General features: G+C 37.0%; 1 protein-coding gene across 4 annotated transcripts; it reads right to left on the bottom strand.

The window, feature by feature from the left end:
- Nucleotides 1-15,547: 15,547 nt before the first annotated feature.
- On the bottom strand, nt 15,548-62,053 carry WDR11 (WD repeat domain 11). 4 transcript variants are annotated; one of them, XM_072870812.1, is made up of 29 exons: nt 61,774-62,053; nt 60,178-60,289; nt 55,595-55,748; nt 51,757-51,930; nt 50,413-50,599; nt 48,303-48,468; nt 47,481-47,595; nt 46,323-46,518; nt 44,295-44,395; nt 42,937-43,116; nt 41,028-41,112; nt 35,566-35,672; nt 33,291-33,366; nt 31,664-31,772; nt 31,213-31,337; nt 30,652-30,799; nt 29,700-29,806; nt 29,097-29,211; nt 27,169-27,340; nt 25,504-25,612; nt 24,600-24,662; nt 23,283-23,348; nt 22,334-22,505; nt 21,971-22,066; nt 20,442-20,607; nt 19,444-19,541; nt 18,288-18,433; nt 17,380-17,459; nt 15,548-16,327 (listed from the first exon to the last, which is right to left on the bottom strand). In XM_072870812.1, exons 1-29 carry the CDS (start codon nt 61,857-61,859, stop codon nt 16,170-16,172), a joined length of 3,669 nt encoding a protein of 1,222 aa, XP_072726913.1. In that variant the 5' UTR covers nt 61,860-62,053; the 3' UTR covers nt 15,548-16,169. The 4 variants fall into 4 exon arrangements, with proteins under 4 accessions (XP_072726913.1, XP_072726914.1, XP_072726911.1 ...); XM_072870813.1 differs by having other exon boundaries at nt 42,937-43,113; XM_072870810.1 differs by having other exon boundaries at nt 44,295-44,398; nt 61,774-62,052.
- Between the last annotated feature and the right edge of the window lie 10,036 nt (nt 62,054-72,089).

Raw genomic sequence — 72,089 nt, 5'->3', positions numbered from 1 at the left:
TAATTACCACCATAAAATCCTCTGCCACAGAGACAGTGACAAGAAAACCATCTTCAAAAGTTACGTATGTAAGCAGCATGGAACTTGGGAAGAGTTGGCAAGGATGAAACCCTACAGAGACATGAAAAAGAGGGAAAGATTTTGGAGGGAATTGAGCCTTTCAGCATAAGTTATTCCTCTATGAAAACATGTTATCATTTAGAAGCCTCCAAAACAGGAAAAGGATGGGGAAGATTTGCTAGCAGAAAGCTAGTTGCTCTTATAAATAAGAAACCAGTGGGTAAAAAAAATGAATAGCAACAAACTAGATCTTGAAAAACAGTAGAGTCAACTGTCAGCAATACAGGTGATTAAAATTGAAATGATACAATTTCTTACTCAAGGTGCATGAAGTTCTATAATTAAAAAAAAAAAAAAAGGAAGGTCTTCTGCTACTTGGATTCCTCCATTCTTTCCAGCTACAATAGTTTCTGAGATGCACAACACTAAAACTGTCACTGTCCTTTGCTCCAGTCATGCTTATTTTGGCACTTACCCAAGGATGATAGCAACTCTTGGAGCAAAGCAATGTTCAGTCCCTGCCATAGCCGTGCTTCATAAATGTTGGGTTTGGTTTGTATTAGCGGGGAAATGACACGTGCTTTTTAATATAAACAAGGTCGGCCAATATCTTAAATCACTTTCTCACTCTCTGTGTACTGGCTAAGAAGCTTTAGACTGACAAATAAATACACTTGCAAAGATCTCCAAAGTTCTCTTTTCCTCAATAGTAATATTAGTACAAGCCCCCAAAGAGCGGTGTCCATCCTGTATGTTGTGCCAACAGCCATCCCAGGAAAATGCTCCAGTCCATGCACTGTGGTTCTTTCCTACTAATTACTTACTCCTATATATGCTCAGATAAAGATGGCTTTGACATAAGTTTTTACTGAAAATTCTGTATGGCAAAGGGCTATACTCATCATGGATGTTTGTTGATGCATTTTTAAATGTTTTTAACAGTCGCATAGCTAGTCAAACATCTCTACAAACAAATGTAATTGTTGACATTTCAAAACAAAACAATTTGGTCTTTTTTCCCTTTTTTCTCATGAAGTCTAATTTTTTACTTTGGCAAGACAGATATACACTTGATACAGAGAGAGGTAGCCCTCTAAAAGTTACATTTAGTTACTGTGAAAAATATTCTTACTCTAGTAAGGCCAAAAATACATACAATATGGAAAATGTTAGCAGATTCTTTTTTCTTTTTTTCATTTTGCTTACTCTCAGTATTCTGAATATTATGCCAAGGTGTATGGGTGGGTCCAGAATTTGGTCGTCATTCCCCTGAATTTAATGCAAAGCACCACATAGTTACAGTGCACATTATAACAAAAAAATTGCATACATCTTACATGCATAGACCCTTTCAGAAGCCTACCTAAAGAGACAAGATGTTCAACTACCAGCATTGCTCTGAGTATCCATATCCATCGTGATGAAGGCTGGAGAACCAAGACAAAAGTTACTTTAAGCCCTAGAGAAAATTGCTTCATCTTCCTCTGCCACAGGCTTAGAGACGCAGAGTCTGAGCAGGCAAAATCAGGAGGCAAAACCATTCCCTAGCTTTCATGTCTGACTGCTGCTGCTGCTGGGGAGCTGCCCTGATTCCCCATCTGCAGGCAGTGCTGCTTCTGCTAACCACAGCTCCCCAAGCTGTGTCCGGGCTGTTCTGCAGAGACACAAGTTGCAGTCCCGTTCGACGTGTGCATGTATTAAACACAGTGTTCAAGTGTCCATGCATCAAGCATTAGATATGGTGTTCAAGCTTGGTTTAATTAGTTTTGTGGACGTCTCAGTAAACTGTTTTTTAATCAGGCTATTTGTCTTCATGAGCATCCTGGCCTTTCCAGCAGTTAAGGATGAATCATGACTTTTTTAACTTACCTGTGAATAAATCTGCTGAAAGGCCTTTTTGGAAGTTCTCACCAACAGAGCAAGAAGCCATCGGAAATATATATTCTAAAAAGAAAATGAAATGGACTCTTTCAGAGCAGATATTCACGATTCATATGAGGATAAATGACAAAAACCCAGGAACAGCAGAGACTGGGGGAACCGACGTCGCCCTGCCAGCAGTACCCCAGCTTTACTGCTGGGCTGAGAGGGAAATTCATTTCTCAGATCTCTTACAACAGGAGAGCTAAGCACAGACTGCATCGGTGAACCCAGAATTGCTTTTGGGAAGCAGCCCCCCTGACATTGCCAGTGTTTACATCATCTTTATTTATGTAAGCAATTTATCACTCTCCTGGGGTGCAACTACCGTCAGTCTGAGCTGGCTTCCAGCTAGACCTGCAAGTGAAAGATTCAGCAACACTCATTACTCAGAGCATCTTACTACCTCCTCAAAGTTCTGGGCGAACAAGTCCAAAGTGAGCACAGTTCCCAAGAGCCGAGAGAAAGCAGCTCCCAAACCCGTGGGGCAAGGGGGCACCTCTCCTCCCCCCCCGCGCTGCCGTGGGGCCAGCTCCAGCCAACGGCCGCAGAAACCAGCCTCCCGCAGAGGAGTGATGCTCTTACGCACTGCCATCCCCTGGTCCCTCGGGCTGACACCAAAAAGGACCCCAGAGTGAATTAAAAGCTGGGAGGAGGCCAATTCAATAAGGACTATGAGCTCCGTATATATAATCATTTCTTAAATCCCTAGATCCAGGGTGTGAGCATGAGCAGCTCTGTGCTTTAAAATAGAATTACTCGCTTCATCAAATAAATCATCTGTATTCAAAGAAAGCATTAGCTAATACTTACCTTCATGTTTGTCACAAACCCTTCTTGTGTAAAGACATTGCACAGTGTGTGTCTTCAGACTTCTTGGTGCATTTTCTTCCTGGTAGGTTATGCTTTTTTCTGAGAAATGGTGTGAATGACATGCAAGGCACAAATATACCTTCCTTGGTCCCCAACCCATGTAATTCATGAGCCTGCAATACGAAAAGGGCAAGGAAATGAAGGAATTCTGGAGAGGTCGGAGGATGGCACAAGCTCCTCGGAGAAGCTGTCAGGGTAAAGGTAGAGTCCTTTCAATATCAGATTCATCACTGCCCTTGTTTTCCTACCACTTTTGACCATGTTAGCTGAAGAACTCTATCTAGCAAGTGAGATGCTTTGCTTTAAGCACAAGAGCAAACCTCCCCATACCTGTCATCCACCTAAAGCTCCACGGGGATACACACACGGTTCAAACCATGTCCTTTGCGGAGCTGGGCCTCAAGAATCAGCACCGCTATGGACTCTCATCACTAGTTAGGAATATTAGATGCTTCTACGAAAACATAAACCTGTTTCTGTGTTGGTTTTCCCGCTAAAAATGCAGGGATTGCTTCCTGCTGACCTAAAACTGCTCTGGGCTCAGAATTATCTCATGCAGGGCTTTAAGCACCACGACAAGTCTGCACGTTAAAAGCGAAATAGTTCAGTTTGGTTTCCCTTCGAAGGGGATGCCGTGAAGCCAATAGGAGTGTTCAGTGCATGATGCAAGAGTTAATAAGCTTTAATAACAATAATAAAATATTATTTCAGCATATCTGTTGTCCAAAACACACCGGTGCCTCTGTTCAGTTGTGCTCCCAGTACTTTTTAGTTTGGTTAAATATGCTAAAATCCTACTACAATTCACAGGCAACAATTTGCTGCTCACCAGAAACACCCATACCAGCAAGTGCCGAGGTGTATTTCTTTGAAAACCATCAGAGAGAACTTTTCCTGTCATAAATTTTCTCTGCTCCTTTCTTCTTCCTACACATACACACAAAAAATAAGCTACTGTGATCTCTGCTGGTACACAGGAATGCTGCCAGCAATTTACTGTGGATTATTGGCACAAGCATCCTCTGATCCTCCAGGTAAATGCAGAAAGAGTTTACTTTTGTCACTTGAACACAGGATACACTTGCTGCAACTTTGGTGTGCATCAGATCTGCTCTCAGTATTTTCTAGAAAGCAAATCTCCCCTTTATTGTAAATAATTGAGGCAATCCTTCAACACAGAAATAAACTGAACTAGACTTGACCACAACCAGCCACCAAGTTTTAAAGCAAACCCTACGCTTCCTGCATTAGATGAAAAATAATGTTTTAAATCGTCCTTATTAATGCATTTTCAAGCAGTTCTTACTTGCCAAATCAAAACAGATTTCAAGTGAGATGTGGCCTCGTGTCTAGTAACAACCCTAGATCCTACTTCTATTGCCTTATAAGAAAACTGGATCCTCTCGATATCCTTCTTTCCTTCCCAAACGGCCTGCAGCTATTTATAAATGACACTAAAATCCATAACTGAGATTGCTCCTGCTTGGCTAGTGCCTTGGAGCTGCCACTCTTTAAAACCGAGTATAAGGAAAGAAAAACCCCAACCCTTTGGTTCATGTTGTTTCACCGTGCAAGTGACTGTCCCCGGCCTCTGCATTTGCTGATCTCTGCTGCCCTCTCCTGCAGGAGCTGGAAACTCTCCTTCCAGGATTTTAATGAAATAACAGGTTATTAAGGCTGTTAATGGTGACTTGTTTAAAGCCAGAGGGGATGGGGCAGGAGTTTTAGGATTAGGGAAAACTGAAGCTGAAAAGGGAAAGTGCTCATGACAGCTTACCGAATGGAGTAAGGGAAAATTAAAATAATAATAATAACAACAACAACAATAAAATAAAATAATAATATTATCAATAATAATAATAATAATAATAATAATAATAATAGAAGAAATAATAAGAAGAAATATATCCAGATATTGATGTGTATTTGAAGGCTGTGCTAGGGAGCTATCCAGCAAGAGAACAGAAGATTTAAAAGTGGTAAAATTATCTATTATGTGTATATAAGGAGGTAAACGCTCTGTTGCTCACATGAGAAGCAGAGTAGCTGGTTTTCTGCTTTGACTTTCTCCTGTAGCCACAGGGCCAGGCTGACGCACGGACCCGAGCCGTTCCCTGGCCTGCCAAGGCAGCCCGCTGCTTCGGGAGCGGGATGCTGCCCAGTGCCGTGCTCCCCGTCGGGCAGCCACCGCCTCGGAGATTCTCCAGCTACGGCTCCGAAATGAAGCAGCCCAGTCTTCACGCTGCCTTCAGGTGGCAGAAGATGAGTTCGGTGGCTCCTTCGGTTTATAGAAAAAACGTCCATCTTATTCTGCATACAGTCTGTGTACATCTCTCTCCTCTCCTGCAGAGTCTGATCTTCTCCTTTATTTCTCCCCTCCGGTCTCAGCATTCATCATTCACTGACTTGCACTCTACATACTGTGGGTTTGGGGCTTTTTTTTTTTCATTCTGCCTACCTTTTCTGTTATTATTTAACTCATTCAGCATTTCTTTGAATAAAAGCTGAGGAATACTAAGAACTAGATTGCCTATGGGATCTGCTTGGGATAATAACCTGTAAGACTGATTTCACACTACCTCTTGGGTTTGAAAGCTGAAGTCACATAAGATTATCACAAAGCACTGGAATTTCATGGAAACACAAACATTTTAGAAGTTCATCAAAAATGAAAATGTGGTGGAACGGGAAAGAGAAAAATGTACTTTGCAAATAATTTTGTGGCTGAAGAATTTGCCTGCAAAGCAGTCAGGAAGGACAAACAGATTATTTCAGTTCAAAGAATGTGTCTTGGCTTTTTGATGAGATGGTTGTGGCATAAAATAATAATAAAACCCCCTACACGTTGGCTTAGTCGTACTGGGAGAAAAACATCACATCCAGGACCAGGCGATCACTGACAAATTACCTTCCTGCTCTCTTTTCATATTAGCAAGGCTGCTTTTTCTTGCAATGCATTAATCTGCCTTTCAGTTTGCTTTTAATCAAAACCAGGTTTAACTATGGAGAGTGGAAAAAGAAATCAGATGCTGAGGTAAACCACAGAATAGAACTGGAAGAAACAGTCAGAAAGAAAAGTCTCTTTGGCTTGATAAGTATTTAAGAACTATTTTTCTAGAGGGAAGGGATAAAGAAAATACTCCATTTTGTTCCAGTTTGGAAAAATGGCTATGCCTGCCTTCTTTTCCCAAATGTAGGAAGAATGAGCTGGTTTGTACAGTATTTTGCATGCGGCTGCTCCTATGTAGTTGTGTAACTACAAAAAGCAAAAAACCCATGCTAATAATTTGCAAAACAGTCCTCTCAGATTGTGGAAATAAAATTTTTGGGTTGTCAGGAATTAACAAGCAAGCAAACAAATACTCCAAATTAGTCAGTTGTTCTATGTGCTAGAGAGGGACTGTATGCAAGCAACCAGAAGTCAAGATGCAATACTTCAATTACTGTAGACAGCAGTTAAAATTTCAGATGCAAGAAATTACTGAAATAAGAACATGGTAAGGTAGAAAAGACTCAGATATTTGCAACTTCATACCTTTTGTTTGTTTGTGTTTTGGTTTTTTTCCCCTTTTAATGATTTCCAGCTACTTACGGTACACACCATGAACATCTGATGTATGCTACCTCCAATGCAAATGATTGTGTTGGTACTTCAAATACAGATGTTGCAAGTCAAATTTTGTAATTCAAAATAAAAAACAAACTCCTCACATATTTCTCTCTCCCCAGAGGTTTCAAATCAAGAGTGCGGTTTCACGTCTGCACAGGCAACCTGAAGCCAGACTACCCTAACTCCAAACCCTCACATCTGCATTCACCTCTCTGTGCCTTAGTAAGCATATGGTGAACCAGGCCAGGGAACTGATCCAGCAAAATGTTAATCTAAAAAACCCACAGAGACCTTAAAACAAACACAAACCATTATTTTCCAGCCAGTTCAGCTTCCAGACTTCTCTCGTGACTCTGCCACATAAGCGCCAGCGCAAAGTGAGCGAGAACGTGTGGAGAGGAGCGCGGGTGCGAGGGAAGTGAACATGGGCACAACGGCACATCATTTACTGATCCAGCTCACCGGGTCTGACTTAGCCCTGTGCTTGTGTGACTACCTAGCTCCTAGCTGAGAGGATGGGCAGTGCACGCTCCTTTATTCCTGAAAAAGACATTGGATACAGTCAAAATGCTGTAAAGATACGCCAGATTATTCAAAGAATTAAGAACAAAACAGAAAAGGCATTTGGGGGAATTCTCCTATCGGTCAAGGGAAAAAGACTAGTTAATACTATTTATATTCAAGAGAACAGGCTTATCTCAACTTGTTCAGGAGAAACTGCAGAGTAATGACAGGGTGTTCTTGGCTCAGCGGTGATGTGGATGCTCAGAGAAACCTTTCTTCAACACGTGGCTTTGGCTTTAGGTTGAAACCCTTCCAACCAGGGTGGTTCTGCCAAATCTCCTCTCTCCAGCCAAAAAGCATGTGCTAACAGCACAGCTCACAGCTCAGCCCTGTTTGTTTTTGGCCCCAAACTAGGGAGCAGAGCAACAGATACGTGGCACAAGACGCATCAAAAGCCACTGACCTCTTTAATTAGAAAAACCCTGCCTTGTCATCCTGCGAGGGCAAGAAAAGACTTTCTGATTTTGTCTGCAGTCGGCAAAGGCCAAAATTAATCCAAAATTAATTCAGAAGTTGTAAGGGTGCTTCTGATTATGAGGAAAGATCAAATAATTCTTAAAATATGAACTTCTGTTCATATGACTCTCGACATCCATAATTCTCTGGTTTCAAAGATACTTCCTCTGGCAGGACAAGGACTGGAAATCCTGTGCAAAAAGGAGTATAAAGCTGCTGTATTCATAGCTGCTTACCAGTGCCCAGGATGCCTTTATCACTCAGAAAAGAATTTGAAACAGCTTCTTCACAAGTATTTTCTCAGGCAAATGGAATTCTTTTGAAGTGGGCAAATAACTTATTATTTAATAAACCATATTTTCCACCCCCAAAGATCCCCAGTTGTTCTTCAAACACCTGGTCCATTGCTTTAATATGTGTCCTCTTGTTCCCAGGGCCTTTTTCTTCTGCAACAGAAAGGTGGCTGGTTACCAAACCACCAAGGAGTACACAAGGAAAAAGTTCTTCTAGGAGCCACAGAAGAAGAAAATTGATCCAGAAGATTGCATAAAATCTGTTCTGACAAAGGAGGATGAAAAGAGTTTCTTTTAGCCCAGACTATGAGTTTTATGAAAACTTGCAAATGTACAGCACAATGGAGTGTGGAACTTGACTGATGGAGTAAGTCAACGTGCTTTAAGAAGTCTTGTATTTTATAGCTGGAGGTTACGAGTCCTGAACCACTCTCTCTTATATGCACAAAATTAAACACTGCGATAATGGCAGAGCAGCTTCCCCAGCAGAGACAGAGCATGCCGAGGTGGGGAGAAAGACAAAGAAGCCAGTGGTGCTCCTGGGCAGAGCTAGGTTTGCATCTTCTCCTCCTCCTCCTCTTCCCCTTCATTTCCGCAGCGTAAGACTGGAGCTTTTATTGTCTTAGCACCGTGCCATAGCTCCAACGTGGCTTAGGAGGTCATTGCTTTGCTTCATTTACTGCTGCCATTTCTGTGCTTCTGTATCTCGGCTGAGTAGCAGGAAAGACAGCAAAAATGGGAGGGTAGCACAGAGGCAGAGCTAAAACAGAGCAGCCTGTTCCCAGGGTCATCTTGCTGCCATTCATCTGTCCATAACTTCGTACTTTGCTCTTCAGCTGAAAAACAGCCTCTTTGTAAAAAAAGGGGAAAAAAAAAAGAAAAAAAAACTTTCTCCCAAACATAAGCAAACAACATCAAAACCCATAAAAATCAATACAAGTCTTCAGAGGTGGAGTCCTGGGAACTGACACTGGAAGATAAGACCAACTTTTTGACATGGTGAGTAAGGAGCACAAGAGCACAGCGATGTGATCAAAGCTGTGGTCTTGAAAATGACACCTGCAGCAGCAATCTTGCTCGTTTTTGATAACACAAGGTAATGGTAGGGCTGAAGCAAGAGAAAAGAATTACAAAATAAATCCAGACAAGAGATAGAGAGCCTGGAGAAGATGCATTATATGGAAACCATCAACAAAACTTTCTGACATAGCTTGGATGTAAAGACTAGATACTAGTCCTGCAAGTAATATAAAACACCAGATTAATTTCCTGCTTATATAAAACATTACTAGAGACAGAAACCAAAAAGGGTAAAATGAGGTGTACCTAAATAAGTGGCAGATGTAGAAACTTAGAAAAAGAGAACATGGGTACTTGACAATCACTGTTATCTGCAATATTAAAAAAAAAAAAAATCTGTCTCAGTTGTAGAATACCCTGAGTATTTGGAAATGTGCTGAAATGAGTTAATATTTTATTTCCATTTAAGTATTATGCCTCCAAACCTGCATATGTTGTACTGCACTTTGCAGTGAAAATATGTTTGAAAACTTGCTCTAACTCCCAGATGATGCAGCAACCATGTTATACAGATTCTCCGAGCGATCCAGTTGACGTGCTGGAGAGACATCTCACACCTTCTGTACAGACTGCAGTTTCAGATGCCATACCAGAATGAAGAAGAGAATCCGAAAGTCTTAGTAGCCCAGTGTACCGGAACAACTTTGAAGACAACAACTGAAAAACATACAGGTATGTAGAAACATGGTAACCTTTGCCTTTATGTCAGTGAGCCTCTAGATCCTACAACCATCAGTGATGAGAAAATATCACTGTGCAAAGGCTAGCAGTTTCACCAAGAGGGGATTATGAATATTATGCATTATACTACCAAGGAACAGTGATCCGTGAAGACACACACTGTGCACATTTTTTTGAGTCAAGATCTGTGACCGCTTGTTACAGGCTACTGTAAAATTTCATTAACAAACAACGCTGGAAAAAATATTTTCAAAGGGATATCAAAATAATATTATTCACGAGTCTATGGTTGGGTTCAAAAAGCAGGCCTCACGGCAATGAAAGATTGACTCGCTAGGGCCATAACTATGAAACAAGTGTTTGAAAAAAATGACCACTCAAAAAAAAAGCACAAAGACAACCTTCTTTTTGCAACTGAAATATGCTGCCTGTAGCTTTTTATTAGTTACAACAAGTGAAATAGGAGCCAGACATGTCTAATATAACTCTATTATCTCCTGCTACTGTAAGGTGGAAAGTAATGACAAAAACACTGCCTTTTTTTAAAGCACCTGTTGGCATCTAGTTTGAATAATGTATAATGCTGTCACTCAATAACCCTCTGGAAAGCAGTCACTGAAATGGAGTTTGTCAGTGGGAACCGCACTGAACCACAGTCATTATTTGCCAAATGAAGTAGTGGTGACAATGACACGGAAAGAAAGTATTTTCCACTTGTGGACCTGAATCCCAGAAAGAAAACCATTAAGTTGGGCCAATAAAGTCCCTCTGAAGAAGTATTTAAATGCTCATGCCTTTATCACCTGCTGAGTTTGGAGTCTAACAGGCAACCCTCACCTTCTCTCTAGCATCTGCTGCCCTGCTCATGAGCCGTTCTGTAACGCGGGCGATTGCAATCCCCTCCTATCATCCACGATTTCTCCCTCTGCTGCTGCGTTAATAGGTAAGGAGGAGAAAATAGGAAAGTGAAGGGGGAAGTTTAACCTATGAAAGGGGGCCAACAATTTCAATGAATACCGTGGAAATAAATCTAGTATCATGTAACTGATTATCTCAGGTTTTCAAGCCTGAAATCAAATTCCAACTTCCCTTCCTCCAGCAGGCGTAAGGAGGACTTACCTTCTGCAACTGCATTTTGAATATCTTAGTTGGTTCCCTTCTCTGGGTAAACATGTTTTTCCTTTTCTTCCAGAATTATTGTGTCCAAGCTGGAAAGCCATCTAACACAAACAAAACAAATTAATGGCAACTTAAACACAAATAAATCTAGAATATTCAAAGAATTTTAAAAAAACCCTAGATGGTCTAATTCAGATATATTTACATGTTTTCTATTGTTATTCTGCCGGAGCAGATGGAATCAGATGGATGAGGTACCAGATGTAATCCCTCATAAGGTGTACCTACAACCTACGCCAATACGTTACGTTTTACCCTTTTCAGTATTTCACATTTTAGTTGTCTGGTCATTCCATTCCCAACTCATTACAACTTAATTTGTTCAGATGGACCAAGGAGATAGCAAAATAACAGAGAGCTCTGAAAAGGTCAACGTTCTCTATTATAGGAGGTTGGAAGCCTTCTGGTACTTGAGTCTTTAAAACAGACTGTATCTATGCATTTCCAGTCTCTCTTCATTGTTTGTTGTTGTTAAAATTTGCAGGAAGTAAATTAGTGTCTTCCATAGTAAATTAGTGTCTTCCATTTAAACTGTCAGCATGTGCTTTCGTAGGATCTCTTAATTCACTACACATAACGAATACTTGTCAGAAGTAAGGCATTTTTAAAAAGGTAGACCTTGTCTTTTGATTAAAGGAGAAAAATACAATACTTTGCATATGGACAGCAAAGTTTAACTGTGTGTTGTTGCCAACATCTGCCCATCCTCTCTGATTTTTCTGTTTTCCTCCTCTCTGATTTTTCTGACTTAATACAGGAATTTTTGGTGCCACTTTCCACTAGTTCTCATACAGTGGAATGATGAAACAGTAAGACATGCCATGCTAAGGAAACTACGTTACATGCCAACACTTTCTAATCTTGGCTCTTGCCTTTTTCATTCCGCTTAACATTGCTGCCTTCCAGCAAAACCAGATGAGATATTGAGAAACTATCACAGCTGTGGCTCGCATCTTCAGTGTTTGAGTAGAAACTGAACAACTTACTGCCAAGAAGTCCCAATTCAAAACTAACGGGTCAGTATCAGCCTCATTACAGAATTTTATGCCACTACTTAGATCGATGGATACAAAATTTTTACCCTGAACTCATTAATGGGTTCTCTTACCAGGGTCACATTCACATCAAAGTTGTGCTGAATTCTTCTCAGAAAGTAATAAATAAAATAATTATTAAAAAAAACCAACGAACCAAAAAAAACCTCCTTACTCTTTGCCAAGCTGTTATTACACCGCTCACCAGCAATTAAATTTTTAGTTGAGCTTTTAGAATACAATTTTGGGCAGCTAGTGATCACCCAAACCAAACCCATTTCCCATTAAAGAATCTGTGATCGTCCTTGTTTTCTGTCTCTGGGGTCAACCGCCGCAAAACATCATCTCTTAGATCATTTACTCAGGCACTGAACACATCAACATTCTGGACCAGGTTTCCTTGATGTATAATATATGCCTCTGTCTGGCTGAAAAGTCTCTAAATTGGCAGACTGTTTGCATTTTAATGAAAGTAAATTATAAATAATTTGCAATATAGTACTAATCATTTTTACACTGCAATAAAATAACTCATTTTGTCATTTTCCGTAATTATTCCCCTTGAATCTAATATACGTATATGTGTGTGTATACACATATACACACACACACAAGATGTAACTAAATTTTTGGAGAAGTACTTCAGATCCAAGTTAGGCAATTTTAGACACTGTTAATCAATATGATTAATTTACAGAGACTGCCTTTATTGTGAGGCACACCATACTCCAAATAAAATTCTAATTAGGTCTTGCTTATACTGAAACTAAACTGCTGGACTATTTAGTAGACTTTTTATTTACAGCTAGAACAAGTACATCCATTATCATAAAACTGAAATAATTTCGACTTACTTTAAGAATCACATCAGGAATAAAAAAAAAAAAACACAACACATTTTTATAATTAAGTACTACCACAAAAGTCCCATGATAATATTTACCATAAGCTTCTCTCAGGCTGTAAACCCAGTAGTTGAATGTGAGCACACAGATCTAGGAAGAAAATGTACAAATTTCAGTATGCTTCACTGAAATGAAGACAACTTATGCATCCCTGTAGATGTATGCCTGATGTATCCCATCAATTGTATGCATGGTTTTTCATTGGTCATACAAATCCAAAATAATTCATATAATGAAAGGGGTAACCATCACTAGTTATGCTATAAGATGTTCTCCATCTAGAAGTTCTCCATCTAGACAACCCAAATGTCCAAAAAACTCCTTATTTCTGGACAAAGGTCCTGGCCTTTTGCAAATGAATCTTAAAATAGCTATGAAATAATCTGCTCTGATAATCAAACATCACGCTTAATTAAGACTCATGTTCAAAGACAGATGAATAAAGAATCTCTACACATTGGCTTGCAAACCCAGTTCCTCTATTGCTGCTTCATTGCCAAGAACGGTCATGAATTATGACCATATACAAGGTCCCAGAATTAGGGCTTTGTTACAGACTTCGCTTTTGTCAGAAGCTTCAAAATGCAAAACCTGACAGAGATTATAAACTTCATCTGCTACTTGAACTATTCACAGTGGTTTGAGAAAGGAATTCTGAAAGGGATTTAAAGGAGTTAAAATCATATTTATTGGAAACCTTTAAAAATGCATTCAGTTCACTTTCTTTGTATGTTCTGAACTCTCAGGCTTGTCCTTCAAACATACGAGTGAGAATCTTCTCACATTTCATTCTGTACAAGCCGATTACACATCAGATGGTTGGTTTTTTGTTTTTTTTTTTGTTTGTTTGTTTGTTTTAAAACAACTTCTAAGCCAAAGTTGCAAAGGCATCCCAAGAGCCAAGAGGAGTTATGTGAACTAGGAAGGAGAAAAACAAGACTTCACTGACAAGGATCTTGGCATTGCCAAATGCATTTCATATTTTTGAGAAGTTGATTATCTTACATTGATGTAAGTGTACCTGCCTCCTAGACAAAACCAAGACGTGCAATGCTCGCTGGCATCAGCTGAGAAGCAAGGAAAAGTCTTGTATTATTGTCTGTGGGGTAGCATGACAACAGAAAGGATGTGGTTTTCTTTCATCACATATTTCCATGCTTTTAAAAATCAGAAAGCACAGGCGATGTCCTGCTCTAACTTAACCTGTATGAATTTTATGTTTGCTAGTAAAGGTTGGGAATTAATACTACTTAAACCCAACATTTCATTAGTACTAATATGGAAAATGTGACTAATATGTACAAAGGATAATCACTTCCTCTACTAAAACCAGCCCTGAGCATTGTGCGGGTCCAGAAGGAAAAATGACAACAATTACACAATCAGCATTCAATCCCAGTGAAACGGATGACATTTTTGTATTAAATAAAGACACACAGAGATTTTAAAAGTTTGTTTTTATTATCGTAGTGTGACTGCATTATTATCTAAATAAACTTTTCAATCACTTTTACATTCTATTTTCATCATAAAGGTTTCAACAGGGAATGCCACACAGTATTCTGCAACCTTCACACTTAAAAGTATATAGAAACATTCAGTATTAAAAGGCCTTTGCAATGTGTTTCTTTTAAAAACATTAGATTTATAAATCCAAGTGTACAGTAAAGCAGATTTTTTTCAGAGACCCATTGACAAACAATTCTATGTGACCTGTCAAAGAATGAGTCTGCGTGTACTTACATTAACTCTGTAGTAACCTTGTCCATGAGTACTGCTACCAAAAACAAGAGTAGGAATTGAGGAGTGTTGTAGTAGTCAACGTGAGACAGAATTTAGCCCATTGTTAATGACAGTTAATTTTGCTCAACTCTGTTGCTCACCAGTTAAAGCTTAAGGCATATTTCATTGTATATTTATTTTCCCACACTAAAGCAACTATATAAGCGTTGTTCGCAATACATTGAACAGAAAGTATTTTATGGTGTATGTAAGATGTGGCAAGAAGAAATAAGACACATTGCAGTTAAAACATTTCGTTTTCTATTTAGAGCAACAAAATTCACATTTTCAATTTGTATAAAAACCATCATTATTGAAAAGCCTAACCTTTCAAATTTTATCAGAAATCCTATTTTAGATTTGAATTAAAAGGTCTATGGAGTTAAAGAGATGTCCCAAAGCTGGTTCTCCTCTAGGAAGGAGTGTAGAATACGTATCCACAAATACTCAAACGTAAGGAGAATCCAATGCACTATTACTTTAAAGAGACAAGCCATGAATTACATTCAAATGAGAGACCTTTTACATGATATGATTCTTTTCACTACTGCGTACTAAACTTCAGTAGCTCCAACAACTTCGTAAAAAGAATAATTTTATTTTTTAGCCAAGACTAATTTTCACATGCCACAGTCTTCAATTTGCAAGGGCAATTTAACATCAGCATCCACTCCCCAGCTGTAAAATTTCTCAGTCAACCAGTAATAAATAGAAAAGATATATCTGACATAAGAAACAGTAATGAAAACAAGTACTTAAATACTGAAATACTGGCACAAAAACGAGAAAAAGATGTTATTGGTGGCATCCTTGAGTATCTGGACCATAAGATGTGTTAGCATAAAAAGTATCTAATTAAAAAGCCAACATTTTGGCTTTGCACAATGCTTTTTCTACCTATTGTTAACGACACATTCAAATAACAAACAAAACAATAACTCTGGAGACAGCGTTAGCAGTCTCCTGAGTATTCTGCAGGAGCCTACCTCGCTGCTTTTGAGGTAGGATCTTCTCCCATCCTTTGATCCCATGAACCAGTCAACACAAGGCAGAATTTAGTCCCTAACGTGTGCAGGCAGTGCACCATTAAGAGTTACACAAAATGTAACAATACCTTCACTGAAAAAAAGGACGTTTCATGGATTTTTGGAATGTTAGGAGACTTTCATAAGTAAACCTGTTAAAGATTCCATTCCAGACAGTTAGGAAAATGACAATACAGTGAACTGATTTAAAACAACAGTAATTTTAAACAGAAAAACTGGATTGAGAAAACACAATGTTCCAGGAAAGAACTGTGTGTTTTGTGATCTATATTTATTCTTTAAATATATTTATATTTTTATCGTACAGATTGAATCATTTATACATATAAATACAAGAGTATTGAAGAACTGTAAGGATTTGATTTTTAGAAGTAAATGAAGTAGACTTTTACACATGTATAGAACTCTTTCAGCACATTCTTAAATTTGATTTCTGCTACATTGAAAAAGTTGGAAATATTCTCATGTAATTTTATCATAGGCTTCTTTCTCCTCTTGTGAAAGTGAAGATAATTTTAACATAAAAATAAACATAAAACAGTTCTTAATCTTGCCTCCACACACATTTAACAATATTTGCTCAAATCACACATATCAGCTATTACAGTGATTCAAGAGAAAAAAAAATGTATTTTCAGACAGTGGAATCTCAGTCTGATAGACAACCAAATCTCCTTATAAAGTTCTTACTCTTGTGTCACTTCCTCTTTAGGCTGTTTGAGCTCCATCAGTAACTCTTTACCAGTTTCTCCTGCTTTGGAGGCAAAGAGAATAGCTCCCTGTTTAAAGCCCAGGAGCTTCAAGCTTCTGGCATAATCTGCATATACAGCATGGATCAGTTTATGTAAATGAAGCATTAAGGAAAACACAAATGAATAGCAAAATGAAAAAACTCAGAATTCTTTATCCTCCCTCCTTAGCTCTCCCAAGCTGAAAATGCTGAACGTTGTTGCCAGTTGTGCTCATCCAATATTTTTAAGCACAAATAAAGACAAAAAAGTTGCCTTAAATTCTCCTATTGAATGCATATTAGCATTTATCAGGCAATATGCAGAGTGCTATAAACTAAAACAGATACTCTTCAGATACGCATAAGTACCTACCATGATAGCATGTCATAACTTGCAAAAGAAATTAATAAATTGTAAGGTCATACTACAAGATTTGTTCATCAATTAGATCTGGAGTTATCTACATGATTTATTAGTGGCTTTTTTTATTTACAAGCTGACATCAGTGATGGCTCCATAAAATACTATCAAGTATTATTTACATATGCATTATTATTTATTGCATATAATACAAAAGTTAGAGCAACTGTTCAGAGTTTCCAGAACACCAGGTTAGATGCACAGACTGCACTGAGCAATACTTTAGATACTTTTAAAAATACTTATTACATTTTCAGCTCATCTGACCTTGACCTTTAATTTTCTTTGTTTTCAGTGTCTCAAAACTGACTCCTTCATAAAGGACTTCAATCACTAAAACAGCATGCTGGTGTATAGAGGGGTTCAATGCAGGGGTTTTTTTTCCTGAGATACAGTGTTTAAAAGATAAATGAACCACTGATTTCACTACACAGTCTGCAGGAATAATTTCCAAGTTCTGCAAAGAACATTTTATCATCTGTTCTTTTCTATTTTGTTTCTTTCACTTTTAGTTTGTTTTCCAGTTCCACTGGCCTCACAGAGCATCAGGAGGAGGTAATGTTATGCATTTATGCAAATGACTCCTTTCCACTTGTTTCCTCATACTTCCTTCAAACTACACAACCTGGAAAATGAAAATAGGAACTCCTGTTCCTGTGCAGACTAGTTCAGTTAACATTGGCTCACGCATACTCACTCTGTATGAGTACACTGATGCAAAAAAAGGATTTCAGAAAAAGGATATTTGTATCATCATTAACTTCAAATGCCCCATACTTCAGACAAGCTTCAACAAATAAAGCCACTCTATCGAAGTACCTCATACTGTTAAATGAAAAAAAGAAAGAAAATAATTTGTTAGGACAGGAAAACAGAAAATTATTCCAGGACATTGCACAAAAACACTTGCACACAGGCTTTATAAAATTTTGTACCTAGGTTTGGAGTGGCAAATCTCTTCTGGACTGAGTTCCAAACATCGCTAAGGTTAAACAGTATCACCATTTAGCTGCCACTATGGCACATATTCACACTCTCACAGCACACACTGCCCTCAGTTTCCAGTGCTGCTCTGCCTTGCTCTCTGCACCTTCATGCTTTGTAGGCCTTGAGCATTCACTACATCACGACAGCGCTGAGTGCTCTCCTCATGGCAGTGAATGCTGCTACCCTGCTCCCAGGCAGTATGTAGGAACAGGTCATACTGTTCCCACATACCGCCTCGTGCTCTTGCACCCGTTAGTCTGGCACTGCCCTCTCCCCAAGCTTCTTACACCCCCCCTTCCTCCTTGCACTCAAGGAACTGACATTTGACGCAAAATTTCTGAAAGATCAAGGCTCAACTTACTCAGAAGTAATCATAGCTACTATAAATTGTTACTGCTTGGTCAATGGGTGTTAGCAGTCTTAAAGCCTGCAGTAAATTTAAGTGCCAGTATATTTCCTGAAATTGCAACAAAAACATCAGTTCCAGCACACAGAAATGACGCACTGCTGAGGTTAAAGTTAATTAAAGAAAAACATGCTAAAATAGAAACACATGTCAGAAATCAAACTGCAGACCTTCTCCCTCCCCCTTGACTTCTGAGTCACAAATGCTTAAATAACAATTTTGGACAAGACAAAATACAGATTGTGCTGTTTCAGCTTTACCTGTGCAACATCTCTGCAACTTTTGTAAAGCATCCAAGTGACAAGAGGACAAGAATGGCTTTGGACTTCTGGTTGACTTGTGGAGAGCAAAGGTGATCTACCCAACGCTTTAACACATCGGCACACTCCTCTGAGTTCAAACGAACCTTTAAGAGATGGGAAAGCCAGTTATGAATTCTCAGCTGCTAGCTAAAAAGAGCATTCTGCTTCTGCTTCTTTTTTTCAATGAGAAACTTTGGGCAGAAGTAAAGGCATCTGAAATTACCAAATTTTTTTATAAAAAGTACACTAATACCTTGAATGAATACAATATAAAGAGAAAGAAGAAATACATAGATAACAAAAAACATACAAAAATAAAAACTCCACTCTGGTCACTCCACATTTATATGTGATTAACATTATTTTTACCATAAGGCTTTACTAAAACCTCAAGTATCAAGAAGTTAGAAATCCTTATCCTTTGCTGAAAACTTAAGGACAAAAGATCTTTATTTTCCTTAAGACTGGGATTCATCCATTTAGAAAATCTGAGTATGACTTTTTCCACACTTTCTGCAGGAAACATAACAGAAACTTTACTTGAAGACACTGAAAGATCATCCTTACTGACTCCTGTCCATTATAATATGGAGAATTAATGCTGTGTCTGGGTACTTCTACTGTAATAATGTCTGCATACCAAAACAGAAGTTGGTGCAAACTTATGTGGTTGGTGCTAACTTTAAAATCGGCACACAAGCTACGTGGAGCTCAGCACAAAGTCACTTAATTGCCTAATTACTTATCCACTGCCAGCAGTGGTTTTTTGTAGTTTATTATGAACTCTGTACTGCTGCAGCTATATGCAACATCACAAATCACTGCTGAAAAATCAGAAAATTAAGTATTCTAACCATTTTTAGGCCCCAGTCCTGTCATTTGGACGACCAGGGCAGACCTTTGTAGTCAAAAGGCTGAAGAAGAACCTGTCAACACTGATTGAATGGACTGGCTTGTTATAGCTCAACACATGGAAGCAACTGATAATGATATTTCAAATTGATGTTTCAGTTTTTTAACTTTGGAGAACTTTAGCACCCTCATCAGCCTTCATGCCTACATCTATTAAGTAGGTCATTTACGTTAGCAAACTGAAAACTGAGAAATTACCTACCTTTGCAAGCCATGCTGCACGATTCCATTCGCCATAAGTTTGCAAGTAGCGACAGGCATCAGCAGCCTTATCGATCAGACAGAGTAACTGTACACCCTCTGGAAAATAAAAAGCACACTACAGAATAAGTTAAGGGGAAAAAGGAGTTGCTATATAAGTGTGAGCAGCTCATTCATCCCCAGAAAAAGGATCTCTCTTATATTCTTCTTAGCATATGAAGATGTTGAAAACCCCTAATTTCTACCACCTGGCTCTCCGTATAACCTGTGTGTCAATTATATCTTTTTCCTAGGCTACAGAACTTAGAAGGACCTCACAAAGCTCTCATTTATCTTTGTCCTAGATACAAATGACAAGGAGTTCATGGGACTTCTCATCATAAAGAGATAATGATCTTTGTAAGTCAAATAAACAGATTTCACAAACAATCCTTTATTTTAACGTTGTCCATAGCGTAATTATTAACAGTGAAGTGTTAATTGTCCACAGAATGGAAAGTATATTTTCCAGGCAAGTACAGCCATTTGTACTTTCTCTGCATGTCTTTGAATATTTCAGTCAATCATCATATTGTGAACATCTCTTGCATTAAGCAAAATTAAATCGTACATGTAAGGAAACACACTTTTTGAAGCAAGTTCTGAACTGGAAAGGAAACTAAGTCCGTATTTCAACTTCAGTAATAAGAAACCATTTTTTAATTAATTCTTTGATTAGGAAAGTAGAAAGTATGTAGCTCTATGTGCTTTTAGTGCAAACAATTGCTATGAGAATTACTCCAGAAATATGTTTTCCAATGAAAATGAATCAAAACAAGTTGAGCTTTATAACCGAATTACTGATCATTTTTGTGTTAACTACTGTAGATAGTGCATACCATAACATATGCAACATATAAGATCTATCAAAATTTTCTGCTCTCCCATCTCCATCAGCAGCCTTAATAAGATCAGAATTACTAGTTTATAAGCAAATGTAAAATTAAAGTCACATTTTACCTGCGAGCTTTCCATTGGCTATCATGTTGGTTGCTACCAGTTTAATGGTACTTTGAGATGGACCTGATGAGGTGACAGTTGTGACCAAGCAAGCTTTGAGTGAATCACAGTAATAATGTGCATTCTCTGAACTTGTTTCTAACAATAGCTGTACTGCTCTGTCAGTCTGGCAAGAGAAAAAAAAATACAAATTTGACCACAACATATTCACTTCTAAACAAAAGTCTTTATATTTTTAGCCTTTTTAAGACATGGAACAAATAACAAATGAAAGTTATTCTAAAACAGCCTACAAAAGTATCTACCAGCATAGTAATAATTAAGGCTCTATTTCAGTAAAGTATCCTTAGTAAGGATAGCGTTTAAACATCCATCATGAATACAACACTTAATCACAGCCTAAAATTTCTAGGAGAAGCCAAAGAAAAGTTTAATTCAGAACATTTATTTCCTTGTTTACATAATCTTTTACAGAGTTATAAAAGGAAGAGAAGCATTTAAAATAAGCAGAGAGGAAATAAAATTGGAAAGATGCAGAAGCCGGCCAGGATCTCAAGGACTGATTAAATACCTGATACTTTAAAACAAAGGTAGAATTCATTCCTTTAAAATGTTAGCTACAGCTAGCACCTAACCAGTGGGGCTCATTACACTGGTTGCAGACACCTGTCTCCAAATCAAATGAATTACTGCAGGCATGTCATCTCTGCCTGTTATTAAAATGAGATGCCTAACTTTTAAAGAGGTCAGTTTGGTGAGGTCAGTCAAGCTGATGGCTCACATAATTACAGACATAATGAAAAGTCACATGAAATACATATTAAAATACAGTGATTCAATAAACCGGTATTTTTAAACTTCTATAAACTGGCATTTTAAACAGACTGTCTACAGACTAGATATTTCTGGCATCTTTTACTGGTAACATTTGTTGACATGCTCAAATGCACAGTGGCATAGAAATCATTTAAGTTTGAGCTAGTAACACCAAAGCTATTTTTGGAAATGGATGCAGCACAACTGCATTAGTAGGGAACAGCTCATGATATATACTCTACAAATGCAACAATATTCTTATCAGGGTGTCAGTGAGCAGGTCTCTGTACAGCAGTCTCTGTACAGTGTTTCACTGCTCAGTACAGATCTGCCAAAAGCTTAGACATGTCCTTTGTTACCTAAAACGAGAGTACTAAGTGCAGACTGAGTTATCCCAAAGATGTTTTTAACTTATTTCTGGGAAACTAAAAATGTAATTTTTCTTTTCTAGTCACCATATAGAAAGAAAGGTTTTTATAGGGTTCGCAGAAAAATTATACATTCTGAAGCAAATACCACCCAAACATTTTCATATACCATGTCATTACATTGAGTCTGCAGTGTAATAACATAGTAAGACAGCAAAACCTATCCACTGGGTGAATAAAAGTGTGAAACAACACATATGAGTTAGACAAACCTTTAATTGAATAGGATAAGTACATAAAATGGACAAGGAAGAAGAACAAAAAATTAAAATATTACCCACAAACCTGGCCCAAGAGAAGCAGCTGATCAGCACATTTCCTGGTATGATCATATGTTGATCTCTTCACCTCCTGCAGATTTACCCTTTCAAGTTGGAATTTCTGCAAGAAGGAAAAATATTTTAAACATAAAGACTACCATAAGAAATAAAAATAAGCATTTAAAAAAATACAAAAGTATTTTGGGAGTTCCAAAAATCTCCTTATTTTTAAATAATAGTGAGTCATTTAATCCAGAGTTGTATGCTGCTAGTAAAAGTGAAATATGTACGGCAAAAAGCTCTAAGATAATAAGAAGGTTACAATGCTGAGCTTTTAATGTTCTGATCACATTCTTATTAAGTGTTATTTTTGAACTCCTTGAAATACCTGGAAGTAATAATTTTCACACAGTATGTCGTAGCATATATCCAATGGATTAACCAACTGTTCTTGAAGGATAGCTGTGTCTGTTGGTTTTGCAGGCTTCTCCTGGGATAAGCTGTGCAAATAGTGGGCAGCAATAGTCCAGAAAAGCAGTTCAGATTCATCCCCATACAGTCTGAAAAGATACAAATCAGGATGTGATATATGTTTGTATTTTTTCGTATGTCGCCTAAAAATATTACACATTTAAAATATCTTTTTACAAAGACCATGCATTATTGTGGGCATCACAAGTACTTTGCATCATCAATGGGACAAACTACAAGAAAAGATTAAAGGAATGACATTCAGCAAGCTGGATAAGTAAGAGGTTGGCCAGAAGACTGTTACAATAGCAATTAAACTCAGTGAAGGTACAGCATACAAATATGTGGAAATTGATTTTTTTTTTTTTTTTTTTTACACTTAATCACTAATATCCTCTTTCAACTACAAGAAAGTTACTAAGTTTGAAAAACATCTCTGAGTATAGACAGACTAAAATTAGCTACAGTTTAGGTAGAAGAACAACACAGAACAAATACATTTGAAATAAACAGGCCTTCCCCTGTTTGCATATAATCTATTGTGTTGTGAAGTTCTGAATTACATTTTTGGGCATTGTACAACTAAATGCAATGTAGTTAGCAGAACTGCATTGATGACAGTACCACCAAGAGTGAAGGAAGTTCTCTACATCCAGCAAGAAAATAAAGGTAAGCGTTTCAGTAAGGTAACATTTCCATTCTCAGTCCTGAAATACTCTTAATACGTGGGTATCAAAGTCCTTTGGGAATTGCACTGAGTTAAAGGAGAATTAGTTGAGTACTTAGACTTCCGCCCATTCATATGCGTTAATAAGATCAAGATTTTATTAGGAAACATTTGATATAGTTATCTGAATCTCTACTACCTGGCAACTAGGAGACATCTTTGCAAGAGAGTAAAATCCGGATCAAGCAAAAGTTTCTTTATGTCACTGTAAAAAGAGAAAGCCATAAATAATCTGTAAAATGCTTTGCAAGTCTGTTTATTTGTTTGTTTTCAAACACAAATAGGATATATCACATACAAATTGAAAAAAAACAAAACAAAAATTACACAATTTCTTTTCTGAACTGAAAAAATGCATCTATCAAAACAATTACAACTGGAAGTATATATAATTTGAAATATAATTGATCTCAAGGAGCGAGTCACTCTACCAGTTTAAATACAAACAGGGAGTCTGTCAGGAACCCCCTTTTTCTTGTAATAAAGGGAATAACCACAAGGGTGTGTACGAGGCTATAAATTAGTCTGCAGTAATTCTACAAATCATAAGATTAATTTAATTACAAATAATTTTGCAACTATGTAGTGCCATAGCATAAGAGACCCATATGCATGGATTTAGGTTTTCTACATATGTCTCAGACTGGATAAAAATACGCTAAGTTACCTTTTCCACCCTGCTAAGTGAAAGGACAAAAGGGAAAGGGAAAAACTTCTGTTTACTAGCTTCAAATTTTATTTTCACAGTTTAAATGGAAGGTCAACATCTGTTTTCTGTGTAAGCAGAGCAATGTGCCTGAACATTACTCTGGAAGTATATCTTCAATAAAAGATTTTTAGAATTGTTTGTCTTTTCTTCCTCAGAACTTAAGATATTTAACAAACATCGGAGTATTTAAGTAGCAGTATCCAATACAGCCTGGACCAACATCAAGGAACCTTATATCACTGAGAAGTATTGCCTAAAAATTTACAAATGCTCACTGGTCAGTTACAAATTATATACTAGCCCTAATCAGTATCTTTAAAAATCTTGTTGTCATCCACTACTATAATAAGTCAATGTTAAAAATTCAATGCTGACTTCCATCACGCTTTATATATTCTGAACAGTACATGTTGACTGTTGAGTCAATATTTAACAGACTACTTCGAGATAGTTTGCTTATTTTAAAAAAATATTTTTGAGATTGTATTATGGTTTATTTTTAATTAGAAAAAATATAAATTAAAATTTAAAATCTTCAATAAAATGCATAAAGCACCACCTTTAGGAGTTACATTAAAAAAAAAAAAATTAACTGAGTTGAAAATAAAAGCTGTCATTACTCAAGCTTATCTTTAGAGAGGCAAAAACCATTCTTTCTTCACTAAGTTGCGAATTGCCAGAAATGTCTATTTTTTTGCCTTCTCTGAATTCAGTAGCTTACTCAAATATTAATAGAAAAATTCTTACTTGGACAATGAATTCAACTGCTCTTGAAGAAGGTTTTTAATATTTTCATTCTCTGGATAATCACTGGATTAAAAAAAAAAGAAAAAAGAAAAAGGTTTCCTATATTACCAAAATGACAGAATTATCTGAAATGGAACAGTATTACTGGAAGTAGAAAAACACAAGAACATATATGGAAACAATCTTTCATACTCTTATGATAAGCCATTCATGCAACATTCTTTGACTAGTTACTAGTTCTAAAATAGTAATGAAAGATTGTTTTTGCTTTCTCTCAGGGTCTCTGCCACCAATCTTTCTTTTCCCACTTTACTTTTATTCATTAACCTTGAAAGTAATGAAAATGACAATGCCTAACCCGTTATTATGTGATCACCAACAGTACACAAACTCAATAAAGGATACAGAAAGGTGCTCCTACTATGATGTGAAATACGGCTCACTGAAAGTAAAGATATGCCTGTTAGACTACCAGTTAGAATATCACTTTCAATTACACTTTAGGAACCAACTCTGACTATTCTTACATTAACTTCTTGAACAAAGAGAACACACAGTTGTCCTCTGAAGTAATATAACCTGTAAATATAACCTGTAAATGACATAAAAATAATGCCAGTACCTTAAAGTAGACAGCAGTTTTCAATAGCCAAGGGCTATTGAAAGTCAAAGGGCTACTGAAAGTCAAAAGAAACAAAATACTTGACCTTAAAGCCTTTTCTATTTATTACTTTTAGTAAAAAAGTGACACTATTATCTTTTTGACTGTCCCAAAAAGTGAGGAAACTTATACGACTAACAGTTATTTGCACAGAAAGACTAATAAAAGATGTAGAATTTTAAAAAATAATATTTTTTACATAGATATATATTTCTCCTTATATAGATATATATTTCTCCTTACGTGTTTATAATATCTAGAGAATATTTCTCATTCCATGGCTGATGCAACAAGAATGCTTTTAAAGCTAATGAAGCCCTTGGAACAAGCAGATAAGGACACCATGCAGGTTCTGAAACAAAAGGAAAAGATTCATTGTTGAGTGGCTAATGTGTAATAACACTGTGTTCAGTAACCATAAAATGTACCACCTTGTTTGCAAGCACCAGAAGAAAATCATAAATCAGACTTTTCATATACACAGCATGGGTTACTAGACATAAAAGCTTATCTTTACACTCAAGCAAAAACATTTCATAGAAGGTACAGGGTTATCAACCATGCTCAAATGAGAATTTCAGGACACTCCATATTGAATTTAGCCATAGACTAATGGAATACATTATACTGGCATTAAGTAGAGCTGTATATGGTGACTATTGCTACAAGGACATGCTGGAAAATAAGTACAGCTATACCAAAATGTGCCATAATGTATGCTTTAGTTTTACTTTGCAATTGTAGTTTCTACAGTATAATACGAGGATCAATACCCATCATCCCAAAAGGATGTTGTGAAGTTTAATACATGTCTATATTAGCAAAGAAATAAGATGAAAATTATAGTGCTATCTGTTGTCATACAAATTTAAAAGTCAGTAAGTCTGTATTCAGTACAAGGTTTGGATGATATGCAGTAAATGCTACCCAGTGACTTAGGAGTAAAACAAGTACCTACTAGCTACATTATTAAATATTCAGCAATTCCCTGTACTTCATATGTACTGAATGATGTAGGAATCTTGTAAATGTGATTTTGTAATTAAAAGAGTATCACAGTGTAGAAGCAGAAGGACAGCTAAATGACAGGCAACTTTAACCCTGGAGTATCCTAATTTCAGCGTGCTTGGTTTTAGAACATTTATTTGTATAGCTTAACTTTATAAAACATTCATTTGATAGCAAAAATAGCTGTGATAAACTATGTGTTTCCTCAAACATCCCACACCATAGCTCCCACATCACAATTTCGTTTATTACATGTGTCTTGGTCAGAATTCACATATTTTAAGGAAATTGTATGAGTAAAGGCAGGATTGACCAAAAAGACTGAACAAAAGTAGTTATTTGGAACACCAATAATAAAAAATAGAAAAATGTAGCTCAGTTAACTATTTAAGTAGTTGAATATTTAAATTCCCTTCTTAAACATACAGCAAAAAAAGTCAAACCACACTAATATTGCTATTTTAGAGTTCAGTAGGAAAATCTACGTTGAAAGGCAATGAATCAGTCTACAAACTGTCTGATATCTGGAAATATCAGAAAAGACATTTTCACACATTAACAAATGATTCAAAATTATGTAATGAATAGCAGTGATGTAGGTACTGATACCCAATTGATGTACCGATGCTTTTTAGGTCAACTTGCTAGACATCTGTACAAAAAGCTCTTATTTTGTTAATTTATATTCCCATTAAGATATTAAAAAGTATAGTTTATTTAGGAGATTGTAAGAAAAAAACACCCATATGCCCTAAGCCTAAAAAAATGAAAACCACTATAGGGACACCTAACCCTCTACATACGACAATTTGCTGTTCTAACAGAAGTGCTGAACATTTTTGTGGTCCACTTTCAAAATGGAATATCTAGCAGCCAACAGCAAAAGAGAAATCAACATACCTATTAAGTCCTGTTCATCCATTCTAAAACACGATGGTTTCATGGACAAGTCTAGAACTCTAATGCACCCATCATCCGATGCCAAGACCACTTTGTCTGACGTGCACCAGTCCACATCCAGGATTCGGAAATTGACGTTCCTTCCACTTCTTAAACTGCTCACCATTCGTACCTTGAAAAGTTGAATTATTTTTCATTTTTAGTAGGCTCTCCATCACACAGTGTATGACTCTGTCATGCACCCAAGAGGCATACCACAAAATTTGCAATAAAAGGTGATGTTAGTCATAAATCATTTTAATGATCGTTGCTTCTGAAGAGTAGGGAATTTAGAAACCTTGGAGTAGGGCACATGGTTGCCCTGAAACAATACTTTTTCCCAATTGAGAGCTGAGAAAACATTCTTTTGAGCACAGCTGTACAGCTGCCTTTTTGTTATCTTTTCTGACATAAAATTTCCGTGGCAAACCGGTGGAAATTTACATTTCTTCTTTAATTCCAGTCCCTGATCTAGCATACGTGCACCAAGGTGGAAGTGAGGTTAATTAACTCATGCTCTTCATAAACATATGCTTTATTGATAAATACTGAACTTGTCTAGAAATACATTTAGCCATACTATTAACATAACATTATGGGAATAGGATAATGTATTGTCCACAAACAAAACACAGATGAACAAAACCTTCTAAAGTGCACTTTTAACCACAGGTCAGTAGTTAGACATGTTGTAACCCTTCTGTAGCGTCACAGAACATTACAGTTGTTAATATAAGGAAATACTAACAAAGCCTCTGCTGCAATCAACATTCTGCTGTTTCCTTTCACTTGTTCTAGAGCAAAGCATGGAGTTAGAGAGACGTAAGGTACAACAGCTCTAGAGCATAATTACTCTTAGCACTAAGAGAATTAGAGAAAAATGTGGAAATATCGCATAACTGGTTGTAGGCAGAGGTGAAGTTCTAAGGAGAGGATTACATGGATAATAGGACTGAGACTATAAAATATTTCTACAGATATTCTGAAAGATTTTTTACTGAAAATGTGAATTAATTTTAAATGCTTTCATGTAGGAAACTCTTTCCCTTGTCCCAGGAAAAGAGAGGGAATAGCTAAAGGAGGAGTATCCCATGGCATCAAAACTATTCAAATATTCTTCAAGGAGAGACTCATGGGATAACATTCTACTCTGCCTACATAATTCACAGTTGTTGGTCACATCTGCTGTCCAACTCCTATCATCAACGGCGAGTTTCATATTGCTCAAATTAAGTGTCTGATTTTGGACCTGGTGCTCACTACAAAGTGAACAGAAAAAAATAAAAATTCCCATTTCATACCCTCATAACTTGAACTTACTCTGGGGGGCTAAGTTAAAAGAGCATAATTATCCTTTCTTTCCCATGGTACTATAATCCCCTAAAAGACCTATGAAGCAAACCCCAGATTTCCTAACATTACTACAGAATTTTTGAATAATATAAGCAGCTAGACGACGTTAATTAACAAGTGTCTAGCTTTCTGGTATACCCTAACAAATTAAATCCATGCACTGAAGAATACATACTCTTTAATATGTACAGAAGTTAAGAAACCTGTAGTAAAAATACTCTCTTGTCCACAGCTTAAATTCTAAGACTGAGGACTGCCCCTTAAATTTTCAATGTCTGCCTCAAAAACATTACAAGAGAATGACAAAGAGTACCTCAGAGACATTGTCAGCTTTATGAGTGAAAGGTTTTTTTCATTGATGACAGCTTAAAAATGCTTTGTAGGAACTAAAAGTCTTCTGAGAAAAGTCATACAACTTTATTATATAACTGTGAGCAAGAAATCATGACTAAGTAAAACTTAATGCCTGACTCGTCCTGATTTTCAGAAGTAATATGTGTATTTTGCAAAGAAGCACATATTCAACAGATGCTTACCTCTTTTGAATCCCAAATTTCTGCTCCATCGTTGTACATTGCAAGAAGTTTTTGATTTCCTTTCCCTGGGGCAAAACGTATCTTTTTCACCCAGCTTCTGTGTGTAGGAATCCCCCTAAGAAAAGAAAAGCACAAGATTAGAATCAATCATTCTATACCTAATATTGTGGGTAGTTAAATCCTTTCCATTAATGTTGCAGATCATATTGTACAGACTGAGAAGGACAACTGTATTTATATACATACACACATATATATACATACACAAATGGCTATCCAAACTATCATGAAAACTAAAAAGATTAAATCCTTGAAATAAATACTACAATACTTAACATTTTATCAGAAGCCATTGCAGATTTAACATGAGAAAGATATCTAGCTGTTCTAAAAACTTTGATAAAATGTTACTCCATCTGAAAACACAAAAGATGAAACGCATAGAATTGTAACACAGTAGGCATTTTCTGAAATTTTATTTCAAAATACTTGCATTTTTCCCCTCAAACACCACAGACGACCTGCTACAGTGAAGAACAAAAATGAAGGGGGAAAAAACATTCTAACACTCATTATCTCAAGTTTATCAGACTGCATTCATACCTGGATACTCTAGCTTTCAAATCCCAGAAGTTTAAGTTTCCATCAATGTCTCCAAGAACCAGGATATCCCCTTTCCAGGCAATACATGTAATGCTACCCATACTTCCCTGGAAATATTGAAGCAGCAGAATAAAATCTTGTGATTAATAGAGCCAAACACAGGAATAAACATTTCAACATTAGCATTTATTTTTTTTAAAATATAAAATATAAAATAAGACGATAGACCAAATTCTACTCAGTTAAAACAGAAACAATTCTACTGAATATAAGCATTTATCAAGTCAGTCATATTTGCTTCAATATGCTTCAAAAGACATTTCCCTGTAAGAAATTTTGGGTTTAAAGCAATGGAAATCACTTCTCTGTCTCTTGTTGCAAGGTGACAGACCTCATTGAACACAATACTAGCATATACTAAAGTAGGAAACAAAATTAAAGAATTCCTATTTGTAAGTTAAATTTATCAAACTCTTCAAGAACAACTAAGAAAAGAAAGGTTGTTCTTCTGAGTAACTGGAAAAAACCCAAACTCAAAAGTCACAAAAGAGTGCTCTGGCCCACTCAAGTCCTCCTTATAATTTAAGATAAAATCCATTAACAGCGCATAAACATGTTTCAATAACACCCTCTTTATTATTCAAGCATTTTGTATATGCTTTACTAAAATTCTTAAAAATATGTCATATAATTTATTCAGAAAGCAAGTCAGGGCCTGTGAAGATTCTAACTTGTAAAAAAATCATTTATTTCAAAATTGTTTTCAGCAGAAGAACTATAAGAATGTGAAAAGAGAATTGCTACCATTTTTGAAGCTGGAACTTTTATTTCATATTTCAACTACTGCATTAATGACCACTTGCCACTACAATGCATATCCCTGATTTTTTTTCTGGCAATCATAGCTAAGAAAAAAATTAAAGCATCAATGATATAGAAAATTGGAACTCACATCAGGAGGAATTCTTGCACTGTCTTTTACTGAGTTTCCTTCTACTGTGATATGATAAACCTGCCCATCAGCACCTGTAAACACAAAGTGCTCTCTGGCAGAAATGTTCTGGCTCAGCTCTGATTTACTTTCAGCTTCCTGTAACAAGCTTTAAAGAGAACACAATGAGACACAAGTATTTCTTTCTTGAAATTAGAATTGCAAGGCAATTTCTCCCTAACTAATGCACAGAAGCAGCACAAAAATGCGTGTTTCCTTCAAAACAATTTACCAGAAGCAACAGTTAATACACTTGCAGAAATGTTCAGGGGGCAAATAAGAGTTTTATTTCAAGAACCAGGTAACTAATGGACTGCTACAGACACATCTGAAAGAAACAGGTACACTGTTTCTCTCATTCAGCAGTAAATTTTGACATCTAAAAGCTAAAGGGAGGCCCATAAAGTTGTTTGCCTGGTACGTACTTAAGAATCAGTTCCAAAATATTCTCTTCTGTAGAACAACGGCACACGGTGGAAAAACAACTGATGCAGAACAGCATTAAATCAGAATCAGAAATACCTGATAACAGAAGATTCTACACTGCTAACTTCAGTATCTGATGCGACCGTCTGCCGGGCCATGGCCTCACGGGCTGCTAACTGTTTCTTCCTCAGGCTTTTTAAGTTATGAGAAGGTGACCACTCCTGTGAAAAATTGTCCAGGAAAAATGGAAGTGACAAACTTTTACTCCCTGAATTTATGGGGATTTTTCTGTTAATTATAATGATTTCAATGAAGATTGCTTTCTATGATACCTCCCCCCATCACCCAAGGAGCAGACCAGATTTTTCCACCAGTACCTCCTTTTTTCTTTCCTCTATTTGATGACAGATGAAAATAGAGGAGTGAAAGCACTTATCTGTATGCTACAGATACAGTAACATTTTGCTGCAAAATTGTTCGTAAGATTTTTATACTATCTCAACATACTCCATTTAATGAACAGTAAGTGACAGATTTTATCGCTTACCAAAGCGGTTGCTGTAGGGAAGTTTTTAGACATTTCTCTGAGCAGAGTGCGTGTTCTGACATCCCAGATCTCCAGTGGTTTGTCTTTAAATACTACAGCTAGATACTGCCTAAAACAAATAAGAATTTACTACATCAAAAGTAATCATTCCATTTTAATTTGAGCATTTTACCTCACATGTGTAGTTCATATTAGCACTTTGGAAACCCTCAAAAAAATAACAGGAAGCAGAGTAAATTAATTTGGCTCAAATCCCACTCTGAAGCTTGTGATTTCCTTGAGTTACTGAGGTGCAAAAGGGTGTCCGAAAAAGAGTCCTCCTTCAAAGCTAAAAGAGTTAGAAATTTCTGTCAGGTGGTACTGCTCAATTACTGTAAAGGAGACAAGGGAAGTAATTCAGAGAAAGCAGCAGCACCTCTAATTTAGACATATCTACCCCAAGCTGATGACTGCACAAGATACCAGAAAGACATACCAAGACTGTAGGTTGGACAGATTTTTTTCTCTACTCCAGATGCATGCCACTTCCCTAATCCAGTGATAAATGAACATAAAATCCTCTTACACTAAACCATTTGTCAGTCATGTCTTCAGACCTTTCATCTGTGGAGCTAGATGAGTAAAACACTTTCAATCTACCACTTTTCACATGTAACTTGAAAATACAGAGAGAGGCTCTGCAGCTGTATGTACTCTTCTCAACTGCATTAATCTCTATTCAAATGAACTATCCTTTCTTGTTCTCACTTAACATTCTAGTCTTTTCATCTAAGCCCACGGCTGTTCTTAATTCTTAATGTATTAATAAGACCATTATATGGTTCTACTCTTCCAAATTCTCCGCAACACGTACATACTTCTGAACATATTCCTATGCAAGCTAGAGAGCATTAATTTTTTTCCTCCACTGTAGAGAAAAAAAACCTTTTAAAATTTAGAGACAAGGCCTTATTAAATTCAATACTACTCTAATTTAATTTACACAGGAAAGTAAAGTAATCTCACAGAGTACTACTGTTATTATTTTTGACACTATAAAGAGCAGGGCCTCCTGTCACAGGCCTGATCTCATAATAAGCAGGATTTCATGGTAAACAATATAGTCGTTTATCAGCTGACTTCTCAAATAACTATACCTCACATTTGGTTTTCCAGTAGACAATTACTATAAAGGTGTGAAATACAGACTTAGAAAAAAATCATAAACACATGGAAAATCACGCCAACTTTAATGCCAATCTTCTAGCTTTAAGTAAGGCTGAAGTTACAGAAAAGGGAATTAACTCATAACATAGTAAAAGTTGACAAAAATTGTTCAGCACTTTTATTCTCCCTAATGTCATCAAAATGTTCGTTCAGTGAACACAATTCTTAAAAGAACTAAAATACTAACGACTGATCTTGCAATGTGATTGGATCCTGAAATGAAAAAGTCAACCACAGAAACATTCACTACTTTTGCACTTTGAACTAATATTCTGAAGTACTTTTCTCCTGATGCTGTTGCACGTTTTTCTATACTCTCTGGAGTGTTTTTTTCCTGGAATTTCTATTATTTCTATTAAGTCATGAGGATCTTCATGCAATACAGTAAAATTTATAAACTCCACAAGGCTAATCTACTTACTTCAAATGAGACACCTTCACCATTTCAATAGCTGGCTCGTCATTGCCTCTCTCCCCACGAAATGCAATGCTCCTGCCTGGAATACAAAATGGCATGGGGGAAAACGCAAATAGTTACTAAACTAAATAGAAATATAGAATCAGTTTATAAACTATTCTGTTTGTTAGCAGAAATAGTTTACAAACTAAACTAGAACACCTCCAAGTAACCTGCTGTATCTTACATTACTCTTGTCACTGTCGAAGTTTTACTGCATTTCAAAGGACTAAATATCATGTAAACTCTACTGTCTAATATAATAACTGACTGGCTTCCAGAGCACAACTACTGAAATTGATGCATCATCAGCATTACATAAATATAGAGAGAGACTTCAAAGAGTTATTATTTTCCACTCAAAGCCAATGAGATATACTCTCAGTTCCCCAAGGAGGAAATTCATGAGTAGATTTCAAGTTTTGTAAGAGAAATTAACTCTGCCATAAACTGCCTGAAAGTATTTCCACGGTGAAGTATTAATTCATTCTACACTTAGCAGAACCATTCTCTCTTTCTTTCCAGCTAAAAGAATAAACCCTAAGAACTTATAATCCTTTCCCCAACAAAATTTTCACCCACCTGTACAAAGTGTTGCAGAATTAAAGGTGTTATACATATCACTAAAATAAATAATGATCTACAAACACCAGGGTATCACAGCATCTCCTATGCCAGTTTCATTCTCCTTAGCTTTTAAGGAAAGTTCAAGTTTTCAAACTGTAGCCACTCTTGTGGCTGCTCATAGCTAAATTACTTATCTTATGCCAATTATGTGAATAAATCTAGTTATCAACAATGCTAGTTAGAGCTCTTATGTCAGAGGTCAGGCTACAGGAAACCTTCCAGCTCGATTTTCTTCATTAGTGATCAAACACCCTAGAAATTTTCTTCCTTATTGTTGTTCAGAAATGTAAATGAGAATTTTGTCAAAGTGTTCATGAAGTAAACACAAATCAGCACAGCTTTCCTAGAACTAAAATAGAAAGCTGGGCTAATTAGTGATGGAAGACCCAACAATCAAACAGTTAAGTAGCTATGCCTTTCTTTTAAGTTTTAAAAGAGGAAAAGTAACATTTTTTTGAGCAAAACATACGCTAAGGTGTCAGGTATCTACATTTACTTGGAACCTGGTTGCCTGCAGAAATACTGAGACTTATCACTTGTATTTATAAATGTTTCAATACTGATTTACAAGCTGAGTGAAAAATCAAAATCCCATTTTACTTTAAATTAATTTTACAAAGTACATATCTTTTCTATTCCGATTTTAAACAAATAAACAAAAGCCATTATCAGGAAAAAAAATTCAATACTGTTATGATAAAAGAATAGCCTCTTTGTGCAGCACCCCGTAAATACAAAAATTGAGCCTTTTCCATAAGCTTAAAAAAAAATGTAAAAAACACTTTATGCTACATAAAGCAATTCATTATTAGCCATGCATTACAAGATTCAGGCTCTTCAATTCGAAATTAAATGGCTCCAGGTTTTCCCATTCAAAAATAAATTAAAATTATTGAAGTGCTTCCTATTTTGGGCTGTCTAATCTTCCAAATTATACCTCCTAGTATTGTGCAAATATTGAACTCAGTCACAAATATATTTGTCATCCATTATAAGGCCAGAGTAGTTGAAAAACACACATAATCTGACTGTTAGTTTGGCTATCAACTGTATTTTTTGAAAAGTTTTTTTATTTTTTAACCCTTCCAATTATTTATAAAAGTATCCAATTTCATTATTAAAATATCCATTTTACGTTCATACACACACTCAAATTCTGGCCGTGCATCTGGCCTACCTTGAAAAATTATCTGTTGCTGATACAAACCACAATAAATGGTTCAACACTACTTCAGGCGCATATGAAACAATGGGTGTAGACTGTGACAAAACACGTTTGGAAATATATACATTTTGTGAACAAGATACACCACTAATACCCATGCTGTGTGAATGCTCCTAAACCTCCTGCTGACACATACTCATTCTTTTAATAAGTCCAAGCCACAGACATCTCTACAAAGGTGTTGTTGCAAGTCTGTCTGTAGATTACCAGATGGAAAACATTACGTGGTTTCACAAGGACAGAGGAGCAGAACCAGTTAAAACTCCTCTTTATTATTTTATTTTGTCATGACAACAGAAGAAAAAAAAAAAAGTAGTAAGAACTTCTGTTTGTCACCCCCCAGCAAATCTGTTAGCCTCTCATACAGATTTCTCAGGAAATACTAACCTGTTGGTAGGTCCACCAGCTGCAGCTCATTCCTTACCAGGCCCAGATTGTTAGGTGTTGATGTGGCAAAGGAAATAAATCCAGTCAAGCTTATCCACTCAATGCCCCTGTCATCAGAAGAAAGTACATGGAGCATATTAGCCAAAATATTTGAATGGCTAGAAAATATAATCCCTGCTCATTGCAGGGCAGTTGGACTAGACGACCTTTAAAGGTCCCTTCCAACCCAAACCATTCTATGATTCTATGAAAATAGACTGAAGTACAATAATTTTTTTTCATGAATATTCTTCAATTTGAAAACAGCACAGAAGTAATTTCATACACTTTATGGAAACACTATATTTAAGCATAAAAAGAAGCTATGCATTTACCACTAAGCTGTAAATATAAAGTTACAAAATTAAATTAAAGAAGAGCTTTCTTTTCAGACTACACTGGTTCTTGTTTGGTTAAAATACAAATTTCAGTTAGAAACACTGGTAACTTCTGTGAAAATCCCTCACAGATCCTCAGCACTAGAGTGGACTAAAATCACTGCTCTCACTAAATCAGTGATTTACCAGATGAGGAGAACTACCAGGTAACTCAAATTTGCCAGCATACAGAAAGAGAAAAATATTCATATGGATAGCAGTGTGGGGAGACGTGATTCTTTCGGTCCAGAGAGAGGAGAAACAAAGATGATCGAATAAGAGAGGCCCTGTAGAGATTTCAAAAGAATCACACAAGAACTGAAAACCTGATTTTTGTTTTTTCTCTTTTAGATCATGCCAAGGCAGCCACAAACCAAATTGCCTTGAAGTCTTGCAAGGATGTAAAGTTACACTGTATATAACATACTGTCAGCACATATGGATTCTAAGCAAATTCTTGAGATACAGCACAGGCCACAAAAGGATAGAAAGTGGCACTAGGTGGTACTGTTCCAAAACAAGATATTCCTCCCATCCCCAACTCCCACTCACACTTTGTGCCAGCATAAATAGCTGAGTGCTTTATCTGTGAAATAAATCAAGGAACTAATCTAAAAGAAAATTGAGACTGTTCTAATACATACATATGCCCAAGTTCATTTTAACACAGATAAAAGGATTTAGGTTTTCCTCAAATCCTTCAAACACAGACTACTAAAGAATTACTTCCAGGACAACTAAGTCTTCTGTTACAGCAATTGTAAAATCATGGGCTGTTCTGCAAGGATATATGTGAAATATGAGAAAGATAAATAACAATATTTATGATTTACTGTCAGTAAATCCAACTCACACTGTATTAAGTAGAAGTTTCCTAAACACAATGTAGATGGGTGAAAGCAAAAAGCACTCCCATAATATTTTGCACATACAAGTTACAGCCATATTTATCTTTATTTTTTTTAGTATAAGCTTTAAAAAAATGGGAAGCTTTATTCCTACGTCCTCAAGTAAAGTTAAAAATTTAGGACCCAGTCCTTTTCCCACCAGGACCTATGAAAGTTCAATCAATAATTTCAATCAAAATGAGTAATATTCAATTATTAATCGAAACATTACAGGAATGATTGAACAGAAATCTGCAACTGCAATAATGTGTGACACTGCAAGTCTCTGAAGGGTTGTCAATACAGGGAGCTTTCTGAAATGGAAGAAATACGAATTCTGACACCTTTCTAATTTTTCTCTATTATTTTACTATGTTTTTTGGAAAAAGCACAGGATACTCGTAAGGCATTGTTATTGTCAGTAGTTATTCACTGTTCTCGTTCAAAGACCTGAGGCATTTTCTATACTTCTTTCATCAGCTCAGATTTAACAGGACAAGTCCTTTTTCTTTGCTGCCGGATGGCCATCTGTCAATACCCATAAAAATCTAGAGAAACCCAAGACACTCATCATCAAAAGGAAACCTTAGCTTAGCTAAATGCTTGCACCTGAAACAATATAATTTTTTTTATTGTCATACATGTAAATTGAGAATCTGAAGACAGTGGTTCAAGTTTTAATGAAGGAAACAAGTAATGCCTTCCGTACTGAAGTATCTCCATTTGCAAAATACCCTAATAAAAGACATCTTTGTCTACTAGAATTAAGGGTTACATTCAGCTGTAAACTATTTCTCAGACTGAAGCCACTCTTAAAATATGAAATTCTGGGATTCTATACATTCAACTTGCCTCAGTTACTTCAGAGGTAAGATTCAGTTGTTTTGATTAATGTTTCCAATGCAAACAAATTACAGAGTGTACTGAAGCGGATACAAACACAAATGACTTTGCTAGTTGGGAATGGATTGTTGTGACTTTATGACAAGGCAGCTGCTACTCAAATTAATTATAAGAATTATAAGAAAAAGAGAAAGGTAAAATTGGAAATAAAACCGTATCTTAAAGAAAACGGTATTAAAACCTCAATCACATTATCAGAAAATACTCTCAGCCTCAAATTTTATTATTTAAAAAGAATTTTCCTTGTACTTCAAAAGTATTTGTACGGTCTACATGTCCAAAAGTGAACATCAGCAACAGAACAAGTTTTTCCTTTTTAAGAGGAGGAAGGTTAAGAAAAAGAAATTACAATTAAGTGCTGAACATGGTCCATCTGAGATAATTGTACATCCTGTAATGAAGACTTCAGAATTCAATTCCAAATATACAGGATTTTATTGCAACACTGCTTATGCTTGTCAGGCAACGCATATTTACTAATGTGCAGAAATAAATCTAGCACACCAACACCCGTATGACAGAAGTGGTAGGTATTTTCATTCATCTTTCTCTACGTGAGGGAAGTTTTTTTAAGGAGGTGATGAATGTTTGCAAAGCAGTCTCCCAAAGGGGAGTCAGCTTAAATTCAACTGCTAAAACTTGGATGTACTGCAGTAATTTTCAAGTTTTGCCTGCAGGCCATACACATTCTTGTTACAGTCAGTGAGATTTTAATTTTCAAAAATAAAGCTGTTGCAACCTTGAACTTGCTGAGCTTCAGTGAAAAAGAATGAGAAGCGCTGCTCTAGTCATAGTTATCTATCTATCAGAAGCAGCAAAAGTAGCAGTAAGAGGCATTGCAAATGCATCACTTTCACTGAACTAGAAGCTACATTGCAGGCATTTTATTTACGTCTCAAAAATATTCTCCTCTGCATTGAAGATGTATTATCATCTATCTTACCACAATAGCTTAGATTGCTCCACTTCAAAGATAGAACAGGTATCAGACTTAGTTATTTCATGGTTCTTCTAATTCCTCTTAGTAATAAGAATTAATTGCATTTTTCTCTGTATCCTGAAGGAAGAAGACTGACCTCCTGCTCACAGCTTCTTTCAGCCAGCACACATGCTATAGTCTCCCTCTGTTTTTTCCCCTCACTTACGCTCCTAGCAGTAGCCTGATTGACTTTTCCTCTCTGTGTGCTCTGAAGCATTTCTGCTGCTTCTTGCCTCGGTCTCCTAATAAAAACCAAATTAAACTCAAAGGAAAAGTATTTACTCACATAACTCTAAACAAATAGTGAAATAGCTAAGTTATAATCACGGACAAATGAATATTCAAGGTTACTCACGAGTATGAACTATCGTAAATGGACGACAGAAAAACAATTCGCCCTACTCCTAATCACAATACAGAACTGCAAAGTTTAAAAATAATTTAAAAAAAAAAATCAGCACGTGACTACATATGTAGCTTCAAAAAAGAACACTTTAATCTCAAAAAAAAAAAAGTCAATTGCTAGCACCTAGACAACTCAGCGGCCATTATTTTAGCACAGTTGATATGTAAAGGACAGTTGCCATTCCAAAGACCTTAGTTTTATTACATTCTCTTCTTAAACTTACAAGGCACTGAAAACTCTGCTGGCCTTGAGTTACAATTTTAGGGTATTCTCAATTACATACTAAAATAATGGTGTTCCCTGAAGGTGTATTTTCAGTTAAAACTGAGATAGAGGCATTATTCAATCTATCTGCATTTTAGAGGTAAAGTAAGAAATCCCACTGAAAGAAAAAGTGTTGCACTCCATGAATATTAATTAAAAAAAAAATAATTACTGTGCCTTATTCTACATTGCTTAAAGCACTCCATTGAACTTATAAAAATTATGCAGAAAGTCACTCAGACCATTAAGAGCGGGACTGACGAAATTAAAACAAATATTGAAAAAAAACTTACCCAGGTAACTGGGTAATTCACAATCATTTTAATTTTGTTCTAAAAATACCATTTGTGCAAGGACAGTTCCTAGAAAGACAACGTATTCCAAAGTTGCAAAACCTTTGCAAAGTTTTCATATCCCAAACTAACAATACTTCCAATAATACACGAAGCCTAAATAAAAGATAAAGAAAATTTTTTCAAAAGCGTATTTCCTCCTGTCTCCCCATCTTTTTTTTGTTTGTTTCTTTAATCTGTGAAATGTTAGTAGTGGTTTTAATTTTGAATTCTATAACCACCTTAATGAGAAAAAAAGCAGGATTCTCTTGTGCTGCATAACAGAACATAAAATGAAAATAATTCTGTAAGTAGTTAATGGTATGAAACAAAAAAACTCAAATGGTTTAGAACAGAAAGGGAAATTCTATTCTTACAGTGCCTCCTAATCACATCACAAACGCAAATATACTTATGTGATTTTGGTGGTAGATTCAAAGCAGGTTTACATAATGAACTCAGAGTTATCTATTCTTAGACATCTATACTTTTCTTATCATTTTGTTAAATGAACAGTAAAATGAACACCTAACCCTGATGAAGGCTTCATGCCACAACTATGCTACAAATTTTTACTAATATTACTACTAAAAATAAAATATATATTTTCCATGCTTAAATCTGTCTAGAAATATGTATCCAGCCAGCACCATCTTGAATATCATTGCCATTAGTTATCCAAAAAGTTATGCCATTGTGTACACACAACCACACAGTACAACAGCTTTAAAACTTACTCTGTTCCTTACTTAGGATAGATAAATACTGAGTCCTGTATTTGGTCTTTACAATTTTTTAAGGATAAAATTATTTTTACTTCAGTTAGGACTAGAACTGTCTCAATAGCAATTTCAGCCCTAAGGGGGCAAAGTAAATAAACCTTGGCGTACAAAACAGAATTATTTCAAAGGACACAATCTGTGAGTCACGACAGTTAGATAAATAAGACACTGTAATAAAGTTTATTGTCCTAAAAAGACTTCTTTGTATTACAATGCACTAAAGAAACTGGAAGTAGTTGATATGCATCCTAGATCAGCAGGCACAGATACAATTCAAATATTTAGTTCAATGTAATTTTCACTCTAATTTTGACAGTGTGTTACTGCTTATGCATAGCAAAGATAATGTTAAGGTAGACTACTCAACGGGCAACTTTCTTGACTGTCATTAACAGTGAAACAAGACACCCACTTTGCTGGTACAACGTTAGTTAGATGTTTTAATATTTGTCTCCCAGAAGGATTATAGTAGGAATTAAAACTAAAATCTTACTTGACTTCACAGGAATGGATGCTTAACTCCTTGTGTAAGAGTCCGCTTGTAAGGTGAAACACCAGGACAGAGCCATTACTTGTACCTATAAAGAGTGATTTAAAAATATATATATAGACTTGTTTTATTCTTCTCTTCCATACTTTAGTGCAAATGCAGGATTTACAGCTATTTATCTTTCTTTTTTTTTTTTAAACACCTGTAACTTATATTTTACAATTTTAGAAAAGGTATTTTGATTTCTAGTGCTTAAACCCCAAATATTAAACCCTCCAAGGTTCTCTGCAGCCAGGGAAATCCATTTGGATCAAGACATTTTCCTGAACCTACTTGTAGAGCCCCGTAGAAAATCTGTTAATTCTTCTTGCATTTTCAGAACATACCCAGTTGCAGGAGAAAGGAATGTTTCTTTTTGTTTTGATTACTCAAGATGAGTAAATGCCTCAAGGAAGAGTACTAATTGTTATCCACCAATAATCCCAGGGGAGAATCATGGGTAGATTTTACCAAATCATTAGAGCAATTCTGCTTTCTCATCCCTGAAATAATGACCTCTTTCAAATTACAAATCAATACCTTTGTAGCTATTAGCTTCAATTAGATCAAAAACCTTCTGAAACATCGAAAGTTACAATTTTCTGTTACACACTGGGAAGACTTACTTGTTCTTCTCTTTTTTCTTTGTACTTATATCAACTTTATTAAATACAACAATGGATACCTAAAGAGCCATTCAGGTACCTTAAGTCTACAATGCTGTAGACCTTGCTGTAAATGCACTTTATAGCTACCTATTAGTGTCCTCATCTTTATATTTCACCTGTTTTAACAGCTACAGCTTGTATAAAATCAAAAGTTACATTTTAGTAGCATCACATCATGTAATGATAGCTTGCCTACATTTTAGAGCACAACTATTGATGGTACTTTTAGCTCAGTAATAATAAAAGTATTACAAGAACTGCACACATACATACATGCGTTATTATGGCATTTTCATTACTGGAGCGAGATCCTCTTTGTAAGCTCCTGCATAACATTCACCTTCCCGATCCCCCCTGCCGCCCCGTCCAAAAACCTACGGCTCTACAGCACAGGCAACCTTAAGAATAACAAAAAACTCCAAAGTCTGACTTGTGACAGGCACAGCCTTGACAGGGCAGCCGAGAATCAACTAGTATCTTAGATATACCAAAGGCACATTTGAACAAACCAAATCTGGAGGTCTAATTTTACAACCTACTACAATCTTTAAATTACAGCATCTATGTGTCTACTGTTCCATTCCACTGACTGCAAAGAAAGACAGCAGCCTGTGTGGATACATTGTGAAATCCCTGATGTGGTTGGAAAGAGCATGCCAGAAAAATCAGATTTAAATATGAAGAACTCAAGAGTTAATAAATCAGGTGCTCACTGGCAAGTATTGTAACATCTAAATGAGTTAACTACATTTGTAATAAGACAGAATAGATTCATTCAGGAAAAATAACATGCTTTAAGTATATTTTTAGGTACTTGCATTATAACAAAAGTATAGTCTCTGTTAAGTTAATTCAGTTATTCTAGGAATGCAGTGCTGCAGAAGTCCATATTTAGTGATATTTAGAATGAAGTGAGAGCAGCACGTAAAACGCTAAGCTTATCAACGGACCAATATCATAGTAAATAAAGGATAAATACAACCCTGCTAATATACTGCAATTTTTCAGGTAGCAATATCTAAACCCAAGGCAGTAAAAAAAGAATCCAAAGACTACCGTGGATGCAAACTAATACAAGGGTCACTATTTGTGATGAGTTACATAGGATCAAAAAATAGATTTTTTTCTGTATTAGTAACAATATTTGTTTTTAATCTAGAATTTAATATTTTCAGAGCAACCAATAAACTATTCAAGATACTCACCAACAGCAAGGATTGGCTCATACTGTTTAATGTTTTTTGTCGTAAGAGGTGGGCACATGCGGATAGCAAATGGAGGCAAAGGAAGTCCTGAAAGAAGTCCAGTCAGCAGAAATTTGAGGTGCACTTCTTGCAGAAAAGAACTTTTTAACTGTTCTTCTCCAGCAATTGTGCCTTGCCCTGCTTAAAAATGAAAGCTCTTGTTAGTATTAAATTTTAATCTGAGATGTTACAAGAAGTTATCAGACACAGGAGTTTATAAAATAAAAATTACAAATAACCTAACATATATGTTGTTAGCAATGTTTATTTAAAGAGGCATTCCTTCCTGTTGAACTCTGTATGATAAAACTTTTTGGAAGACTGCATTTCACCTAATTTTTCCAATACTAGCTTGCTTTCCTAACACTAAGAAGGAAGGGGGGAAAAAAAAAAAAGGAAGGAAGAGGGGAAAAAAAAAGTAAGTCCAACCATTTCGGTCTTCTTCCAGAATCCAAGGGTAGTTTTTCTTTTTTTTTCTCCTTCCATTTTTTTTAAAGTTAGCTACAAATATTTTAAAATTATTAGACCAATTCAAAGACTTATGGAGGTATAACTCCAAACAGTAAAAACTGAGTGCAATCCACTGCTAGAAATACAGTGAATTTGCTCAGATACAACAATAAAGATGGGCACAAAAAAGATATAATTCCACTGCTGTATTCCTTCTGCAGTCAGCTTGGCCAGTCTGAGTGATGTAAGGTACAAAATAGCAATAGCTATGATGTCAATGACTACAGAAATGCAGATAAGAGGAAAATCATGCTCTAAATGCCATCTTTAAACACATGAGAGAAAGTGCAAAAGAACCTCCCACAGTGGTAAGCTGCCTGCACCTAACAATATAGCCAACTTTTACCAAACCAAATTCAAATCTGCACCTTTATATCTCTGAGCAGCACTAGTTGCTTTTCCAATAAAAATTAGTTTTAAAACATAAAGGTAACCATCTTTATGGAACATTTCTCGATACTGAAGTGTTGGTTGCTATCTAGATTTCACAAAGATGGATGTGTCAGATAAATTGTCTTCATCCGTTTAAGATCACTTTTAAAAAATGAAGTTTTGGACAAATTCCTTTTTAAATGACTTTTTTTTCCTCAGAGAAAATGAACTTTGAACATTGGTCCTCAACATAAAATCCTCAAAAAGATTAATCTGATAACTCCTTTAGCAAACAGGAATTCTTTTCCTTCAGAATTACTACTTAAATTGCATAAAAAATAATTCTAACAAATGTAGTTCTCAAGTAAGCTAAGCTGTACGATGATTCAAAAATCCTAGAAATGAGTAGCAGTAATATTAGTGAAAGAAATTCTTACCAATCATGTTGTCTAATGAGAGGTCTGGAAGTTTATTTTGGAATGCTCCTACAGGAATTCCACAGAATGAGACCGGGGAATACAGAGGTGATGCACTTGAACTGCTGTAAAAGAAATGAAAACAAGTTCCTAATACAAACTGGACCACCTGTTGACTTAGGTCCTCGATCTTGTTTTTTCCCCAGGTTGTTCTTTCAGTATTCCTACCACTTACTAGTTGCAGAGTATTTTGAGAAGATTATTCCCAACATCAACTTCCATGAACAACTCTACTAGGAGACAATGCACACAAAAATGTACAAAATTTAAAATAACTTTAAACTTCCTTACAGAGATATTTACAAGTAACAGAAAAACAGACAGATGTATCCCTTGTTCTGAAGTGTACATAAGCATTGAATGGAAGCTTTTAAATATACTGTGTATCAATATGTAGAGCTACGTTAATGAATACAACTAAGGAACAATCATAAATATTTCAACGTTTAAGAACAGATTCCCAAACTTGGGGAACAGTTTTTGTTAACCTATATAAACTTCTTATATAGGTTCCAGATGACAAAACCTGTAACTGAAGCAATGCCTCTCACCTAAACATATGAAACACAACTGCCTCTGCATGCACAAAGCTACAGCAGAAACTTACAGTATTACCTATGTTTACAGTCTTGTGAGAAACCTATGCATCAGGTTTTTGTGTTATTTTTTCCCCAATGACTGTGACCAGGTTCCAGCATGATCTCCATCTAAAAGGGACTCAAACAGCCCCTGCAGCCTGGGCAATCATATTTTGCTGGGCTGAGGACAGGTCTATGTCATAAGCAAAGACCAAAGGCCACTGACTGCACCCAGCCGTACGCAAAAATGCAGTTTAAGGCATGTACAAGGACTTTTTCTTTAAAATCTCACTTCAAGAGACTTTGAGTTCAAATTTTAATTAAGACCATCAAATCCAGCAGGATCAAGTAATGGAGGAAGACTCCTTCAAAATCCATTAAAGACACTGTGCCAACTAGAAATATGCTTTACTCTTCAGTACAATGCAACCATATCCAGAATCCTCCAGGCTCAGTGGTTCTTATATTATTATTATTATTACTACATTTTTCCTAGTTATATAATAATGACAAAAATCAATGTTTTGGAAATGAGCCTAAGAATCCATGAAGTAAAACCCAGCAACATATGGATCCTAAACAGCTCTCTTGGATATGCATCACGAAGAATCCACCTAACAGTATTTATGGGAACACCAAGAATCAAAACATTAAATCATTGATGAACAACAAAAGGATCTATGTTGAAACTCTGGTACATCTGACATTTAAAAAGAGTGCTAAGAATTCTGTATTTCTTGTATGGCAGTAAGTTATTTATTTCATTCAATAGTACTTTAAAGGTTTATTGCAGCAGAATGACCTTAATACACTGAATGTTTAAATAACTATACTACTTCATACAGTATTTTTAGAGACTGCTCAAAATCTAAAACTCTTAAAGGCTTTGTAAATAAAAATATTGTTTATACCACCATATTCCAGCCACCTGCTGTGCGGCCTTATATTGCTCTGTGGCTAATTCACACAAATCTAGCATAAAACCTTTCCACTGCTAAAAATGTAGTCCTTTCCAGACTCATTTTGCAGTGCTTTCATGTGATTGAAAGTGAGGGATTCATTCCTGAAGAAAATATATAGTCTGAAGAAAGCCAAATGAGAAGAAAATGTTCCCCCAAAACAATGTCAATATTCATTTCTATCTTTTGTTTCCATATTCCAACCACTTAGTATGGAATTATTTTTTAAAGAAAGAAGAGTAAATACAGTTCCTTCACTTTCCCAAAGCAAGGGAACTAATCTATTTGGATTATATGTTTTGTTCCTCTTCCTTTCATTCATACACATGTATGGCACATGTCACACTACCATACACACAAGGACATCACTGTTGCTTTTAGAATGTAATTAAATACTACATGCCACTTGTAAATGTAATGGAAGCTTTGATAAGAAAAATAAATCCCATTACCTGTTACGCACATTTCTGCCAGAAATACTGGATTTCAATTCCCAGATCATTACCCTGCCATCACTGACTATGAGAGCTGCAGAATTCTCATTCACTGGGCAACACACCATACTGAAGGGTCGAACTGTTTTTGTTACCCTGATTGCATCACACTGACTTCTTAAATCATAAATCAGCTCCTGAACTGGGTCTGGATCTGTAACATCAATGTCCCCACAGAGGACAAACAATTAGAATGGAAAACGTACGATGAGATCAATCAACAGAGTAAATTTGCAGAATGACTGAGCTCTTAGGTTGAAATCCGCATGCTTCCTGTGCAACAATTAGGAAAAATAATCAAAAATAATACACTGTTGATCTTGTTGTATACAACACAGCTTTGAAAAGTTCTCCAAAATGTAACTTTGTCTTTAAAATATCTTACTCCACATGAATCTTGCAAAATCTAAAAAATTACTGTTTCATATCTGGGTAGAAAGTGCATCTTCTCTCCACAATCCAAAACTCATTTGGTTTATTGGCAAATCTGGAAGCAAGTAATGTAGCTCACTAGAAATTACCAAACTGCCAAAACCAAAACAAACAACACAAACTCTAACCAAAAAAAATCACTTACCTACATTTACAGAACTATGTTTTCCCTTCTTTTTCCAGTCTCCTCCATTATATTTAAAAGGCCATTCTTTGTAACATTTCATAAGAGACAAAGGTTTAATAATTTATATTTTAATCTAAATTTAAGCCAATGTCTTAGTTCTAAAATAAGTTCTTCCAATTGACCAAATGATTTCCAAAACCTTGTGTTTGCCTGAAAAATATGTTTTTTCTTAAAAGATAAAAAGAACAAACTAATCATCTTTTATCTAAAACTTTCCTGTATATGTGACTGTTAAGCCACTTCATAATTAAAGCATTATTTAGTGATAAAAGGATTGTCAGGATATTAATATCTTATTTTGCACTAAATTTCAGGGAAGTCAAAAACAATTTTGGGAGAATGCAGCATAAATTTAAATTTAATGTATAAGAAAAATAAAACGCTAGAAGGGCTGTAATTCACCATCCTGTATGAGGCATGATGGTTAGTTTTGAGGCATTTTAATTAATACTTTAACACAAAAATTCATTTCTGGACATTTTTGACACAAAACTTACCTGGCTCTTCATTTGGGGTTCCAGTTACACTGCAGTTAGATCTGCGAACTCTTAAAGTTATACAACCGTTTTCATGTAGGCAAAATAACCCATCACGCTGAAAACAAGGAATTACCTACATAAAGAGATACCACTTTATATTGGGTTATTAAAATTTCATCCTTTGCAAAGTACACGGATGTATCCTGATGTATAAGTAAGTCACTAAAAAGTTACCATTAATGTAACACTTCAATTAATTTCTTTAGCTACAGTACTTGTGACTAAGAATGTGACTAAGGAAGTCAATTAATTTGAGAAATTAATTGAAAATTTTTGTTTTAACTGTTTGCTGGTTTGGGTTTTTTTTTTTCCCCCCTAAACATTAATGTACTCATATATATTATTTTTAGCTATCACTTTAAAAAAAAAAACAACCACACTCTTTTTTGGTCTCAGAATTCTTAATTCCAAGAGACTAAAGATGCTTCAATAAGACCTCTGACTAGACTTAGCTGTCTAATTAAGCAAAGGCAGATGCTCAGAGAATTAGTATTAACTTGTGTGTAAGCAGCTTAACCACCAGGGAACGAAATGTCCTTTTTCCACAGCACTATTTCCACACTGGTAACTTTTGTAACACAGCAAAATGAAGTGGGTTTGCTGCAGACTTCAGAAAACTAAATTAAACAATGCTTGGTTCAGAGGACATTTTTCCCCCTTGTGAGCTAACTTCTTTTCATCCTCTGGAATTAACCAAAACGCAACTATCAGTGGGTCATGAACTTACATATGATCTTAATAAACTATTACAATGATAGAAACCAATCAAATTTTCATTACCTGTAGGAAAGGCACACCTGTTCTTTCAATTGCAATCACACCCACTGTCTGATTCACTTCCAAGTCAAGAATCAAAATTTCTCTGGGATACAATAACAGCATGTAGTTTCTTTTGGAAGGCAAATATGACAACTGAAGACAGTCGTTGAGTGTTACAGATTCAGCACTGCAAAACATCCGATATAAACTTTAACCAAGTTCACTGTCAACAAATACTTCAAGTTAAAAATAAAATTAACAGTATAAATTTTCCTGCAGCCGCATTTTTTCAAGTATTCCCTATTTTCATCACTAGGGAACTGTAGATTTCCATTTAATTGCTACAGCAGTGAAAAGCATCACTGACCTTTAAAAGACACACACTCCGTTGACTTTTGTCTAAATAAGATTATTGAGTAATTTTTAAAATAATATGTAATTCAAATGGAACAAGTGTGATTCTTGCACATCTCTAATACAAAGCAATTCAATTATGAACAGTGCTAGCTGCCATGACATTTACTGGTATTCACGGGAAATTACCCTTAAACATACTGCTTACTTCAATTTTTATATTATTATGCTTATTACTTCATTTTGAAATGAACAGAACTAGCCTATCAAGAATACCCTTCTTCAAACTCAAAGAAAGTAGCAAAGAGCAGGAACGTTCATCATTTGGTTGATTGTTAACAGGAGATTGGCTGCAAGGTAAAGAGGTTCATTAGGTACACGCAATCCAATGAACTGTATTTAAGTCACATTGAAGAAAAACATCCTCAGACTGTGCTCAGGTTTGAAGGTCTCAACTGATGTAATGTATCATCCCTTTGAGGGGTTTTGTTTGGTTTTAATTTCCTCATTCCACCACACACTAAACCCCCCTTACACTCTTCTTGCATCTCATTCCTTGCTTCTGGAGCATTATTCACCTTTCCTCTGCAATCACTTTCCTGACAATCTCCCGCTCCTCTTCCCTCAAAGTTTCCCTAAACTAATATAAAACCAGATAAACCACTGCTGCTACAATTTTTTCTTCCCCTTTTCCCGTTCTGCTCTCTTAGGGTGTTCTGGATGGAAAAGGAGGGAGAAAAGAGAAGACTATCATACCCTTAGCAATATTCACATACAACTTAAAATGCAATCAGGAGAATGCAGAAAAATGGTATCTTTGTTGATTTGCTGTTACTACAGAGCAGACATATGGCTGCAGCAGCATGTGTACTGTCTCAGTATTTGCAAATCAGGTGTTCTGTTCGATGCAGCACAAATTAGGCTTTACAGAACACAAAATGACAAGATCATGCCCTTTAACTTCATACAAAAATCACAATTTCTTAAACGATTACCAGAGGAAGTATCATCAAGTCTTCTCCCCGGTTTGCAATTTAAACACCTTATTCAAACGGAGTATAAATTTTGTATCTGCACTAAATTTTGGTGTCAAGTGCTAACTTATAATACAGTCTGACTAGTTTGTTCTCAAATTCGCTAGACGCTCGAGAGATACTTTTATTACTCAAATAGAAAGTACAAAAGGAAAAAAAGAATTACACCACACGAAAGTGGTCTAGAGAATTTATAACAAAAAAAAATAATCTCAAAATGCAACAACTTTAGTTTTAAAAGGTCAGAAAATAGACAAATGTATAAATTCTAATTTTATTTATACACTATTAACTTAAAAAATGACTCCTACTGCAGTATCATGTACAACATCAGAATGACAACTCCTCTCAGATATCAGTACTTACAGAATTTTTATTCTCTTACTATATCCCTTCTCATTCCACAATTGAAATTAATTACGTTAGCCCATTTTCATCATTTTTTTTTCCCTAAGAAAGATGTTTCTGAATTTACATCTGCATGAAAATCTGTTAGCAAAGGGAGAACATTATGTCATTAAGTTACGTAAAACATGCTGGGATGATATGGCTGTTTTTATGAACAGAACTGGATGAATGACTGTCAATGTTATATCCTTACATAATGTCCTCATATAGGACATCCAACCATCTGTCTACCCCAATGAATTTTCTTTTTTAAAACTAATTATCTTATAGACATTAATCTAATTATATCTATAAATATACAAAACATTATCTGAGAAGAAATATTTGCAACCTACCTTGGTTTTTCATTACTGATTAAGATTTTTACTTTATCAAGGGCCTTTTTGGCCCCCGTAGCAGCAGCCAGCTTGTTGTGAGAAGGACTGGAATGGGGACTAGAGATGTAAACTTTCTTCCCTGAGCTGGCAGGAGCTTTGGAAGGAGAGAAGTCGGAGATGAACACTATTCCTTCACTGGTGAGCACTGTACAAAAAAAACCAATTTTTTTATAGCAAAATACAATCTGCAATTTGATTGTGGTGTTTGTTCCATTTTAATGAAATTTTGGAGGGGAGAAATGCTAATAACTTTAATAATACTATATTAGGTAGAAAACTTACAATTCTAGACAAGAGGCACCTTCTACTGAAAGAGCTGCAGATGGTCCATTACAATTAATTATATCCACAAAACTCAATTTTTCAAAATTAAGTCTACACTAAAAAAATACTGTGAGGATTACTGGCAGAAATCTCTTGTTTCTTCAGTACAGTTATTCTCTCTCATCAACTATTTTTCTTTAAGCTTCACAATGCAAATAGAAGGCAGGGTTGCCCACATTGGCTATATCACCATTTTTTGTTCTCATGCAGAGCATGGCTCAAAGACTCATTAACTCACATTATTTATGTTGCAGCGTAAAGATTCAGCTAAGCTGTAAAGATGTAGCTAAGATTTTACTACATGTTTATAAAAAAAAAGTTATTTTTTAAGGTTGGATGGTATGGCAGATAAAAAAACAAAAAAAGACAACCACAAAGCTTGGAAACTGCACTGTCTCATTATATCAGGAGTGATCAACCTAAATTAAAGAATAAAATGGTGACTCTCTTATTTCTTTTAGTTTCTTTCTGCTAAGACGTCAATAAATCTGCACTACATCCGCCTTGACATTTGAATTGCTTCTAAAACTGATGCTCACACTCTATTCCTTTTAAAAAAAATCCTTTCTGTTGAAAATACCATTTATTCTTGGTCTACTCATTTCACTGGATTCTCCCTCAGCATCCATCCTTTTATAGCTTTTTATGTCAGTTTAATAGGGCTCTCTATACTTGGCTGCCTCCAGCTCCCTATCTACATGCTTTGCACCTTCTTTATAAAGTCTCAAACATTTATTTTCAGATCTCTAACTTCTCTACTCATGCCTACTTTTCCCCTCCTCTCACACAATGGCATCTTATTTTAGAAGATTCCACACTGACCAAAGACTCCCCTGTCTTTGTTTTGAGACTTCTTCTTGGCATTAATGACATTATTCTCTCCAACACATTACTTTAATCTCAATATTAATATTTTAGTTTAACATTTTTCCTGGTCACCCTTATTCACGTCACACTATTTTATACATGCAAACTTACAAGCTAAGTGTGATGGATCAAAGGGGTCAAATGAAAAAGACAGAATATTTTCAGCATAACTTTTCTTCCAAAGTTTGGTGCCTGTGTCTGCATTCCACAGTACAATATAGTTAGGTGGATGAACAGCAAGCAGTAAATCTCTAGAAGCATCTTGATTCCACAACCACTGCATGTCTGTCAAAAGAAAGAAGGAACAACAGTGAAATTAATTTTCAAAAAAAGTTCATTCTATTTTAAAACTATTTTTCTTCTGTAATACCTTGTCTTTAAAGAAATGAATACTGACTTGTTAGTAACAAGATGTTTCTATTTCACAATCCTAGAAAATAAGTTCCTTTTACAGCCTGAATGTATGTTTTTAACAAGCAGCAGTACACTGGGTTTATGTTTTTAACAAGCAACAATACACGTGTCCACACACATGCACACAACCCACATCCAATCTGAAGAAGTCAGATCTTTTCATCCAGTGAATTCCTACCTGAAACAACATACTGTATTATACAGAACCACTGCAGAGTCAAAATGAGAAGAACCATACAACATCCCAATTAATATTTGGGATGACAACATGAACCATACACCATCCCAAATTAATATTTGAGATGGTATCAGTATTGGACCTGGAAACAAATGTCTTCACTTCAAATACTTTTTAACAGAGAGTCTTAAGTTTAAGAGTAAAATGCAACTGACTGTAACACACAACCAAGAATAGAAGTGCAGCACTTAAATGCTAAAGTCAATCTGAAGAGGTATGGCTGCCAGTCATCACAGCTGGGCATCATTTAAACATTCAAGATAAATGGACACAAAAGACTACATTTTCTGTCAATAAGAACAGAGAGCCACCTCAGTTACTAGAAAGGAGCTGTATTAGAGATACCTACATGCTCCATCGGGCAGTGTTTTAGACAACAAAATGGGTCAGGCAGGCAATAGATGAAGTTCCCCCAGTCCAGCTCCTACTGCTCACTGCATGACCTCACCAAGTCACAGCTTCTCTACAGCATGTTCATACATATTAAGATGTTGAAAAAACTTCCTTCCTCAGCCATTCTTCTGTTTTATCAATTCAGCTTTTTCAGAGCTGATAAGTGCTTCTCACTGGGTTTCAGAGAAAAAAAAAATGCAGCCATGTGTGTCCTAATCAGTTACACTGTAAGTTAACTCCTTCCCAGGTGAATGCACAGTTTGGATCAAATAAAGAAGAGTGCCTCACACTGAAGCACCACTTTTCTCCTCATCGAAACAGTGAGGCTCCAGCTGTTATCCTACAAAGCTCTTGCAGATAACACACAGAGAACCAGCAGATCACTCTGGTGCTCAATCTCTGTATTTGCACCATTTTCTACAGGCTTGTAAAAAACAGCCAGAGGCCTCGGAAACAGATGGAAAGGAAAAGAAGCTGCTTTTGTTAGAGGTTATTGCTGAATTAAATCAGGGACTGAGGACGGAACAGAATTTTAATTCTGTTGCTTATTAACTTTTTTTTCTTGCCCAGCAGATTGGAAAGCCTTCATTGGGTCTGAAAACCTGGAGAAATCTTCAAATGGCATGGTCAAAACTCCACCAAACATTCAGTGAATCGGTGTCAGGAGTAAATAAAATACAATTTATAACACACACACGCAAAAGAAATAAAACTAATAAAATTAACTGCGGTCAATAGAATAAATTTTCAGTGTCCCACTATCAGAATTACAGACTTACAATATTGTATCTACTTTCACAGGATTTATAAAAATAGAATAATAACAAAAATGAAACAACCTAATTTCATAAGGGGGCTTTCATATAATAGAATTCAAAATAAAAAACAGGTATAACATAAGCCTCATCACATTTTTAAAACAGTCCAAATAAACTATAAATTATTCTTAGAAATTCATTATGGTAGTTTCTCTGGGAGGGGGAAAAAAAAAAAGAAAAAGAAAAAAGTGTTCTACATTTTACTTCAGAAATAATTTCTAGACATATTGCTAGTATGGCCAGCAGTAGCAATAAACAGAAACCCAGAACATGCAGCAGAGCGTGGAGACGCTGCTGTACTTGCAGAGTTATCCCTCCCAGCTAATTCTGAAAGAGCCGGTCCGATGCTGGAAGCAGTCCACTTGCAGAACCAGGTCAGGTATTGGAAGCAGACCAGCCACAGTAGCACAACCACAAAGCAAACCAGACTCCAGTGTTCCAGCCAGCTCTTGGTCAGCTCTGTTAGGAGTGGTTCCAATAGACAGAAAAGTGCTACCACAAGCAATTAGAACCAAAAAAACAAGTTTTACAATAGTAGGAGAGTACTACCATCAACTAGAAACTGCACCAATTAAAGCAATAGTAAAAATTATATTGAGTGTGTGATGCAACAAGGAATGAAGTCTAGATCTTTTGATTCCCTTTTTTGAGTACTAACCACTACTTTAACTTTTTCATTGATGAAGTACAAGATGCTAACTAATGAAAGGGAGCATTTGATGGATGACACCTTACTAATAGATGAGCACAAAAAGTAGCAAGGAAAAAGACACTTAATTATTCCTTTACAACATATTCTCTTAATTGTGTTATACCTGGCCAGTGGCTACATTTTCTATTCCCTATCCTTCATCAGACCAATTAAGATAGTACTGACCTCTATGCCAGGCTTCTAGACATTTCTGCCTCTAGCACAAGCAAACATAAATCTTCTATAGCTTACAACATCATAAATGCATAGCTCCTTTCTCCAGGCTTTTTTTGTTTGTTTGTTTGGGGGGTTTTTGTGGGATTTTGGTTGGTTGGTTCATTTTTGCTTTTGTGTTTTACTTCCCCCCAAGACGTGTAAAATCCCTGAACGAGATCATGATTTTTTTTCTGGTAATGGCATAAAGAATCTTCAAGCATCCAGCTGCCCAGAACTGTTCGGGTAGAGTTTATTGGGCATTTTTCAGACCCTCCCAGCTGCACTGGGCTACCACCCACAGAAAAGAATAAAAAGCAGCAAATACCATCACTAAATTATCTTCTCAAATGAAAACCAAAACGAGTTATTTATACCATCTCAAAATTTCCTCTTTCTCTTGACTTTTTGTGTTAATCCTTACCATTTATGTCCTCTTAATTACACTTGAAACCTAATTCAAATGTGGCATACTCAGTTTCAAGACTTCCTACCGCTAACTCCAACTATATGCGAAACCTACCTTAATTACAACTGTCTTCTATGCTAAAATTTGCATATCTTGTCCTTTCTCCATTTCACTTTTCACATCTTAATATTGCTATCTATGAATAGAAAAGCCTCCCTGCTCCTATGAATCAGACAACTGCACAGATGTTCAAAAAACACTCCTCTCTCTAGTTACGTTGCAAGTGTATGTTACTGTGTTAGTATATTTGATAAGAAGCAGCTATATAATGAACTATCTAAATAATTGTCAAAGTATATGTGCACAATCAAAACTCTTAACTTACAGCAATGTAATACTGTTAAAGTACCACAACACTATAGCTGACATTAACACTCAGGTGCAATGCAAACTGCATTACATCCCTAATTCAAAAGCAGGAAGATGTACTTGACTATTATTTCAATCAATAACATTAATAAAAATAGATTGTAACTTTTTCAGAAGATCTTGGAAAATATTACCATAATGAATTAAATCTCACAGCATCCCTCTGGGAGACAGCAAGTCTTACGTTTACACAGAAAATTAGTAGACAAACACAGAGAAGGCTAGTAATCCCAACAGTAAAATTCAATGGCAGAACTGAGCATAGTTTGCAAAACCTAGGTGACAGATTTGTACACAATGCTCCATAAAATAACTTCCATACAAACATCATGCACTATTGTTACCTTGAATTGGTTTCGCATGTTCTTGTATTTCACAACGAGCTGTTCCTGTTGCCACATCCCATACAATTATTTTTCCAGTAACATCAGCAGAAGCTAAACGTAAAGAATATGGAGAGCCAATATTGTGATGGTAATTTTCTTTAGCCCACTTAACCTGAAGATACAGATGAAAATTGGTCAAAGGAGGCAAACATATATAACAAAGACACCATACTTAATATTTTTCAGATTGATAAACAAATAATAAACAACTCAACAAAAAAGCATAGTAATAGTTAGTGTTAATAGCATCTGTGTAAGCATACCTTTAAGCTACCATCAGCTGTGAAAATTTAAGGTATGTTGCAACTGTGCTGCATGGCTCCATGGTTGGTAGTTTCAAATTACATAAGTCAACAATCCTTGTTCCTGAAGCCAACTACAACAATCCATAAATATATGCTATGTATATAAAAAGTTTACTCAAATATTTAGAAGAAACTAAATGGCAATTTTTAAGGTTCTGTGGGCATCTGCAAACCTATACCCACTGATTTCCAAACAAATGAAGGTTGAAAATTTACCATCCAACTGTTACATACATCTTAAAACATGTCATTTTCCTAACCTGTCAAATATAAGTATATTATGGTATTGGGGAGGAAGGAAGGTTAGTCTTTCATCTATATGTTGTCTCATGCCAAGCTATTGCTGACATTTGCTATCTTTTTCATCCTTTCAGCATGTTGCCACCACTGATTTCCACGTACCACTTTCTGGTTTGGGATTTCAAGCTGCACAGGCTTGCAAGTTGGCAATACTTACAAAAACTATGTGTCTTGAAATTTGAAACATTCTCTCTACAAGTCCCCGGAGATTATAAAGAGATAACACTGACTCCTTCCTTATCTATTCAATATGGACTTGTTTTGCTATCTGCTTTAAAGGCGAACTTCTGCCCCTGAGAGACTGAAGACACTAACAGAATAAAGAAACCTTAATGCTAAGCTAATGGGAATTTACCTACTACAAAAATGACGCTGTAGCTAGCTATCTGTGTGCTGTCACAGTATCTGACAGGGAAAGGTAAGGCCAAACACAACACTTTTTGCAGACGTTGAAAGCGTGACGTTAAAAAAATAGAAACAGAATTATCATTAGGCACCACTAACTTTGCAACATGGATTAGATTTATAACAGCATTCAGGGCACTGCAGCCACCTTTGTGCTACCCCTCTCAGAGGGGTGACCAGGAGGTAGCTGAATAAATTAAACAAACACTACACATGCACAGCAAGCAATCTTCAAAGGACTCTAGCTACAAAATCGAAGTGTGCTTCTATGAGAATAACAAAGAATTCTTAGGAGAGTCTCCTCTACTGGCAAATTCCAGTTTTGCAATTCCTGATTCCCTGCTGCTCAGAAAAAATTACCCATGAGGATACCTGCATGTAGCTAGGTAGCTATTAAAAAAAAGTAATTATAGAAATCTGCAAAGCTATTTCTTCCTCAGTTAAACATATATTACTTTGAAGCAAATTCCAAGTCTGGAAAACATCATTTTCCAAGGGAGGAGCTGTCACCAAGTTACGAACAACAAAAAGGAGACCTTTAACACTATCAGTCTCAACCAGAGCTCATGCAGCGCTCTCACACCATAAGCCCTCTTTTCTCATTGTAGTCACACTGCTCCAACAGAGTCCTCACACATGACCTGATCCCTCTGCTAAAAGAAATTCTTTCCTTACTGTACTGTTCACTGCGTCTCTACCCTGACTTCAAAATACAGCAGCATTGGTCAGAAACAGGAACCAGAGGTGAAGGGTTTTTTAATTTTCACCGTCTATGTCACCTGATTTAAAGAACCTTATTATCACTGTTTATTAATATATCAGAACAGACACAAATGAAATTTCAATCCTCAATCAAAAAAAATGTTCCTGTAATTACATTTTCTTTTGTAAAAGCACTCTTTCAAGTACTCTTTGTAAAGGTACAAAAAAAAAAAATCATATATAATCCACTTCATACAAAGTTATCAGTATCCCACAAACACCATATGGACATACGGACAAGTAACATGGATCCGTTTTCACTGAAACCATTACCTATTCCAGACACAGTTATGACAGCCAAAGGCCAGGAAGTATTTAAAGAAAAATAGTTAAACAGACTGCAGAAGGATTATGAAACAATTGCTTTTCTCTTTGCTTTTTTATTGCAGATAGTGGTGTGTTTTGAAATTTTTCAAACCTGAAGCATGAGTTTTGGGGGAGAAGATCCCCTGTAGACTGAGTTTGCTGGTGTGAACCTCTATTACAAAGAGTTTAAGTCAGACATACACAGCAGACTTCTTACAGATCCCCTCCAGCTTACTTGTGCTCTTAGCATTTACAAACAAAAAAAGAAGTCAGTTAGGAATTGAAGAAAATTTATTTCAAATGCACATAAAGGTGTCTGCAATGGTCATGGCCTCATAATAATTTCTCATATAATGTCTACTTCTTAAAGCAGAACAGAATTTCTCTTCATTCCTCCTCCTCATCAGTCATTTTCTTACAGGCTGTTTCTGTTAATAAAGCACTAGATAGCAGTTTTGAAAAATTATCTTATAAATGATATAAAAATTATTTGGACTTCAGCATTTGGTTTCCTATTGAAATAATGTTACTTCTCAAAGCTAGTGAATGTAACTGAAGCACATTAAAATGCTATCAAAACACGGATCAAAACCTAATTTTGCTACAACTTATTATCTAAGCTATGTGGAAATTTTAAAGCAGAGTCATCATTATAGCTCCGTACTGCTTAAATTTTCTAATTTTTACACAATTGTAAACATTGGAATTGATTTGTTCATTTTAGAGGGTGGCCTGAGAACAACTGAGGCTAAGGGTATGCTTACCCAAACAAGTTGCCAAAAGGCAAGCAAAGGTATCGATTCACAGAGTGCCACTCACTCTGTGGTTGCTGTCAAGTACATACCTTTGCTCCGAGATAACCGAGAAATCACCTCTCCTTACTTAGAGTCAGGTAAGTTGCCTCACATTTGTCACCAGAGATATTATTCATATCAGCAGCACAAGCTCTAAGCTGACAGCAATGTTTGGACAACCCTAACAATCCTCAAAAATCAGTGAAAGATTTGGGCACATACACAAACACGCTGGAAGAATTGGGTTTTGGTCCTTTGTGACATTTCAGCATTATTTTTAAACATGTCACAGCACACAAGTCTCAAAAAATGACATAAAGTATCTATTTTGAAACCTAACCCTTCCACCTTCCTTATTGCCAGTCAGTTTCAAAATTCTCTCTAATCCAGCAAAACTAATTCCTAAACCTTACAACCACTTTTAAAAGCTACAATGTCATTATCTGTATGGCTCTTGGCCAAGATCTTGTATGGATCTGTATCAGTTTTGCCATACCCAATATTTTCACCCAGGATCTGAACGGTTTATTTATTATTATAAAAAAGCACACAACTGGACTCTGTAGCACAGAAATACATTACACTATATAAAGATACAGAAACACCTGTGTAACTCCTGAATATACTGAAATTTCAAAACCACTCACCAAAAAATTGAAGCTCTTTAGCATGCAGAAAGACATCATCAGAACATGATGGCTCAGAAGTCAGTAAATTATCAAACCCAAAGACAAAATAATTGTGTTTACTTTTAATAGACCAGACTGGCCATATCTGATATAGTATTAGCGTATCTATATGAAGATGGTCTATTTAAAGAAAATTACACATAGGGAAAAATAGCATGCAATTTCCAGAAGGCATATTCAAACTTTTTATTTTAGTACAAAAAACACCAAAATCCCCCTATCTAAAGATCTGTTTTTCTTCATAAATTACTGACTGCTTTCTCATATAGCATTTGAGTTAAGGACTATCAAATATTACATCTGCCAGCCAAACATTCCTCTAAACCCTGAGTGAATCTGTCATTCTCCACAGTCAAAGAAATGATATATCAAAGAAATACATCCTGTTCCACACTTGACCCAAAGTCAAACTCTCTGCAATTTCAAGTCAAGGACCTTCAAAGGAAAGTACAGGTACCCTACACTTAAGCTTAAATTTTAGCTCTTTTTATATCACTAAAATAAATGTACGGTTTTGTCTGCTATTGTTCCTTTTCTGTAGGTAAGAACAGAAGTAAAAACTTAAAAGTAACTTTCTAGTCAAAAGGTGCACTGGCTACCCCCACAACAGGAAAGATCAGCAAGGGCATCAACAAAGAGATTCGTTTGATATTTTGTAATGTCATTTGAAATTCTGTCATGTCAAGAGCTTTCTTAGAAATATTTCTGTCTGTGTTTTGTAACACTACCAAATGTTTCTATATATTCTACACCTTCTTTATATTCTATGCCTTCTATAAAGGCATACCATCGACCTCAGCTCAAATTTCAGCATGTATGGTTTGATTTAGCTGTAAAAGAGATCATGTAAAATACGAGTATGTTAAAATAGATTTCATGTGAAAATCAAGTGCAATATAATGTCAAGTATTTACAGTGATTTAGAAAAATAATATACACACCAGAATCAAGTAATATACCTTAAAACTTGTACGTCTCACCTTGACAACACTAGCTTTGTGTCTTTCCAAAACCTGTAAAGTCTGAGCAGTATTGGCATCAACTATCAGCACAAGAGAATGACATCCATATGCAATCAAACCTTGCCAGCCCCTAGAAAAGCATACATCATCATCAAACAAGCAAAAAGAACAAAAAGCACTTCACATCAAGAATGAAGCTTTTTTTTTGTATGTTGAGTGCACGCTACTAGACACAGTCATCAAACAGTAGAAACTATTTAATAACATAAAACTCAAAAGCATTATAAAATGCCATTGCTGCACTCTCCGTTGAACGATTTGCTGATGGAACACTGAGCCACCACAAAGCACCTCTTTCTGTCCATCTATAAAAATCTTCTTCTGTAAATTTAAGACATCACATAGGAATTCATGAAGAGCATTCCCAAATTTTATATATACTACCTGCTTACGCAGGTAAGCAATATATTTGCAATAATATAATTAATTGCATCCTTTCTTTTGAGACAAAAAAGGAGCATGTGAGCAATGATTACAGTTATAGCAAAAATCTGCTGAGGCCTGTCTGACTTCAGGAGAGGTTAATGCGGCCACCGATGATAATTATAAAGCTATGGTGAACACAAAGCAAATGGGAACAGTCAAAGGAGAAAAACAAAGTTTCAAACTAAGAACTTCAGAGAACTTCAATGTTCACTGCTTTGCAAGCTGACAAACGTAAAGGCCATGGTTTTCAAAAATTACTTGGTTCAACTACTTCATTTTATTTTCCTTCCCTAAGATTCAGCAGTATTAGGTTAACTGCTTTTCAGCACAGGTGGGTGAAGTCACTGCTCAGAAAAAACCCAATATATGTACTGGCTTTGTACATCAACTCCCCAAAAACAACAAATAGAAACCAGAAGAAGCTGCTCTGATCTCTCCAGTTTGTTGCACCAACGAGACCTCTGCCCAGAGAAGCAAATGTCACTGCCAGAAGGGACTGGCCCATGCTCTTCTACGACCATGGCTTTGGTCTTGCTTGCGAGCTGGACAGCAGCAACTCCACAGGGCTCCCCGCCTGCGCTCTGCCAGCCTCTCCAGCTAGGAACGGGGAGAGGACGGGGATGTCAGCAGCTTGCACAGTGCCTAGCAGAGGGAGGCTCGCCTTGGACACAACAGCACAGCATGCCCGTTTCCAGTCACAAAAACGGAGCCGAGTGTTTGCGGTGACCGCCTTGGCCAAGACGGCTGGTAACGATTCCGTCGCAGGAGGGCACAGCCGGCTCCCCAAAGGGATCGCTACCACCGCTTTACTGCACGCCCGGCAGCCGCCGGCGCTGGTTGAGCCTCGGCACCTGGACGTGTGACTGTCCGAACGTCCCGGTTAAAAGCGCGGCCCCCCCCGGCTGGGGGAGAGCGGCCGGCGGCAGACCCGGGCAGGCAGCGGGGCGAACGGCCCGCGCCCTGAGCGGGCACCGAGCCGCGAAGCTCAACCCGCGGCGGGGGAGAGGCGAAGGAGCCACGGGGCGGCCCGGGGGACGCCGCGGGGAGAAGCCCGGGACACCTCAGCCGCCCCTCTCCCCTCCCCGACCCGGGGGTCCGCCCCCGCTCTCCCGCGGCCCGGCCCCTCACCAGTCCGCCGCCCCCCTGTTCGGCGCGCTGAGGGCGCCCGTCAGGGTCCGCGCCGGCAGCTTGATGTTCACCGTGAAGCGCTGCATGGCGAGGCCGGGGAGCGCCAGGCCCGGCGGGGCGGCCCGAGCCGGGGCAGCCGGTGGCCGAGCGCGCCGCAGCCCGGCCCAGCACCGCCGCCGCGCAGGAAGCGCCGCCTCGGCGGTGCCGCCGGTCCGTGGCGCCGGGGTCCGCCGGGGCTCCGCGGCTCGGGAACGGCAGTTCCGGGGCCGGCCACGCCCGCCGCCGCTCGGAGGGCCTGCGCTGGGCCGCGGCGGCCGGCCTGCCCCGGGCCGGGCCCCTCAGCGCGGCGGCTGCCCGCCTCCCGCCGTCTCAGGCACCGGCCCGGGGCGTCTGGTTTCCAGCCCGCCCCACGGTGCCTCCGGGCGACGCCAGAACAGCCACTCGGGCCTAGGGACACGGGTTCTGCCTCGCTGGCTCTAAATCACACAGCCTGGACGGAGAACACGGCGTGGGGATGCCAGAGCCCCGTCTGCCGTGGCTGAACAGCTCCAGGGAGACTTGTGCTTGCTGACAGTCTGAGACTGGGGCACCCGAAGTCACCTCAGCATGCAAAGGGGTCCCTGTCCCAGCTCCGGGTGCATGCATGCTGCAGGACCCGCTGCTAGATCTAGCGAATTTCTTTCACCATAGTCATTCTGCTCCAAAGTTACTTCTGAAATGGCAAAATGCAACAGCGACGGCCCTGTTGCAGTAACCGCTGTGTTGCTGCTCCATCCCTCATAGCAGCGTAAAGCACTTACCTGCCACCATAAGGCACGGAGTCCTACCTCGCGCAACCTGTCCTCCAACCTGCGCCCAGGCTGTCGCTCACGCTTGGCAAAGCCACCCAGGCTGACACATCAAGAACACTGTGCGTTTGCACTGGAGCACGCCAGGCTGTAGGGCTTTGAAACATCCAGAGCTTTTTTCTGTGCATTAATAAGATGGCCAGAATCACGCAGCTCCAGGCACGTTACTTGACACACGTGCACTCTTTGGGGAGTTGTTTCTCTTCAAAATGGAGGTGGCTAGTAATTGTTTATTTGTTCTTTTTCGTAGTGAAAAACATGCCACTAGATGGCCAAAGTTGGCCAGATCGTAATGCCAGCCACGTGTTTTTGCACTGCCGCAGTGTCACTTTGTCACAGCAGATGCAATAAGTGCTGTTCCTCTTTTCTATTTTTCTTTTCTTTTTAATAACAGTTGAATTCGTGCAAGTGTGAACTCAAGAAACAACCTGCAGCAGATGTCTTTTCCAACTCTCTTCTAAAGAAATCTGCTCGTGAAACATAGTACATTGCTCAATACCATTTTCAGGTCACTTTAATATTGGAACTTATTTCTCAAAACCTCCTTCTCCCAAAATCTCTCTCTTTAGCCTCAAAAGCTGAAAAATCATTTTTTTCAAGCAGAGGAATTTTTTGTTCCTTTTTCTTTGCTACCTTTTGAGGACAACATGATCTACACCTCCAAGGATCAGTTTTGCAGGACCCTGAGCAACCACTAACCTCATTAATTTTAGTTATTTTTTGCTAATTCTGTTTTTCTTCTCTGAGTCCTTGGACATCCTGCTGCTACTCACGTTTTCAGAGGGCTTTGGTTGTTTGCTTGGTTTGTTGGATTGCGGTTTTGTGGGAAGGGTGCTTTGCAACTTTTTTTGCACGACAGAGACAGAGGCTCTTCTTGACAATTTTCCATCCATTTTCTTGACATCAGAAAACCAAGGCATAAATGAAATGCTTGAAAGAAATAGACGCTTCATGGTAGTTGAAGATAAGGACGAAGGTACCAGAAGAAGGGGAAAAAAGGAGGAAGTGAGAGCTGTGTCACCAAATGATAGGTTGAAAAATTAAGAATCTAAGAGTGGTTTTCAGGGTCAGATAGCGGGGTGAAAATCAGGGTGCATCAGCCAGACGAATACGTACTGAAGATTTGTCAGAGCGATAGAGAGGAGATGAGGAAGAGGTTTGTGCACAATGATAAAGATCACTGGAAGAGCTGAAAGGAATAGGAATGTTGTGAGATGTCAGAGGGGAAGAAGACCTGTGCACTGGATGAACTACGTGTGGTTCCTGGGGTCCATCCGTAGCTACTCACCAACACAGAGGCTGATGCACAGCAAATGGATGTGAACTAAAACCAGAGATGCTAACTTTGTCTTTGAGTATGTCTTTAAGTATGCACTCTTTTATATCATATTTTTCATTTAAATCGTTGCTAAGCAAGAATGCGAACTACTCATGTTGAGGCACTTAGTCTTCTCATTCATCTGTAAATACAGTGATACAGTTTGGATTGCTATACAAGCAATAAATATCAAACTTTAAGCTTTAACTGCATAGTCAGTAATTCTATTAGACCCACTAAAACCTCTGGGACTAGCGAATGTCCAGATATGATAGTCAGTGGGAGAGCCTTCATTCCGGACAGCTTGAGCTCCAATTGCCGGCACAAAGTACATATGGAAAATGAGGTTGTAGATGATCATAAAAAACATTATAACAAAAACCTTCAGATTAAATAAATAATGAGAACTATGGTTTTACATAGCTTTCGGCTCATGATTCTAAATAAGTTTTCTGTGAATTTAAACAAGAAAAAATGAGACCAAGGTAGAGATATGTGCACAGTCTCCCGCTTTTAGGTTTCTCTTCTATATAATAATTACTGCAGAAATAATCCTGTGAAAGCTTCTGGGACTTCTTTAATTTCCATGGCCTTAAGGTAGAACTCTAGGAGCTCCTGGGATCCACCAGTGAACCACCACGATTCAAGAATGTGCGCTGTTGCATTCTGTGACACAAAACCCAGTTTGAAATCAGGATATGTAACTAATTCATATATGCTATCGGGCAGAGTTATATTTGCCTTACAAATTGCATTGTTATTGCCTTAATGTTATCAGTTCTACTCCATGCATTTAAGGCTTCTTAAGTTCTCTCCTAGTTAAGTGTCCCTTGTTGAATGGGGGCCAACAGTGAAAACTATGCACAGAACTGATGCCACTCTCTCTGTCAGGACTCATGCACAGAGCATGAGACTTGCACAGTTGTCCTTTGCCTTGTACAGCCTCACAGCTATGTGTATACCTTGCACACCCCTAGCTCTGTGCCATGTCCTCTGCCCCCACGACTGGAACCTTCTCAAATGGCAGACAGCTCACGTGAAACAAGCTGTCCTTCTGCACCTGCAGCTTGAGATCACCGAGTGTAAAGGCAGATATGGTAGAGCCATATCACATCACAGGCTCTATGTTCAAGGAAGCAGCAGAGGAAGGTTAGTTCCCTTGAGAAGACATGTTCCCCATCACTTGACCTGACATGACACTGTCTTTTCTCAAGAAAACAGCTGAAGAGCTCTGCGTTCAGAATCGGCAGAGAATTAGGTCCTCTTTCAGCAACGCACTCCAACAAAGAAGCGTGAGCAATCACATCCTTATTCAGCAAAGCACGCTGTGCAATGAAACTCTTCAGGTATTTCTAAAGCTGCACTAAAGAAAGGGGATGGAAACATCTCAAGGCATCCCTGAATACCAGTGGAATTCAATATGCCCTCCCTTGCTTTAAGTGTTAGTATGGATAACTGTTATTTAAAATCAAGCAATTTTTTTTTTTTTTTCCAAAGGGAATGCATCTGAAGTCAAGATTCATTTAACCACAACCTAGCTCTGTAACCCTAACAGGGATCTTTCTATTTCATTTTGTATTTTCAGAAAAAGGATTGAACAAAAGGTATTGATGAAAGAGATTCTATTTCTGGGACTTCAGAGTTCTGCTAAAATTAACACAAAGATAAAATCTATATATGAATTTTAGAGTGTGAAATATTTGGCACGTAAAACCCTATCAGCTTTATGCAAAACCAGATGTTTTTGACCAAAGGCTCAAATACTTGTCTCCCTTCCCAAATGCTTTCAGCTCAAAAGCTCAAAAATGATCCAAAAACTCTCCTCCAAGTGGGCATGTGTGGTCTAATCCAGTTCCACTGAACTTGCTGGACATGTAAATGTAAACTTTCAAAGGTAGTGGAGCAAACTGTGAAGAGAGCTCTAATGACTGCCTCCAGTCTCACTTTGTTTTGACTAAGCATCATCAAAGGAAAGACTTAGCAAGCGGTCTGCTGTTCTTCCCCAAAAATATTTTCCTTAGCCTTAAGCATTTCTCTTTTTCTAAGGGTCCAAAAATATGATGAAATGTAGAACAAATTATTATTTTATTCACAAATTAAACTTAATTTCTATGGTGCTATTTTTTTTCCATTTCTTTCTGGTATCATCCTAGCCTCAAGTATCTGTGACTGCTCTAACACAATCACTGAGAGGCTCTGGCTCATATGTTTCCTTTTGTGTCCTTTCTTTGAATACTTCTGCTGATGAACATTTGCCCACCTCCCTGAAATATATTGCTATAACTGAGTTCACAGCTGGGGCAGATTTTCAATCTGCTATTGTTAGAGAGAATTTTCATTAAATTTAACTGTTTGGGTTTCAGGTGTGATTTCAGGAAATCTCATTTAGGGAGAACTATTAAGAGAACAGTCCTCTGACTAGCAATGCTCCTCTTGTGTCTGGTAAGAGTGATGCTGGCAGCCTCTTTCAAGGCTTCTTTTAGCCCTTTTAGGGGCAGAAATCTCACTTCATTGGTGTCTGTTCTTAGTGTGCAGCTCAGTATATGTCAGAGGAGACCTGGAATGAGAGCAGGCATCGGGTCAACATGAGAAGAGCGTGTTGAGCAGAGGACAGGATGAGCTTCCTACTGCTGTGTTGCTGGTGATTCTATGTGAGTCATGCTGCCTGCGGTGGCTGGAGATCCTGTGCATAAGAGCAACAAATTGTGTCCTCTGTCTCTTTTAAATGTGGATGTGTATTTTCCTCTTCTGTCTAGCTTTGGTAGACTTTTGTGAAGGCAAACTCAAAAACTATTTAGGAGTTGGAACCGTACAGTGTAATGATGCTGGACCACAATATTGGGGTGGCTTAATCCTCTGAATGAGGGATAAAACAAATCATAAAAGATTTAAAGCTTTTGTAAAAAGAAGAGAGGATTATTCTGTTACCCAGGCAACATCTTTTTGAAGTATTGGTGCCATGAAATAATTAACTGGAATAATCTTGAACAGGTAAGTTACTGCTGCATCAACCTTGACTGTCATAATAGTTTGTTAAATACTTTGAAACACAGCATCAGAGAACTCATAAATAAAATAGAGGGCTAATGAATAGGACAGAGAGCTCAGTCTAGTTCTACCACAAACCTGCCAATCTCTGAATGATGCCACCTTATCTAACACTGAGTGATGGAGTCCTATGTATTAAATTACCCAGGGAGAGTGAGTTTATCAGAATCTCCAGCTCTTTGTCTCATTTCCCACCCAGTACAAGATAAGGAAGCACTTTTTTTCTTCTACTTTTGTCTTGTCTCTTCAGTCTATGAGGTCTTGAGACAGGGTTTGTCTGTTACTCTGCATTTGTACAGGGTCTCATGTGCTCAGAACTCATGGAAGTTCTGAGTTAAATTGCAACCTAGAGGCCCTAATAGGAAAATAGTAAGGTAAAAGAATAATAGTGTACCCATCAATCCTGTAATATCCTGTACACTGACAATGTAAAAAATCTCCTGAGAAATACATCAGATAAACAGACCTAGATCAGAAATATGGGTGTTAATCACTCACAGACACAAAAGAGGGAACAAGAATGCTAATCCCAGATATCCACATCCAATACGCATTTGATTGATTTGGACTTCAAAAATGAGGTTTTTTCCTAAGAACAGAAATCAAAATTTCCACTAACATAACCCTGAGCTTTTTTAGTGGTGACTATTGCTAAAGTTCAGACACTGGCTCTCATGCACTCAGATCTGCTCTAGGTAAGCATGGGAGTTTTGTGCTTGGGATGCCAGGCACTGTGCAATAGATATCTATGCCACTAAATGATCCAGTGAATGGGTAAAATGAGAGAAGTTTGGAGTATTTCAGAACTTTGGAAATGTCCTAGCCATCTGAGACAGCATTTGTTTACTATTTTATTAAGTATGTACATAAAGGAATATTTTTTGTAGCTAATAAGCAATTTATCAGCATCAGTGCATTTTACTCTGATAGAGGATCAGAGTAACAGTGATGTGAAGTTGAGATTTGAAATCTATGTGAAACAATGCAGTATACTCAAGACTGATAAATCAATCAGTGTTCCTGACAACCAGATGTTCCATGACATAAATGTTTAAGGAAGAAGAAATCTCTAAGAAGACATGCTTCATGAAAAAATCATGGAAAATGAAGTAGAGACTGATTTTTAAGAGCTATCTGCAACTATTTCTCAACTGAGAAATAAAAATGTCCTTATGTATATTGCATATTAAATGTCTGGAAGAAGTTTTTATCCATGTTATCAATGTTTTGGGTTGTGCGGGTTTTTTTTTAAACTGAATTCAGAAATTCAAATGTCCAGAAACCACAGTAACCATGTATACCCAGTAAAGTGTTATCAGTTGCTGCATGTAATATATCCTACACAGCAATATTTAGGTTGGATACAGTCCACAAATGATTCTTATGAGAGCATAAGCCTTCAGTTATTCTTATTTCATAATGTATAGCACTTTCATTAAATGGTTTTCACATTCTTCAGAAAATTATGCATTAGGACTTGTCTGATTCCAATGTCCAGTGAAGTTTGGCAGTTGATGTCAAAGTATGGCCCTGCTTCAGGCGTTTAGATGGAAGACATCCATGGAAAATCTCAGTAGGGTGCAAAATAACTGTGTATAATTCAGTATGTGGCGACGCAATCTGCATGTGGCAAGGAAACAAACAGCCTAGCATATCAGCCACTTGAACCATGATGATTCCTTCACCAGTGTCCCCACAAAATGGGATGTGAATTCTGTGGACTGGACTGTTTTATGACTAAGTGATACTGTGGAGCTTTGAGCCTCTGAACGAGCTCTATAAGCTCAAGGGAAACTAAGGATGCTTAAAGCTTGGCAAGATAATACAATATAAAGAATGAAATAAAAGGCTAAGATGGCCTGTGAAAGATAAAGTCCCTGTTTAAACACAAACAGGGTTAGCAAGCAGACATTATTTAGTCATTATTTAACAAGTGACATTATTTAATTAAGATTTTGTTCACCACATTTGATGGGCCTCCAGTGCTCGTGGCAGTTACTCAGCTATCAGTTGATGCTATGAACGACCACTGCTATTGCAGGTTATGGATGTGTTCCCACCAGTTCTTCTGAGAGGTATCAGCAGCTTTAGGTCGTAGTTTCTGACAAGGCATTACATATTCAATCTCAGTAGCAGCTTTGTAATTGCTCATTTTTTTCTAATAAAATAACTTTTAAGAGTGTTACACAATGTTTTGCTATAGGGTTGGGGTTCTTTGGTGAACCTTACTGCTCTTTTTTGAAAAGCATCCTGGAAAATGCTCTGATCTCTTTAATATAGTGATATATACTAGGTGGAGGACCAAAGCCTTGCAGGTAAACAGAAGCAAAAAATAGAAGTTCCATGAATATTCTGGAAATATGAGGCACAAAGCTTGCTTTCCTTCTTACTTGGCACAGTGATGACCTGTGACTTCTCTCTAGCTGTGCCGTGATTTCTTTTTCCTCTGGAGTAATTATAAATTGGTCACAGGCAGTAAGAAAAGATGCAGTTTTTGGAACACGAGGTGTAAGTGCACCAGAGTTCCTGGTCAACTTGATTTGGGATTTGTCACTTTTCCAGTTTAAATAAAGCAAAGAATGATCACCTGGGAATCACTCTGTAAGAATCAGAAAATCATGCAGCAGTCTGGCAGAACAAAATTATAAACTAAGCAATCTCTGTATTGGTAGTGGAACAAAATATCCAGATTTGTGACAGTCAGAGAGACAGTAATTCTACACAGCTGCTGGAATCCAAATATTAAGTAAACATGTTTGAAAAATCAGCTTCTGAAGTTGGTTCACTGATGATGCTTTACAGGCTGCTTCACAGGTTGTGGCCCTTGGGCATGCAGGGGAAGGACACTGGTGCATCCTGGAGGAAGGAATAGCAAATGTCCTTTGAGGTTTGCTTAAAGGATGAAAGAAGACTCTGGAAAAAGCTCTGAAAGCAAACCAGCATGGTGAACAACACAGAAGTGTGGCTATGGGAAGCTGTGCGGTTTGGATGGCCTCCACCTCATCAGAGGGGAACGTGTCTGTCCGTGGGGCAGACTGGCCAGAGCAGGTAGGAGGCAGCTCTGCAGAAACATCACACGCGTGAGAAGTGGAAAGGAGTGGAAGTCGATAGCAATTAGTTTAGATTAGAGTCTGGGAACCATGGAAAAGGGAGAAATACCTGGTCAGTGGAGTGAAGGCAGGTTAACGAGGGCTTTTTCTTCAATAAGGCTGACTCCTGCAGTGGCTGTTTTTCACACTTTAAACTGCTTTCTCATTGGCATTAAGTTACTGAAAGAAATCAAGTGTTTCTTAGTACTTTTTCTATGGTGGTGTGTTACTGTTCAGATTTCAGATTTTAAAGAGCTTGTGTAAATGTTTCCCATAAGTACAGTAATTATTTGATCTGACTTTGAAATAGTGCTGAAAAAGCAAGTTTTATGGTCACTGATAAAGGTAATGTAGAGGTAAAAATCCCCACAAGACCCGTCACATTTGACATATAAAGTGTTCTGTTCTTATAAATGTCTTCAGGGTAGGAAATGACTTGGCTGAAATATCGTATCTATTAATAGACAAATACCATGTATTCATATATATGAAAATCATCCTCTGAAGAGTCCATTTAAAAAGAATACTGACATTATAGTAGAGATCAGACCCCTGCCTCACCAGCTATGAATAAAATGTATTCCTTCACAGCCCCGTTTGAGCTGTATATGTTGGTTTATATTCTGTGGCATCAGCAGTATTAATCTATTTTTTCCCCTTCAGTGAAAGTAGAAGAGAAATTGTGTCTTTGCTTTATTGGCTATTTTCTAAAATGTTCACATCCTCTTCTTTAAAGAAGATTCTTTAAAATATAAAATTGTTCTCCCAACATGCAGTGGATGTCAGAGAAATAATCATAGCTGTTTTAGTTCATTCTCATATATGCAAGAGACAGTTTGACTGGCTTCAGCCATGTGATAAATTGACTTTAAGGCCCTCCATATTGTGGCAATATTCCCATACTTGATTTTATTTACCTTTCCATTTCTGACTTTTCTCTCTTCAGCACAGAAGAAAAACAAAGGCAGATTAAAAAAAAACACCAAACAACAAAAACCAAAACCACACACACAAAAATCCAAACAAAAAACCCCCCAGACCTTCAGGGACTGGCATGAAATTCTTTTTAGGAGTGTTATCAGTTAAAGACATCTCATGCCTCAGAAGTATGATCTCTGTTCAAGTGGGAATTATGATGAAATGCAGGACTCAGAAATCCCTGAAATCTAGGACTTCTGCAAGGATACACGGTGTTCTTCCACGCCTCATTAAGCTTGCCTGAAATGACCCAATCAATGTTGAAAAGTTCAGAAAAGATAAACTACTTGAGAATTTATATTTTTTTAAACTTCACTCATCGTAGGGTCAAAGAGCAGAGCAGAGATAGAAGAAATGCATGTGGGAACTTAAATTTACAGGGCAATTTATACAGGAATGCACAAACATGTAGTGATTTTTTCACACAAGTGATATTTGGAAGCATCTGACAACTGCTTTTTCAAGACAAACTTATGTGGCAATAACCTTTAAAAGCAACACTGCATAAGGTAATTTAAGAAGTCAGAATTTTCCAGAGTGGAATGTGGCTGGGGAATTTAAAATCTATGGCATTAAGTGGGATTTTGTTACTTGTGAAAATGTACCTCTATCTCTTTCTTGCAAAACATTTTCAGATTGTTGCCTTGAAACTCTGCCATAAAGGAGTTGCTATATTCCTGTACTGCAAATACAGGGGATGATTTCAGTTTTCTGTTGTTTCTCCTCTCCAAAGTAGGACTCCCATGAGATCAGGAAGGAAGGAATATATTCAGTTTGAAGCCAGTTCTCTCAAGCCATATTTACAATAGTATACTTGATGACTGGCATTCTTAATGGAACATAAATTGTGAGAATAAGAAACCTTTATTTTCAAATATTGTTATATGTAACTATATCTTTTTTTCCCTATAAAACAATAAAACAAATTTCACTCTAAGCCAAATCTTCAATTCTGACAGTGCTGAGTGATAACGAATTTCCATTAAAATTAGAGTCGAACTTTTGCTTCTGTATTGATAATTTCTGTATCTACAT

This window comes from Ciconia boyciana, chromosome 8, assembly GCF_034638445.1.
Source record: "Ciconia boyciana chromosome 8, ASM3463844v1, whole genome shotgun sequence".
NCBI classification, from domain to species: domain Eukaryota; kingdom Metazoa; phylum Chordata; class Aves; order Ciconiiformes; family Ciconiidae; genus Ciconia; species Ciconia boyciana.
Note: the sequence above shows the minus strand (reverse complement) of the source record. Positions and strands in the feature narration are given on the sequence as shown.

Bases quoted from the DNA above. Each gene is read 5' to 3' on its own strand.
- WDR11 (XM_072870810.1), bottom strand. From the start codon at position 61,859: ATGCAGCGCTTCACGGTGAACATCAAGCTGCCGGCGCGGACCCTGACG. The intron at 50,600-51,756 runs GTAAGTTTGCAT...TTTTTTGTACAG, and splicing joins TGATCCATCACACTTAGCTT to TGCTCACCAGTGAAGGAATA. The intron at 35,673-41,027 runs GTAAGATTTTAG...TTCTGATGACAG, and splicing joins ATCCATTCCTGTGAAGTCAA to GGGCATTGAGTGGATAAGCT.